This window comes from Triticum urartu, chromosome 4A (genome assembly GCF_056163025.1).
Source record: "Triticum urartu cultivar PI428250 chromosome 4A, HENAU_Tu73, whole genome shotgun sequence".
Lineage (NCBI taxonomy): Eukaryota > Viridiplantae > Streptophyta > Magnoliopsida > Poales > Poaceae > Triticum > Triticum urartu.
The window spans coordinates 576,867,350-576,937,142 of NC_141876.1; the positions used below are offsets into that span (position 1 = coordinate 576,867,350).

The 69,793-nt window shown below is 44.8% G+C and overlaps 5 protein-coding genes, 1 non-coding gene and 2 pseudogenes across 9 annotated transcripts; 5 read left to right on the forward strand and 3 right to left on the reverse strand.

The window, feature by feature from the left end:
* Positions 1-11,450: 11,450 nt before the first annotated feature.
* Positions 11,451-12,354, reverse strand: LOC147976767 (uncharacterized; annotated as a pseudogene).
* Positions 12,355-14,175: 1,821 nt separating this feature from the next.
* LOC125552931 (Tetratricopeptide repeat (TPR)-like superfamily protein) lies at positions 14,176-21,812 on the reverse strand. The gene is made up of 13 exons (XM_048716657.2): positions 21,261-21,812; positions 20,697-20,890; positions 20,493-20,600; positions 19,250-19,426; positions 18,425-18,845; positions 18,161-18,327; positions 17,456-17,551; positions 16,988-17,167; positions 16,427-16,654; positions 15,318-15,461; positions 14,989-15,177; positions 14,743-14,862; positions 14,176-14,662 (listed from the first exon to the last, which is right to left on the reverse strand). The coding sequence occupies exons 1-13, from the start codon at positions 21,451-21,453 to the stop codon at positions 14,255-14,257; spliced, it is 2,625 nt and encodes an 874-aa protein (XP_048572614.2). The 5' UTR covers positions 21,454-21,812; the 3' UTR covers positions 14,176-14,254.
* Positions 21,813-26,559: 4,747 nt separating this feature from the next.
* LOC125552933 (RAP release 2, galactose-binding-like domain protein, putative (DUF1997)) lies at positions 26,560-29,340 on the forward strand. The gene is made up of 6 exons (XM_048716661.2): positions 26,560-26,854; positions 26,962-27,152; positions 27,264-27,309; positions 27,953-28,035; positions 28,129-28,245; positions 29,142-29,340. Exons 1-6 carry the CDS (start codon positions 26,662-26,664, stop codon positions 29,211-29,213), a joined length of 702 nt encoding a protein of 233 aa, XP_048572618.1. The 5' UTR covers positions 26,560-26,661; the 3' UTR covers positions 29,214-29,340.
* A 777-nt stretch (positions 29,341-30,117) lies between these two features.
* On the forward strand, positions 30,118-51,153 carry LOC125552932 (ARM repeat superfamily protein). 4 transcript variants are annotated; one of them, XM_048716658.2, is made up of 51 exons: positions 30,132-30,444; positions 30,527-30,617; positions 30,710-30,764; positions 30,892-31,023; positions 31,915-31,986; positions 32,689-32,779; positions 32,862-32,957; positions 33,086-33,164; positions 33,257-33,320; positions 34,287-34,390; positions 34,478-34,583; positions 34,922-35,008; positions 36,031-36,108; positions 36,230-36,297; positions 36,375-36,474; positions 36,601-36,753; positions 36,839-36,928; positions 37,062-37,127; positions 37,288-37,386; positions 37,484-37,558; positions 38,099-38,158; positions 38,547-38,636; positions 38,860-38,981; positions 39,182-39,311; positions 39,384-39,463; positions 39,865-40,000; positions 40,399-40,480; positions 41,758-41,903; positions 41,999-42,079; positions 42,186-42,286; positions 42,436-42,671; positions 42,762-42,871; positions 43,173-43,301; positions 43,383-43,454; positions 43,535-43,668; positions 44,347-44,419; positions 44,516-44,647; positions 45,719-45,891; positions 45,999-46,121; positions 46,215-46,275; positions 46,349-46,444; positions 47,972-48,072; positions 48,649-48,754; positions 48,844-48,957; positions 49,052-49,126; positions 49,561-49,659; positions 49,842-49,913; positions 50,000-50,085; positions 50,169-50,262; positions 50,417-50,524; positions 50,610-51,153. In XM_048716658.2, the coding sequence occupies exons 1-51, from the start codon at positions 30,174-30,176 to the stop codon at positions 50,847-50,849; spliced, it is 5,439 nt and encodes a 1,812-aa protein (XP_048572615.2). In that variant the 5' UTR covers positions 30,132-30,173; the 3' UTR covers positions 50,850-51,153. The 4 variants fall into 4 exon arrangements, with proteins under 4 accessions (XP_048572617.2, XP_048572615.2, XP_087375168.1 ...); XM_087519042.1 differs by lacking the exons at positions 30,132-30,444; positions 30,527-30,617; positions 30,710-30,764; positions 30,892-31,023; positions 31,915-31,986 and having other exon boundaries at positions 32,695-32,779; positions 32,870-32,957; XM_048716659.2 differs by lacking the exons at positions 30,132-30,444; positions 30,527-30,617; positions 30,710-30,764; ... (3 more) ...; positions 32,862-32,957; positions 33,257-33,320 and having other exon boundaries at positions 33,101-33,164.
* Positions 51,154-58,830: 7,677 nt separating this feature from the next.
* LOC125552934 (receptor kinase-like protein Xa21) lies at positions 58,831-62,183 on the forward strand. Its single transcript, XM_087519043.1, has 2 exons — positions 58,831-61,002; positions 61,207-62,183. The coding sequence occupies exons 1-2, from the start codon at positions 58,836-58,838 to the stop codon at positions 61,572-61,574; spliced, it is 2,535 nt and encodes an 844-aa protein (XP_087375169.1). The 5' UTR covers positions 58,831-58,835; the 3' UTR covers positions 61,575-62,183.
* Positions 62,093-62,163, reverse strand: TRNAG-GCC (transfer RNA glycine (anticodon GCC)). The gene has a single exon. It is a non-coding gene; the product is annotated as a tRNA-Gly (tRNA).
* Positions 62,184-67,427: 5,244 nt separating the features above from the next.
* On the forward strand, positions 67,428-67,877 carry LOC125554295 (BTB/POZ and MATH domain-containing protein 2-like). Its single transcript, XM_048717870.2, has one exon. It carries the CDS (start codon positions 67,428-67,430, stop codon positions 67,875-67,877), a length of 450 nt encoding a protein of 149 aa, XP_048573827.2.
* On the forward strand, positions 67,814-68,652 carry LOC147976768 (BTB/POZ and MATH domain-containing protein 2 pseudogene; annotated as a pseudogene).
* Positions 68,653-69,793: the final 1,141 nt, after the last annotated feature.

The following is a 69,793-nucleotide window of genomic DNA, read 5'->3' on the forward strand; positions in this document are numbered from 1 at the left end:
CATGTCCTCGATCTCGAGGAGTTGTCCAACAGTGATGTTGAGAGTTTCAGCCTGCATTATATGCTCCTGGGTTATTACCACATCGCCCACCTCGGGAACATAAACTGTTTGCCCACAATAATATTGGGCGCGCATACTGTCACGTGTTGTTGGCGGCACAACAAACGGGAGGATCGATTGCGCCGCCTGTTCTCCCAGCTGGGCAACGGTTTTCCCGCATTTTTTGACAGCTGCTTGTTGTTTGCTCGATCTTGAGCTCGCCTCCTTCTGTAGACGTTGTCGATGTAACTTCCTGATGTGGCGCTCATAGTCTGTGTCAACAGGCTTAGGAGCTGGTGGTTGAGCCATACGAATGAAGTGGTCAACTACTTCCACAGGCACTTTCTCCCTTGACGGCAGTGGCGGTTTCGGTCCAAAATGGGCGTCGACTTCTGCCCGCACTATGGCATTGGTTTGCTCCTCGGTCCTGTCGTAAGCCCTCTCAGGAAGAGGAGTAGTGAGGTTTGGACCATATTTATATCGCTTGCCTCCGCCTGTACTTCCTGTACTATGACCTCGACTCGTACCGCTACGCACCATAGCTGCGGGGTGGCTCTTCTGCGATTGCTGAGGCGGCGGAGACGGCTGACGGGGTTGAGTTGGACGAGGAGGAGTGGCCTGAAGCTGTGCCGGACTTGGAGGAGGAGTGGCCTGAGGTTGTGCCGGACTTGGAGGAGGAGTGGACGTCTGACGCTGTGTCGGACTTGGAGGAGGAGTGGCCTGACACTTTGTCGGACTTGGAGGAGGAGGAGTTGCCTCACGCGTTGGTGGACTTGGAGGAGCGGGAGTCTGCTGACTCGGTGGCGGATTTCGACGAGGAGTCGGGTGACGCGGTGTCGGTGGCCTTCGAAAGATGATGCAATCCTTTCTCCATAGGATGATACGATGTTTGGCATCTCCGAGTGTGTGCTCCTCGTCACCTCCAGGAATGTCAAGCTCTAGCCCCGAATATTGGTCCACCACCTCATCAACCACGACACGAGCATAGCCTGCTGGAATCGGGTTGCAATGGAAGGTTGCATCGGGGGAATTTGTATAAGCAACGCCGTCCGCCACCTTCAAGGATATGTTCTTAATTTTAAAGTGTAGCTCGCAGTTAGTGTTCTCCGTGATGTCATCCACGGGGTATCTATCCAGCATTGCGTCAAACGGGGCGGAACCCACGCTGCTTCTCGACATAGATGGGGCGGTGGTATCCAATGCTGGATCATCCGCTAGCTGCTGCAGCTGCTGAGACCCCTTTGCTGGCTAAGTGAGTCGATCTGCTCCTGCTGCCGCTGGAATTTGACTACCAAGTCCGCTTGCGCTGATTCTAGGCCTTGAAGGCGTTCATAGTCCAGCTTCCTCTTCTCCTCCTCCATCTTCCTCTGCCTCTCCTCCGCAATCTTCCTTCTCGCACGGGTTCTGTAGTCGGTGTTCCAGTCCGAAAACCCCTCATACCATGGAATAGCGCCCTTGCCTCGTGTTCTTCCTGGGTGTTCAGGATTTCCCAGGGCACGCATAAGCTCGTCGTTCTCTCTGTTGGGCTGGAACACCCCCATTCGAGCCTCTTCTATTGCAACAAGTATATTATCGTCGGCTCCGTTCAGACATGCCTTCGTCGAAACTTTGTCTGTCTTCGGGTCCAACTCCCCCCTGGGGGGCCAGCTCTTAGTAACCGGAGTGACACCTGCATCCTCCATCTCTTTCTCAGACTTATCCCACTTAGGCGTTGCCACCGCGTAGCCACCTGGCCCCAGCTTATGGAACTTATCCTTTTTTCGGCATTCTTCTTGTTTATTCTCGACCGTTCCTTAGCTAATTCTGAATCCTTGAATTTCACGAAATCGTCCCAATGAGCACTTTGATTCTCTAGCGTTCCCTCGAATACTGGAGTCTTCCTTCCTCCCTTGACGTACTTGTCCCATTCACGATTCTTATGGTTCTTGAATGCAACCGCCATCTTCCTAAGAGCAGCGTCCTTGACTTTCTGCACATCTGCTTCTGTGAAATGATCTGGTAGGGTGAAATGTTCCGTGAGAGTATCCCAAAGCAGACTTTTTTGTCTGTCGTCGACAAAAGTAAGATCTGGACGTGGCTTTGCTGGCTCTCTCCATTCTTGAAGGGAGATCGGGAGTTGGTCCTTCACAAGAACTCCACACTGACGAACGAACTTGTCCACAATCTACTTAGGCGCTAATGGTTCGCCATTAGGTTTGATTGCCTCGATATATACTTTACGCCCTCCTTCAACTTTTTGTTCGGGCCTCGTTTCGTCCTGTTGCCTGAAGATTTGCTCGATCCGGATGGCTGAAAGAAGAAAGATCGATTCGTTAATATATCTTCAACTCATTTAAAACATGTGATGATCACCAGATGCCTGCTTATATAAATATATATACCTCGCCGGTCATGACTTCATCAATTCGGTCGTCGCGATCGAACATCATATCACCCTCTCCGGTGTTGTTTAGAAATTCGGAGCCGTCATAATCTTCTTCATTCTGATCATCATCTGGCCCGCGTATTATATCGAACATGGTCTGTTCTCCCTCTCTGTCGGTATTGTCCGCCATAGCTTTTATTTAACTATGCCAAAAGAAATATAAAACAATTTAGTATTCAAATTACATCGTCTCGAATAATAGATATAATCTCGAATACATCGTCTCGAATAATAGATATAATCTCGAATACATCGTCTCGAATAATATATAATATTGAATAGTACATCACTGGCTAGGTAGCTAATTAAAGATCGAATACTACAGAAGAATCTAGGACACTCGCGGTTCCTGCGGCGCGGGCGATGGACACCCAAAGAGAAGGAACCCTCACAGGATTATAACTGAAGTGAGATCCCTAAAGAAACTGCCAGGTATTGGAGAACCTGCCGCCCTCTAACGCAACCATGTAGCGATGGACGTGCTCGTCCTCCTCCCTGACACGGCGACGTACCACCTCCGGCGGGGCCGGCTCCCTCCGCACCGAAACTGGCCCACGCGAACGCCACCAAACGAGATCAGGATCGACGACGGGACCCGGGGCCGGGTTCCTCATCAAGCGGCGCGCCCCCTCCAGGCAGCACCTCCCAGTGCCAGCCCGACGGAGCCCAGTCCCGGACATGGGTCAGTCGGACGTCATCGCGGACGGGTCGACGGCGAGGATGCGGGCCGGGCATCGTCGAGAACAAATATTAGCTATATGCCCGGAAAAAGTAACATTTTTTTAATGATTGGATTTTGATAACTAAAATTTCTAACATTTCTATATAACACTAATTATGCTATCATTGCATATGTCAAAATTCTATATGCTATTTCATACTAATTAAGCATCTAACACTAAAAACAGAAAACACAACTTTTATACATCCATTAAAAAACTGAAAAACAACATTATATAAAAAAATTTCCATACTAATTAAACACTAATTATATCCATCTAACATGCATTCATACATATATACTAGTGAAAAAATAATAATCTAAAAAATCTAAACTAATTAAACATACAAAATACGTATATACTAATATATACATGCATTAATTCATACATATGAACGTGTGTGTGTTCATCATGCTTGTGTGTGTGTATGGGCTCGGGGAGGGGCGGCGCCCATGGTGGCCGTCGGGGGCGAGGGAGAGGGGTTAGAGGGGGAGAGCTCACAGCGGGGCGACGGCGACGGCGAGGCGACGGCCGGGGGCGGCGACGGGCCGGGGCGTGACGCGGGGACGGCGCGACGGGGACGGGCCCGGGGTGGCGACGGAGACGAGGGCGGCGACGGGGACGGGGGTGGCGACGGCGACGGCGTCGATCGATCGGGGCGCGCGGGCGATGCTTCAATGGGGAAACAGAGAAAGAAACGGAGGGAGAATGAAATTTTCGTAAGTGTTGTATATATAGAAGGCACCTTTAGTACCGGTTGGAGCCACCAACCGGTACTAAAGGCTTGTTTTGGCCAGGCCAAGCGGCGGGAACCGCACCCCCTTTAGTACCGGTTGGTGCCACGAACCGGTACTAAAGGGGGTGCGCTGGCGCAGGTGCGGTGCGCAAGTTTAGTCCCACCTCGCTAGCCGGGGGACGACCGCACTGGTTTATAAACCCCCGTGTGGTAGCTCTCTCGAGCTCCTCTCCAAAGCAGGCCTATTGGGCCTACATGTTTTGTGCTGCCCTGTTGGCCTACTGGGCCTTTGCGGGTCTGCATCCTGGCCCAACAACAGGTTGGGTTTCTAGTCGTATGCAGGCCGCTCTGGCCTAGTAGGCGGGCTTTTTTTAAATTTTTTTGCTTTATTTATTTTTGAGTTGTTTTTTTGTGTATTTAGAGTTTCTTTGTGAATATTTTTGCTTTAGGTACAAAAAATTACAAACTTTCTGTTAGTGCCCGTAGTTTTCAAATTTGAATAGTTTAAATTTTGAATTATTTGAAATTAGTGTGAATCACTAGTTTGTGAATAACTTAACTTTAAAAATCAGTAAAGGCATGAAAGAATTTGTTTGCACATAAAATTTCTTCGCGTTTCAAATGCCAAAACACATAATTAACTACCCTAACTATTACAGAGATTCCCTTCTGGGTGTGAAACACAGAAGAAAGTGATGATAGTGAAGCCGATCACATCCCAGATCTTTGGGTGTGAAACTTTTTCTTCACGTGTGTCCCTTTGCGCCGTAACCATGGAAAATCTTCATCATTTAACGGGATGCTCGGGTCAATATTCACTGTGAATGGAGCAATTTCATCAAACTTTTCATAATCTTCTGACTTGTCTGTCTTGTCATCCACTCCCATGATGTTTCTCTTCCCAGAAAGAACTATATGCCGCTTTGGCTCATCGTATGATGCATTCGCTTCCTTATCTTTTCTTTTTCTTGGCTTGGTAGACATGTCCTTCACATAGAAAACCTGTGCTACATCATTGGCTAGGACGAATGGTTCGTCTGCATACCCAAGATTGTTGAGATCCAATGTTGTCATTTCGTACTGTGGGTCTTCCGTTACCCCGCCTCGTGTCATATTGACCCATTTGCACCGAAACAAAGGGACCTTCAAACCACGTCGATAGTCAAGTTCCCATATGTCCTGTATATAACCATAATATGTTTTCTTTCCCGTCTTGGTTTCTGCATCAAAACGGACACCACTGTTTTGGTTGGTGCTCTTCTTATCTTGGGCGGTCGTGTAAAATGTATTACCATTTATCTCGTACCCTTTAAAAGTCATTATATTCGAAGATGTTAACTGGGACAGCAAGTACAAGTCATCTTCAATAGAGGTGTCATGCATGGTACGTGTCTGCAACCAGCTGGCGAAACTCCTGATTTGTTCACGTGTAATCCAGTCATCAGACCGCTCCGGATGTTTGGAGCATAGCAAATTCTTGTGTTCATCCATATACGGAGCCACCAAGGCGGAATTCTGTAGAACTGTGTAGTGTGCTTCAGTGAGAGAATGTCCGCCCATACATATTATTTGTTCCCCTCCTAGCGTGCCTTTTCCATCCAGTCTGCCCTTATGCCGCGATTCAGGAACACCAATCGGCTTAAGGTCAGGAATAATATCGGCTTAAGGTCAGGAATAAAGTCAATACAAAACTCAATGACCTCCTCATTTTGACGGACCTTGGAGATGCTTCCTTCTGGCCTAGCACGGTTATGAACATATTTCTTTAAGACTCCCATAAACCTCTCAAAGGGGAACATATTGTGTAGAAATACAGGACCCAAAACGTTAATCTCTTCGCATAGGTGAACTAGGACGTGCGTCATGATGTTGAAGAAGGATGGTGGGAACATCAACTCGAAACTGACAAGACATTGCACCAAATCATTCTCTAACCTTGGTATGATTTCTGGATCGATTACCTTATGAGAGATTGCATTGAGAAATGCACATAGCTTCACAATGGCTAATCGAACGTTTTCCGGTAGAAGCCCCCTCAATGCAATCGGAAGCAGTTGCGTCATAATCACGTGGCAGTCATGAGACTTTAGGTTCTGAAACTTTTTCTCTGCCATGTTTATTATTCCCTTTATATTCGACGAGAAGCCAGACGGTACCTTAATACCGAGCAGGCATTCAAAGAAGATTTCCTTCTCTTCTTTGGTAAGAGCGTAGCTTGCATGACCCTGATGTATGCTGTCTTTTCCGTGCATACGTTGCTGGTCCTCTCGTGCCTCAGGTGTATCTTTTGTCTTCCCATACACGCCCAAGAAGCCAAGCAGGGTCACACAAAGATTCTTCGTCACGTGCATCACGTCGATTGCGGAGCGGACCTCTAGGTCTTTCCAATAGGGTAGGTCCCAAAATATAGATTTCTTCTTCCACATGGGTGCGCGTCCGTCAGCGTCATTCGGAACAGGTTGTCCACCAGGACCCTTTCCAAAGACCACCTTCAAATCCTTGACCATATCATGTACATCAGCACCAGTACGATGGCGAGGCTTCGTCCGGTGATCCGCCTCACCTTTGAAATGCTTGCCGTTCTTTCTTACGGGATGCCTGCTCGGAAGAAATCGACGATGTCCCAGGTACACATTCTTCTTACAATTAGCCAAATATATACTGTCGGTATCATCCAAATAGTGCGTGCATGCGCGGTATCCCTTGTTTGTCTGTCCTGAAAGGTTACTGAGAGCAGGCCAATCATTGATGGTCACGAACAGCAACGCCTTTAGGTCAAATTCTTCCCCCATGTGCTCATCCCACGCACGTACACTTGTTCCATTCCACAGTTGTAAGAGTTCTTCAACTAATGGCCTTAGGTACACATCAATGTCGTTGCCGGATTGCTTAGGGCCTTGGATGAGCACTGGCATCATAATGAACTTCCACTTCATGCACAACCAAGGAGGAAGGTTATACAAACATAGAGTCACAGGCCAGGTGCTATGGTTGCTGCTCTGCTCCCCAAAAGGATTAATGCCATCTGCGCTTAGACCAAACCATACGCTCCTTGCGTCATCTGCAAACTCCTTCCCGTACTTTCTTTCGATTTTTCTCCACTGCGACCCGTCAGCGGGTACTCTCAACTTTCCGTTTTTCTTACGGTCTTCTCTGTGCCATCGCATCGCCTTGGCATGATCTTTGTTTTGGAACAAACGTTTCAACCGTGGTATTATAGGAGCATACCACATCACCTTGGCAGGAATCTTCTTCCTGGGGCACTCACCCTCGACATCACCAGGGTCATCGCGGCTGATCTTATAGCGCAATGCACCACATACCGGGCAAGCGTTCAAATCCTCGTACTCACCGCGGTAGAGAATGCAATCATTAGGCCATACATGTATCTTCTGCACCTCTAACCCTAGAGGTCAGACAGCCTTCTTTGCTTCGTATGTACTCTCGGGCAATTCATTGTCCTTTGGAAGCATATCCTTTATCATTACCAGCAACTTTCCAAATCCCTTGTCAGATACACCATTCTCTGCCTTCCATTGCAGCAATTCCAGTGTGGTGCCCAGCTTTTTCTTGTCACCTACGCAATTCGGGTACAACAATTTTTTGTGATCCTCTAACATGCGCTGCAACTTCTTCTTCTCCAAATCACTTGCGCGGTTTCTCTTTGCATCGACAATGGCCCGACCTAGATCATCAACGGGCTCATCTGATGCCTCTTCTTCAGCTTCTTCCCGCATTGCCGGCTCAGCTTCTTCCCACATTACCGGCTCAGCTTCTTCCCCCATTGTTGTATCATCGTATTCAGGGAACCCATGGCCAGGATAGTTGTTGTCGTCCTCTTCTTCTTCATTGTCTTCCATCATAACCCCTCTTTCTCCGTGCTTGGTCCAACATTATAGTGGGGCACGAAACCGGACTTAAACAGGTGGACGTGAATGATTCTTGACTTAGAGTAATTTTGATCATTCTTACAGCCAGCACATGGACAAGGCATAAAACCATCCGCCCGCTTGTTTGCCTCAGCCGCAAGCAGAAAAGTATGCACGCCCTCAACGAACTGGGGAGAGCATCAGTCATCGTACATCCATTGCCGGCTCATCTTCATTACACAACACCGAATAGACCAAATTAATACAAGTTCATACATAAAGTTCATACAACACTTAAATGCAACAAACAAATAACTCTCTAGCTAAAGCATTTAAATGCAACAACAAATGCGATCAAGATCGCAACTAAGGTAACAATGGATCCAACAGTATAATGATACCAAGCCTCACTATCAATGGCATATTTTCTAATCTTTCTAATCTTCAAGCGCATTTTCTCCATCTTGATCTTGTGATCATCGACGACATCGGCAACATGCAACTTCAATTCCATCTTCTCCCCCTCAATTCTTTTCAATTTTTCTTTCAAGTACTCGTTTTCTTTTTCAACTAAATTTAACCTCTCGACAATAGGGTCGATTGGAATTTCTGGTTCACATACCTCCTAGAAAAAATTTCTATGTCAACTTGATGGGCATAATTTGTCATAAACACGAAATGCAACTAGTTTTAAAAGAGAATATATATACCACATCCGAATCATAACAAGGACGAGGGCCGACGGGGACGGATATCAAAACCATGGCACTATATGTATAACAAACAACGTACGGGTAAGATAATTATACGAGTAACTATATATCCAAATCACACAAACATCAATTTTTATATAAAATTTCATGAACAAGAGGCTCACCATAAGGTGGTGCCGGCGACGGGACGGTGCGGGCGATCGACGGTGGTTACGACGGAGATTTAGAAGGCACTAAGTAAAACCACACCTACATATGCAAACTAAGTGTTATTTTTGACCTCAAATTGCATATAAATCAAATACTAGCACATATATATATATCCTCGCAAATTACTAAACTCACAAATTAATCACTATATAAAGCATTACAAGAGCTAATCTAGCAATGAGAGATGAAAGGACAAAGTTGCTAACCTTTGTGATCATTTGAATGGATGGGGGCCTTCAAATCTTGACAAATTTTGGGCAAAGTGTGTGATGAGCTCGAGAGGAAGAGGGGAAGAACAGAGAGAGGAGAGGGGAAAGGGGAAGAACAGAGCGAGCCCGTGCTCTCGGGTGGACGAAGGGTTTATGTAGGACGACCTTTAGTACCGGTTCGTGCCAAGAACCGGTACTAAAGGGGCTGGAGGGGCCCCAGTCTGACAACATCCTGCCACCACTCTCATTAGTACCGGTTCGTGGCACGAACCGGTGCTAAAGGTTCGCCACGAACCGGTACTAATGAAAGCGGCCCGGCTAGCCGTTGGAACCGGCACTAATGTATACATTAGTGCCGGCTCAAATACAAACCGGCACTAATGTGCTTCACGTTTGACCCTTTTTCTACTAGTGGAAGAAGTTGTTGGCATGTGCATGTACTACTTGTATACTTTAGATAATCGATGAGTTTCGTGGTGATCCCTCCTTTATTATACTACTACTAAGGCCTCCTTTGGTTTAGAGGAATTTCATAGAAATTCTAGAGGATAGGATTCTTATAGGGTTTTTTCGTTTAGAGCTCTTTGGTTCATAGGAATGGATTCCTATTCTTACATAGGATTGGTTTCTATCCTCCACATTTCATAGGAAAATAAAAAAGAGCCTAGACTCAATAAAAAAATTCCTTTGGTGTCAACCAAATGATATCTTGTTTCCTATTCCTACTCATAGGATTTGAGATACATGTCATCTCATTTCCTATAAGATTCTTATTCCTATGATAATCCTATCCTATGAACCAAAAGAGGCCTAAAATAGATATTGTACTGTGTTGTGTTTTGCTTTGTGTATTGATCGCATCCTTTCGTATGAGAATGTAGGGCACAAAGGGAATCAAATACTTAAATGTTTATGTTGCGTCTCCCGCAAAAAAAATGTTTATGTTGCGTCCCCCGCAAAAGAAAAATGTTTATGTTGCGAAACTGGTTTTATGGCCAATCTAACGATACTATTCCACCTAGCCCACCTAACTGCTTCATGTCCGGGGTGAAGACTTTTGTTTTGACCTTGATTTGTTGGGCGCAGCAGCGACGAACTTGCGTTGTTATTTTGTTGAAGACGTTGTTTTCCTACCGATGTGCTGGCCTTCAACGGTTGATCTCGATAATTAGGATGAAAATACTTGTCTTGGCCCTTCTTTGGCTGGATGTGACGGCGGTGTCGTGAGGACGTTTATTTCTTTTGAAAGCGTTGCTGCAAAAGAAATTAACTTAGTTATAGATGTTAATTTCATCTTGTTTGTCGTTGTTATCTATTGTATGTACTTTATATCGACTTTATTAAATATGATTGTGTGCATTGCAATGGTGCAGATGCCAGGGATTTCAATCTCCTTTTCAAAGAAAAGAAATTAACTACTCCCTCTGTCCTATAATATTAGATCGTTTTATAAACTGTTTTATAGCTTACAGAACAATCTTATATTTTGAGACGGGGGGAGTGGCTTTACTACAGAGAAGTTTGTTTAACCCTTCTAAAGCGTCATCTGTTTTGGAACTGAGTGAGCGTATGATATGCATGTAGCAGCCGGCAGACGTATGCATGCCAAATGACATGTAGTACTAGTTAATTAGTAGTAGTAGTAGTATAAGGTTAGATTGCGCGACATCAATCATTCAACACAGACCGACTATACGAGGTACTGATAGTAGTTTATTGTCGAAGGGCCATAGGCCGTTCTTGGTACGGATAGTAGTTTAGTTAGTTCATCTATGGATTCTGCTTCTTCCTGGACGGCGCATGCTGTGCGCATGCATGGCTTCATGTTTGAGCTGCATTTAACACGCGAGTTCGATGCCAGAGGCTTAATTAACTAGTCTTGCGATTATTATTGTTTTGATTAGTAAAACGTTTCAGGCTAGGCTTTACGTACCGGATGACGCAAGGAAGGAAGAAGGAAACAACTCAGGGAAATACTCCAGCTTAGCTCTAGGTCAGACAAACACACGCACAGAGGAAGCCGGCAGGCAGGCAGGCAGGTGTGTTTGATTAGGTTTTATCCTTTACAACGAAATGATGTTTCGTTGGTAGGCAGCTACACACACCACAACCTGATTTGCCTCAAGAATTTGCTCCCGAGAACCTCACTCCGGAATTACTTGTTGTCAAACGAAAGATCTACTAATAGAGTGTAACTTACGCTTCGCTGCTCGACTTTTTTATATGTTCAACTAACCGCTTTTTTAAAAAAGGTGGCAAAACATTCTCATCAATTAATTGAGAAGAAGAGAGTTGTCAAGTTAATTTACGAAAAATCAGGCAAAAATCGATACAAATAACCCAAAACAAACTACTCACAAAGAATGAAACACCGTAATCGTCCAAAGGACACTTCAAACACACAATAACCACAATCCTCGACACTTGCACAACTCAACGGAACTCCTGACAAGCACACTTACAATGACAAGAACTGGGCACCCTCCATCATAAAATCGTGGACGCCTTTCCGATGGCGCTACCCTTCTTACTTTTGTTCCTTTTTTCATTTCTCCTTGCTTGGTTTCTTCTTAAAGGGGCAACCACTTGTCTTGCCAGCCGGGGGTTGATCAGCCACCCATTTGTCCACGAAATCATAAAACTCATTGAATTTCTTGGTGTAGCTATCGTCAACCAAGACGCTCGTAGGAGCAGGCACCAACACACTGGTCGCATCGACGTCCTCGACCAGAGGGACCACCGACACGACATCATCGACTATAGGAACCACGTCACAATGGACTCAGGCACCTCCACTTGCTCACATGACGGAGGCGAAACATGTCCCTCACACGACTTCACCGATGAGTCCACCTCCAACTGCTCCAAAGACAAGGGCGAAGCAGGACTCGGGCATAGCTTCCGTAGCTCGGGCATGATCTGAAGCACCGGAGCCTCGAGCACAACGTTCTACTCACCCTCAGTGGTAGGCATCACAGGGGACAAGGTCGACTGTGACGATGAATTGTTCTCAGCACGAGGGGAGAAACATGCATATAAGCATATAGCTCTCGCCCTTCTTCCATAGAGCCAACACCCTTCACACGAGAAGGGCACAACGTTGGAGTAGTTTGCGACAAAGCCGGCACAAGGGATAGTCTGCTTAGAACAGTTTCCGCCCACTCCAGAAAGCTCCCAACCCGCGCCAGCCAATCCTGCAGCAGAGTTGTCTGACCAGCTAGAGCGGACTGCAACATCATATAGGGCGGAGTTGCCGAGCCAACAGAAGCCGAGACGATAGACGCCCAAGACCCATGGCGAAGAAGTGCAGGTTGTACAAAGATTCCAGGAACTGTTTTCACAAACAGAAGAAGAATGACGGGGTTGGGGATGGCACCGGGATGTCGGAGGAATAGGGGCGGTACGCTGCATGGAGAATGGAGGAGAAGCATCGGTGTGCTGCTCCAGGGTGCTACTCCAAGTCCACCTCCCTGGCGTCAATGGGTGCCATATCGTGACCTCGAGGCAGCGGTTCACCGTGGACACAATTTGCATGGGGATTGGCCATGGCGGCGAGACGGCAGAGTTATGTGGGCGTGGTGCGGGAATTTTTTTTGGGAGGTTGTGGGGATTATTTCAATTTTAATTAGATTCAGTGCATCATTATCATTAGGACAGGTGGCTATTATTTTAATTAATCAGATTTGTCGTTATCATTACCATTAAAACTAGGAAAGCATAAATCCACCCTTGATAAGGAATTACCAATGTGTCCTCGAGCCATAATCTGACCAATCAGTGCTAACCATTGGATGAACCTAACATTGTGTAGAACAATGTACCATACAAAATCTCTAAATCTATGTTTGTGCAACTAACAACATACTCCCTCCCCTTAACACAGTATAAGACATTTTTTTTGAAAAGCTATGATAACCACGTTCAATAGATAAATACCCCAAAAGATAATCTTTTATTGGTGTAGAAACAAAGAGATTGTTTATCAACTTGGTTCTAAAACGATGGGTGTTATTTTATTTATTTATTTATTTTGCGAAAACGATGGGTGTTAATTACTGACTACCTTGATGAAAAAGAGCCAGCAAGTATAAATGAAGAGCAGACCTCAAGGTGTTCTAAAACAGAGGACACGGGCGGCCAGTGCGGGGGAGCGAGACGGCAGGGACGACCCCAGGCTACCTTGATGATGAAAAAGAGCCAGCAAGTATAAATGAAGAGCAGACCTTAAGGTGTTCTAAAACAGAGGACACGGGCGGCCAGTGCGGGGGAGCGAGACGGCAGGGACGACCCCAGGCTACCTTGATGATGAAAAAGAGCCAGCAAGTATAAATGAAGAGCAGACCTCAAGGTGTTCTAAAACAGAGGACACGGGCGGCCAGTGCGGGGGAGCGAGACGGCAGGGACGACCCCAGGCTACCTTGATGATGAAAAAGAGCCAGCAAGTATAAATGAAGAGCAGACCTTAAGGTGTTCTAAAACAGAGGACACGGGCGGCCAGTGCGGGGGAGCGAGACGGCAGGGACGACCCCAGGCTACCTTGATGATGAAAAAGAGCCAGCAAGTATAAATGAAGAGCAGACCTCAAGGTGTTCTAAAACAGAGGACACGGGCGGCCAGTGAGGGGGAGCGAGACGGCAGGGACGACCCCAGGCTCCCCCCCCCCCCCCCCCCCAAGGGCAGGGCATACCCAACAATTCTACTTCTTTCACAAGAAATGACTTACGGCTCGGCATGAATGATTTGTTCACTCTGAATAGCAGCGGCATGGATTTACAAAATGGGAAGAAAACGAAACAAAAACACAAATGATCAATGGCGGCACGCATCATCACGTTTAGTTTATTCACTGAGAGCAAGCAGAGAAAGAAAGTTAGTAAGACAGTTCTCTTATCCAGTACTTGTACAGACTTAATGCATGGACATCCCTTAAAAAACACCCTTTTTTTCGCCTCAAACAAGAGAGAAGTACTTTAGAGCTTCAGAGTTTTAAATGCCCTTCGCTACCATGTCATTCTGTGATGCCTTACAATCCCACAAGTCACTGTATACATACATTCATACATATGGTTCTGAGGAGAAAATTAATAATGAAACAAATAATGTATTGAGTGGAGGTGAGCCATGTGGTTTTAATCTTCGTCACCATCAACTCTCATTCAAAATCAGTGATCCTTGACAGCTGCTATTGGCTTCAAGAGCATGTCAAAACCCGGCGAAGGATGGGGGGGGGGGGGGGGGGGGGGGGGGTGCTGGATTGCATCACCAGCAATTGGCCGGCCCTCAAGAACGTGCCAAAGCCACGCAACAGACCGGTGATTACCGGCACAGATTTCATGACACGGGTCTCTTGTTAGCATCGTAAGAGGATGCCAGCCTCCTCGCCCAAAGATTGTCCTCGGGAGACCAGGATATGGTGGAACCCATCGTCACGCACCACCTCAGGTTCAGTAAGGCTGCGGCGCTGCATTCTTCAGTTGCTTCGAATGTCCTAATGATCTTCAATTCAGCATCTGGATCTTCGCTGAGGATTAGATCCTCTAAAGCTGCTCCTTTCTCCTTGAGAATGCTCGCGTCCAAGGATATCATTCTCATACTGAGGACTTGCAATGCCTCGAGTGCAGTGTTGTACAGTTCTTGGTCCACGTAGGCACAAAATGTGTACCAAAGTGTTGATTCATCGGGTCGAATCATTGCTCTGTGAATACACTCAACAATGTATTCAACAACATGAATATTACCCTGTCAAGAATGACCAAACATGAGTTCCACTTGGGCATCATTTCGGGGTGACGAGTTGAAAAATTATATCATAGACATACTTTTGCATTCGCTTCTGAGAGTATTGTGTTGAAAATCTCAATGTCAGGTTGAATTCCTTCAGTTATGCACAAGTCCAGCAGATCCAGTGCCCCCTCAAAATCCTCTTTTGCTAATACAACCTTCCATGGAAAAACATGACATCAGACTCAAGCAAATGGGGCCCAGAAATTCAAATTAACTAAAGGAAAGAATTAGCAGTGCATTACACGGTGAGTAGTAACGGCACTGCAATTAACTAGCCTTACCTTCAGGAGAGATGTGAAAGTCACAACCGTAGGACAGCAGCCATCTCGGAACATCAAGGACAACAAAGCGCCAGCTGATTTGACACACGGCAACAATTTGCAGCACTCTATCATGATGCTATAAATGGCAGTATTGGTTGGGAGACCCCATGATCTCATGATCTTGAAGGTTCTTATTGCCTTAGGTGTCTGCAAACCAGAAAGAGGTTTGTCGAATTCAACAACTTTCAAGAATTCAACAAAGCATAAAAAATTGCTTGCAAGAAAAACTGAACCCAGTTCGTCATTTAATATAACAAAATAAATGGTAAAAGGACGTAGATCCTTACTTCCTTTGCTTTAACCAAAGCATGCAGCACAATGCCGTAGAGATCACTCTTCTGATAAGGATCCATGTTCCATAAAACATTCTCAGCAACATTCAAGTACCTCAGCATTTCATCTATCATTCCCTCGGCTCCAAAGGCTCGTATCTGAAATAATATGATGTAAATTAAAATACCAAGACTTTCGATGCATGCTATCATTGTAAGAAGTATCGAAGATCATAATGAGACGTGACAAGTGATCTTAGCAATCTAAACAAGAACTTTGACAATTATCATGGTGATATTTCAAGCCAGTGAGGTCTTGGGCGTGACTGACCAAATGGTATGCTAGTTTGAGCATATTATACAAACCATGGTTCATATTCCCATTAGATCATTATTAACACACAAGCAATGTTGTGAATCCCATTCATTGCGAAGTGCTTCCTACTCTCCTAGACTAGGGTAGCGCACTCATATTAGCAAGTGAAGTCCAACCTCACATCACATGCAAATGACTGAGACATCCTATTCAGATAGATTAAAACTTGGCTTCCCTTTTTTAAGCATTATAAATCTAACGGATTAGGCACTGTAACTCAGATAAGATACTGGGAATGCTGGTGCGACAGGATAACATATGCTGACGTGTGCTAGTTTGAACAGATCTTACAGGCCATGGTACAGACTTAATGAAGCAACTCCTTTCATGGACAGTAATCGTCAACAAACAACAAAGAACAACAAATTTCGACCAGCCTAGAGCAATGTGACAAAGCCATAAAACGTCATTGTTTCTAAACAGAATGGTTACACACCTAAGTGTTGCATCCTTAACCCCTACTGGCGCCAGGTGCCAACTCTCTTGATAGACCAATTTTTCATATGAAAAGGGAAAGGAAACAAGAAAATGTGAACTCCCTGTTTCCCAATGACCATAAGCAGAGGTCCTGTAGCCAGCATATTAAAAAATTCATTACCACCCACAGAAGTCATTTACTAGGAGTTCTACAAAAAACGGGCATGTTTTTCTTGCAACAATATTTCAAGTGATACACCTCTTCACACTGAACTGTAGACGGAAAAAAGATGGAAGTCTATATATATACGAAGTAGTGAAGTAAACATACCAAGTTCTTCATAGACACAAAACTATGTCGAATCTCATGGTTTAACATGTCCATCTCAATTATGCTTATCCTTTTGGAAACATCAGCATGTGATAGCATATTTCCTTCTTCATAAGGAACATTGACATTGCCAAACAGAGAAAACATAATTTCATAGGTCCAGATATGTGGCTTCAAATCCAAGCACCTCATTTTCGCTAGTATGCGGAGAGCTCTTTCTGGTTCATTCTACAAAAATAATAAGAGGGGATTTAGTCCTAATTTCTATACAATCAGGAAACTCAGGTGCACTGACAACTAAAGAAAAACTATTGTTGGCAGTTCAAATTTCTATACAATCAGCAAACTCAGGTGCACTGACAACTAAAGAAAAATTATTATCGTTGGTATGACAAAGAGCACCAACGATTTTGAGACAGGAAAAGACTAAGATTATTGATAAACCATACATTAGCCTACAAGTACCCTTAGCGTGAATGGCCAAGCTGAAATTAAGATGACAGGAGGTAGGGACACAAATATGGCATGATAGACAATCTCTTTCCAAAGGCAATACATTACCATAATGTCACAGCCAGAAAGCAAAGCATTAAAAGCATGTATATGCTCCGGTTGTATATCTGAAATTCTTCCCAAGAAATGCTCAGCCAGATCCAACTGTAAGCTTTTGCTATGATCAACGGAAAGCGCAACGAGTGTACTGTCGTAAGGCCTGATACCTCTTCTATCCATCACTTCGATCTGGAATGCACGAGAATATAAATATAGTAGCATTAGTAGCTTCAATGGAGAGTAATTAAATAGTGATTAGCAGTCGCAATAGAACAGGTACAGTTCAGGTTTACATAGGAGTTTTTATGCAGAGTAAGTAAACAGTGATTAACATTACAATTACAATAGCTTCTAAAAAATTCAGACAGTAGAGCATAACTATATTCAGGGTTTTACAAAATAATTAGTGTGCACAATCATATTTAACAAGATATCCTTTCATGTAACTGGATATGTCATAAACTTTTGATAGCATACCACTTTGATGGCATGTGCAACTCCTTTCCCGGCTATCACACACTTGATAAAACCATCATATGTAAATCTTGATGGTCGCAGTCCAATCTTGTGCATCTGAGAAGAAAGAATAACATTGAGCATAAACATCAAACTTCACTGGTGTGAAACATGAAATTTCCGCACTTCCCACCACTTTTCCACTAATAGAAGCAGAAAATCAGTAAATAATTAAAATACTAGAATAGTTGCTGATAAGCAACTCCACATGTCAGTTACTAACTTTAAATGAATTTAATTCTTCAACCGAGTTCATGCTCTGTTTTTGAAGAGCGGCATTTTGATTCTCGGGTCAGCTTTGGATTTCCACTGTTTTTGTGACTATCTTAAGAAGAAAGTAAACCGAAAGCAAAAGATTACAGAAAGAAAGTATCAGTCCAATTGATATGACCGATGAAACAGGTACAAAGATGAAATCAATCATATAAGCCACTGGAAAGTTACCACAGTGATGTTCAACCAAGATTGATATGACCTAGATGAAACAGGTACAACAGATGAAATAAATCACACAGGCCACTGGAAAAGTTACCACACCACAGTGATGTTCAACCATCTAGAAGATTGATATATTAAGAGAACTGCTTAGAGGTAAAGAGTTTAGCAAACAGAAAAACGACAAGCCATAGTATATATTAAGACAACAAAAGACCACATACTAGTTACCTCTAGAAATAATTGCTCAGACAACTGGCAGTTGTCAAGGTACACGCATGCATGTATGATATCATTGAAAGCCCATCGCAAAACATTCTTCACTGCAGTGGGTGCAGAACTCAATGTCTTTGGCATCCTCCCATTGTCTGGTTCAGAATTGTCACCAAGATTGTCACCTGGAACAAGACTGAAAGTAAATAAGTTCTATAACTATCATTAAACTAAGTTTACAAGTATACTGCAGGGCTTATGTAGTTGGAATGCAGAACAGACCATCAGAAATAAATGACACATAACCCTTCAATTGCTCATGTTTTGATGATTGAGTTTCCACCCGTAACAGCTCCGGCTGAGCATCAATCAAGCATTCTCCAGTTCCCATCTTCCCTTGAGATGATGATGTCAGATCATAGTCCGATACAAGTTTGAGATCTTCTACTTCATGCAAAGCAGGTACAGGAATGTCTAATCTTGTTGATTGGCATCTCCTTTTAGAAGATACCCTCAAATGGTCAGTGCGTTCTCCGGCAAGGACTACCATATGCTGCAAGATACGATATGCAGATTGAAGGTCACCTAGTGTAGAGAAAGCCTTCACAAATTTCCTCTGAGTCACAATGCTTGGACTGTAATACCTAGTGCAGTCCTTCCATAAATCATGAACTGCAGACAAATTTCTCTGCAAAACTACAACCTGAAAAGATATATCAATCAAGTAAGCAAGCTGACATATCCCAAGAAACGTGTGAAAATGTGACATACAACATTACATGAAAAGGAATGTCTCAATAGACGCCCTAAAAATGAAATACAGAAAAGGAAAAAGCATGTGACTATTTCATAACAGAAGTAAAAGAAACTAAAACCAACATGCAAAAAAGGACAGAAATTAAGTGATGGACCAGAAGGGAATACAAATTATAAATGTACGCAAGCAGATGTTGATTCAGAAAATAAGGACCAAATAGTCCACATAGTCTGCCCATAGTTGCAGCCACAACAGGTAAGTTCTGGTACACTAGTACTTCCTTCTCCAGATATGAAACTGAACTTCTGAAGATCATAAACAGGCAATATTGAACAGCTGTTCATACAAACCTCCAGAAGCTCACAGAATGTTATTTCAGACTTCCCAAGAAGATGGTTTTCCATTATCTCTAGACAGCTCTCAGCATCATTCAGATTTGTGCTACAGGCACTCAAAAAGATGTTGAAAATCGGCAAAGCAGCGTATGAGCATTCTTTTTCCCCTAGAAGAGTGAGCAATTTAAGTGCCTACATCAGAAAGATGGTTGTCAACAACTTGAAGACTGCAAGGAGCTAACATGATGTCCTGCAAAAACTGATATGCTATAAGGCATTATTCAATACGCAGGTAAACGAGCAGAAGTTCAAGAAGAACTGCAGAGAGCACCAAAGATTAACAAAACAACATATTTTTTCATCAAAATGGTTCATTAAAGAGTATAACAGCTTACGTGCAGAAGGTACAACTTACCGTCTGATTCCCTCTCCTACAACTATACTACTCTCTCCATCCCAAAAAAAGTGTCTCAACTTTGTACGACTTTGGTACAAAGTTGTACTAAAGTTGAGACTTGTTTTGAGACGGAGGGAGTATATACAAACAATGAAAGGTCCACTTTGGCCCTGCTTTCCGTCTTAAATCTTCAAAGCCGTCTAAAAGTGGGCCCTCAACTTCTAAGTTATACCATCTACCTGACCCCCTTGCGGCATTTTGGAGCACTTTTAGATGACATGGATGCACTGTCAGATCGGTTAAGACCACCAGCTGGTCATATGAAAACAATGATTCCGGACCGACTCAGTGAGCGCGAAGGTTTACTTCTAGATGGTTTTGAAGTTTCAGAGTGGAAAGCAAATGACCGCCAAAGTTCAAGGTCTGTAAGTGAAGTTTTTTCTCTACAACCAATGGCTGCAGAGCCTATCATGAGCGAGCATGAAAATATTTGTGGGAATGCCCATGCACAGACTTCACCTGAAAGAAATAACCGGTGCATCATTTTGCCATTTTGGTTAAGGCATGAAATAGTATAACCTTTCATCAAGTACCCTTAAAAAAGGCCTTGCCTAGTATTGAAGCTTCATTTTGTACAAAAGGATGAATACATCGGTATTGCATTTTGACTAGCTGGGAGCACTAAGAAATGGAAAGTTGGACAGCTTACACAGAGGAAACAGTGAATTGGATGGTTCAAGTGTATATTGCTACTACTGATGCTCTATTTGAAGCAGTTTCAAAAGGGTATTTATATGATTGAACTCCCACACAAGTTACAAAGGCAAAAACTTCATTCGGTATATAAGAAATATCGCGTACCTCCTTCGAATTCCCTCCTTGGCTGAGTGCTCGAGTGACAGATCTGTAATGGCTTTTACTAATATCTATGGACTTCACGTTCATGAGCTCCAGTGTCTCCATAACAAACTATGCATATTGGCAAACATCCAAAATGAGTACTAATCAAAATGACTATATCAAACTCCATGCTCTAGGTAAAATATGCATCTGCAGTAGATTTACCAACGGATCAGGTGCTTCTGCACAGTACTCCAGTATATAAGAAAAATCTTCTGAAGTTAACGCTTCTTTGGTTTGTTGAAGATTCGAGAGCATAATGGATGCTCGCTGCCGATCACCTTTACGAAGAGCATTTACGATATCGGTTTGCATGAGTCTCGAAGCCATACTAGTCTTCCACGTAAAATCATGATGCTCTGAAGTCACCAAAAACATTGGTTAGTGGTTACACACTGACACAAGGAACTACCTGCCTTACAGTACGCAATTGCGCGTATAGTTCAAAATGGAGCGTTTCATAATCAATTTCAGCAAGCGTGGAGTGTCGAATTGATGTGCCGATATATTTTCAAGTGGAGGTAAACCAGAGTCTACTATCAACTCACTGGCTTGAATTTGATCTGGTTTCAAATACAGGGGTTCAGCCAACTATTCTGTTGAGAGTAACAGCTTGCATTAGTACTAGTATAGGGTCAACTAGGACCAACCTCACGCAACGAACCTAGCAATATGTTGATAGATTTGATTACCAGTCTAGCACGCATCAAGCAAATCATGGATCCTTACCGAGAGAAGTGGAAATCATCCGAGCCCTGACGCCAGCCCAGAGGAGAGGCAGGCAGCGGTGGCGACTGGGAGGGAAGAACGGTTCGTCCCACGGAGGAAGGCATTGCTGGTTCTGGGAGCGAGACACGGACGGGGCTGCCGGCGGCGGGACGTGGGGCGCGGCGCGGCGGCCCGCCTGCCGGAGAGGCGACATGGGGACGTGATTCCGAGGCTCGATGCAGGGAGTGCTGAGGCCTGGACGTGGAGGAGGCGGAGGAGGGATAGGGCGCCGCACACGGAGACGTCGCCGGCGAGGCCGCGCCGGCGCGCACGGGCGTCACGGTGCACGGTCCCGCCCCAGCGCGGCGGACCCGACGACGGGAGGCAGTGAGGTCGGGGAGAGGAAGCCGCTCCGCTCGTGCGGGCGGTCCAGTGGAGGACGGTGAGGCGGAGCAGTGGGCTCGGAGGCCGTGCGCGGAGAAGATGAGCGGGAATGGTGGAGGACGTGCGGCGCTCCGGCGGCGCTGGGGGGATCGTGAGAGATGGGAGGAGCGAGAGAGTAGGCCTCGGTATGGCAGCCCGGTCTGACGGCCCAAGCCCAAAGCCCGACAGTGGGGCGGGCTCGGCTCCAGATTTTGGCCTGAAAGACCGATCAAACCCAAAATACATTTTTTTTAACACAGAACTTTATTCATTTGAAATAAAGTACTCCCTCCGTCTCAAAAATAAGTGCCTGAACTTTATACTCCCTCCGTAAATAAATATAAATCTTATATTTCTTTACACAGAGAGTACTAACTTAAGTACAAATTTATACTAAACTTGGGACACTTATTTTGGGACAGAGGGAGTACATTGTTTATGAGGTGAGTACAATACCAGTCAAAGGCTTTTCAAACCAGTCGAAAGTCAAAGAAAATCTAGCTAACTTAACAAGTTCATGGGCAACCTTATTCATTTCTCTATTGCAATGCTCAAGACTAGTAATGAATAAACCACAAGCCAAAAACACAAACGTCAAACACAGTCCTCATCATACTCGTTGATCGTCCTCCATTGTTCATAGTTTGAATAACCTTTAAATTATCTGAATTGATAAGAAGGGCAACCAGCCTTTTAAGCAATGGTAAGACCATATCTAAGCGCCAAAGCTTCAGCCTTTAGGACAACCATGCACCAATCAATGTTCAATTTCCTCATGCAATGAATTTGTCTTTATCGTCCCTCGAAACAGCACCGGTCGTGCCCCTAAGCATGTCATGATCAAAGGATGCATCTGAAGGAAATATGCCCTAGAGGCAATAATAAAGTTATTGTTTATTTCCTTATATCATGATAAAAGTTTATTATTCATGCTAGAATTGTATTAACCGGAAACATAATACATGTGTGAATACATAGACAAACAGAGTGTCACTAGTATGCCTCTACTTGACTAGCTCGTTAATCAAAGATGGTTATGTTTCCTAACCATGGACAAAGAGTTGTTATTTGATTAACGGGATCACATCATTAGTTGAATGATCTGATTGACATGACCCATTCCATTAGCTTAGCACCCGATCGTTTAGTATGTTGCTATTGCTTTCTTCATGACTTATACATGTTCCTATGACTATGAGATTATGCAACTCCCGTTTGCCGGAGGAACACTTTGTGTGCTACCAAACGTCACAACGTAACTGGGTGATTATAAAGGAGCTCTACAGGTGTCTCCAAAGGTACATGTTAGGTTGGCGTATTTTGAGATTAGGATTTGTCACTCCGATTGTCGGAGAGGTATCTCTGGGCCCTCTCGGTAATGCACATCACTGAAGCCTTGCAACCATTGCAACTAATGAGTTAGTTGCGGGATGATGTATTACGGAACGAGTAAAGAGACTTGCGGGTAACGAGATTGAACTAGGTATTGGATACCGACGATCGAATCTCGGGCAAGTAACATACCGATGACAAAGGGAACAACGTATGTTGTTATGCGGTCTGACCGATAAAAGATCTTCGTAGAATATGTAGGAGCCAATATGAGCATCCAGGTTCCGCTATTGGCTATTGACCGGAGACGTGTCTCGGTCATGTCTACATTGTTCTCGAACCCGTAGGGTCCGCACGCTTAAGGTTACGATGACAGTTATATTATGAGTTTATGCATTTTGATGTACCTAAGTTTGTTCGGAGTCCCGGATGTGATCACGGACATGACGAGGAGTCTCGAAATGGTCGAGACATAAAGATTGATATATTGGAAGCCTATATTTGAATATCGGAAGCGTTCCGGGTGAAATCGGGATTTTACCGGATTATCGGGAGGTTACCGGAACCCCCCGGGAGGTATATGGGCCTTAGTGGGCCTTAGTGGAAGAGAGGAGAGGTGGCCAGAGATGGGCCGCGCGCCCCTCCCCCCTTTGGTCCGAATAGGACAAGGAGAGGGGGCCGGCCCCCCTTCCTCCTCTCTCTCCTCTTTTCCCCCCTCCGCGAATCCTATTCCAACTAGGAAAGGGAGGGAGTCCTACTCCCGGAAGGAGTAGGACTCCTTCTGGCGCGCCACCTCTTGGCCGGCCAGCCCCCCCCCCCTTTGAGCCTTTATATACGAAGGCACGGGGCACCCCTAGAGACACAAGTTGATCCACGTGATCATATTCTTAGCCATGTGCGGTGCCCCCTTCCACCATAGTCCTCGATAATATTGTAGCGATGCTTAGGCGAAGCCCTGCGACGGTAATACATCAAGATCGTCACCACGCCGTCGTGCTGACGGAACTCTTCCCCGACACTTTGCTGGATCGGAGTCCGGGGATCGTCATCGAGCTGAACGTGTGCTAGAACTCGGAGGTGCCGTAGTTTCGGTGCTTGATCGGTCGGGCCGTGGAGACGTACGACTACATCAACCAAGTTAACGTTTCCGTTGTCGATCTACAAGGGTACGTAGATCACACTCTCCCCCTCTCGTTGCTATGCATCACCATGATCTTGCGTGTGCGTAGGAATTTTTTTCATGAAGCATATGGTCAGTTTCTTCAATGTGGAAGATGCACATTCTTCAAGAGTAACAAACCTTTGGTGAACTATATATGATCAGTTTCTTCAATGATGCTCAAACACTTATATGTTTAGGCTTTGTTGTCTTTCCTCACTTAAGATTCACTCAAATTCTTTGAGAGGAGGGGTTGCTCAGACAATACTTTTCTCGGTTCTCATGGAGCAACCACCAACTTATGAGGGTAGGGGGCTATTGACAGCGGGGGTCGCAACCTGAGGGGCCGAATGAGTTTTGGACGGGAAACACACACCCCAATGTGTTGTTGTCAACTGTCACAATGATTGGAAATTTTTGAACTATCAAATTCTCCAACATATGTTAATCTTACAGCATGTTACCTAACTCCTGGACGAAGAAATCAGACACAGATATACAAAAGAATCACCCTCAATGCGCAATCTTGAAGACTTTGCCCGAAAGGAGATTTCAAGTCTTAAACTCTGAAGAGCTAGGTTCGATTGACCATAACTGAAGACTTATTGTAGTAACACTTGGACCCCTTAACAGTACGTTTTGCCCTATTGGCTCAAAGAAGAACAAAAGGAACTAGTAAAGAGCTATGTCTTCATGCTTCAGTTCTTTAGCTAGTTCTTCAATAAGTGCACTAAACACTTCAATGTTTCCTTGACATTTTTAGGGGTCATACACCACCGATTAAACCAAATTCCCAGGGACTTACCTGTGTATAATCACAAACATATTTCCATCTTTAACCATTTTGTCATAAATCAACCAAAACATACGAGATGCACCCACACTTCTTCTTCATGCTCCGCATCGGTGGGTTGTCGTCCGTCCCGCTTGGTATATTGGTGTTCGGCGTGCCGGGGTCTCCTGACGTCTCATCATGAATCTCAGCGACATGCAACTCATGAGGTCGTGGGACGTTTGGAAGAGGAAGCCAACCTCCTTCAGTAGAGAATGTTATGTGTGATGAAAGTTTAGAATCTGCTAAACTAGTTTATAGTGCCCCCCCCCCACTAAAACTTGTTTTTTTCTCCTGTTCTACAAAAGGTTGAGTTTTACTCGCCCTAAAATTTGTTACGCTGACCAAACATAGTTTTAGGTGATTATACTATTAAACAGTTTCTTGCATGCACTATTAAACATGTTTAGCAAAACAGATATAGTCAAATATTAGTGACCCGATAGTTGTTACCAGTTCGTCTTAATGGGGTATGTTACAGTTTTCGTCAATTGTCTGTTAATTTATTAGGCAATTCATTTCTTAACCAGTAGGCAGGCAAAAGTTTTGCCTTGTTTTCTGAAAATATCTTTGGCCCTGTTTGGATCCATAGGGTAGAATTAGTTTGAGCTAGTTTGGGCTCAAATAGCCCTAAAGTATCCAAACATGAGGGCTAGTATGAGTTAGTTGCATCAAATCCTCCTCAAAAAACTATCCCACCCAAGAGGTGCTAATTGGAGCTAGTTCTCCTAATGCATTTATTGACAATCTAACCCTATCATCCATACACTTCTTTGGCTAGAGTTAGGGGGTGTTTATTTTCAGAGACTTTTTAATGTAGGGACTAGAAAAAATCCCTCTTAGAGACTTTTAAACCAAACAGGAGGGACTACTAGGGACTAAAAGTTGTTTTTTGAGACTAAATGAGGAAGACTCCCAAGAAGAGTCTTTTTGGGACATTTCCAACAATGCCCCTTTATGCACCCATTGCCCCGCCGTCCCATGACGTTATTTGGTTGTTATTTTTCTATATACTAGAGGTAACATGGTCTTTTACATGTCATTTAATAACCTCCAGTGAGGGACTAGAGACTTTTTAGTCCCTGAAAACAAACAGGAATGGACTAGGGACTTTTTAGTATGATCCAAACAAGGCCTTAGTTTAGGGTTAATCATGAGCTAGAAACTAACTCTAACCTCTAGCTAAGTTAAAGTATCCAAACAGGGCCTTTGTCCTTTTGCCGGATAATAATCAGATAATAATGTGATTTAGACAGGAAGTAGAGACGGCGAAGCAAGGCCGTGTGTGTGTGTGTGTGTGAGGCTTCGAGCTTCCGCGAGCCGAGCACCTCGGAGTCGGAGACTGCCGCATCTGGACACAGGAGGTACGTACGTGCTGGAAGATGAGTCAATATTCATTTCATCATCAACATCAACAGGGAAGAAAAAAAAGAAGGAAACGATGGTTACAGTTTCCGCGGCCCCACATTCCAGCAGAAGAGATTCCTCTCGTGGCCCACCCGATGGTAGGGCCGACCCGACCCAGACCCTACCCATCCCCAGCTGCATCTTATCCGTCCAATGCGAACGAGGAAGAAGATCCATCCAACACAAAATTCCCCGCCTCTCCCCACACCACACACGGCAAAGGCCCGGTGGTGCCCGCGGGGAAGCAGCCGAGCCGACCGACGCCCCCAATGGCCGCGTCCCTCCGCTCGCCGCCGCCCGTGCCCGCCGCCTCCGCCTTCCGCCGCTGCCGCGCCGCCGCCGTCGTCTGCGCCTCCTCATCCTCCTCGTCCTCCTCCTCGGCCGTGTCGTCCGCTCCCAAGGCGCGCTTCGTCGCCCGCCGCTCCGAGTCCACCTCCGTCCAGCAGCTCGCCCGCCCCCTCGGTAACGCCCACCCTCAGCCCCGACCAGGAGCCTCACCTCCCCCAGCGATCTCCTGGCTGACACGTTACTGTCTGTCTGTCTGTCTGTATGTCTGCATATGTATGCAGCGGAGTACATGGGCCTGCCGGCGAGCCAGTACTCGGTGCTGGACGCGGAGCGCATCGAGCGCGTCGACGAGTCCACCTTCCGCTGCTACGTCTACCGCTTCCGCTTCTTCGCGCTCGAGGTCTGCCCCGTCCTCCTCGTCCGCGTCGACGAGGAGCCCAACGGCTGCTGCATCCGCCTCCTCTCCTGCAAGGCAAGCATCCAGCATCCTGCAGTTACTAGCTAGCTACTCAGTGCTTCACTAATGGCGGCGGATGATGTGTCTGCAACTAGCGAGTGCTGAAAAATGTTTTTGGTTGTGCAGCTGGAGGGGTCGCCCCTTGTGGAGGCGCAGAATGACAAATTCTCGGGTGAGGTTGTCCGCCTCTTCATGTCTGTATCGTCTTCCATTGTTGGGCCAGATACCTGGCACATAGCTTAGCGTGCTAGACTAGACTGCCTGATACTAATTCAGTCACTGTCTCAATGGTACTGCACGTAATTTTGAATTACGACGATGGGATCAATTCCTCAAAGAAGCTTTGGAATTCATTTAATTATGATGATGCCAGATAGCATGGATTACACAAATCACGTGGATTGTGAGATGCAATTGCATTGTACTGGACGAGTAAACTACAAAGGGGTGACCAAAAGAAGCCCATCAATCATAGTGATGCATCCGACATTTTGGTTTCCTCTGCTTGCCACGGTTCATCCTTATTATTTGCTGTGGTCACTATTTTCTTGGGTTGTTTGCTCTTTGCACTTATCTAACTAAATAATTGGTACATTAAAAAAAAAGGAAACCCAACAGTTTGTGTGCGCAATCCACACGGTAAAAAATAATTGGAGGGACTTTCTTCCGTCAGACTTAGTGGCACAACAGAGTTGCATGATTCATTCGATGTTAATTAATACACATGATTTCGTAGTTGTATTTAGCATTTCGAAAAATTAAATATTTAATTGTTGTCCCAGGAAATCATTGACATGATTTTCTGTCGGATGCAGCTTCCATGGTAAATAGGGTTTTCTGCAACAGCAGTTCAGAGGGTTCGACGCTTCAACAGCTTACATCGGATGCTACAATCGAGGTAATTCAGTCTCTGGCTCTCAACTGGCTTCATCTAAACATCACTGGAAGTTCTTGGGCTGAACCATAACCATATCTGTATGATAATTTTCAGGTTGCAATTGACATTCCCTTTCCATTTCAAGCACTACCAGTTGAAGCTATCGAATCAAGTGGCAGGCAAGTGCTTGAGCAGTTACTCCGAGTCATGCTTCCACGATTTCTGAAGCAGGTCAGTAAAATACTGCTTTGCCTTTTCCCTATGACAACCTTTTGTTTAGTCCATTTTTTATCAGCTCAGCTTGCAATTTTAATTTCTTCGATGCACTGTGTTTGAGGGAAAAAAAATTCTTCAATGTACTGACTCATTTTTTCCCATTGCAACCTCATATAATTTTGTTATGGAGTAAACTCAAGGATGTGTTCTACTTCTATGCAAGTAATAAAGTAGCGCGCCAAGTTCAGAAGATTTTTTTTCTCTGGAAATCAAAGTCTCCTTCATTTCATTACTCATATATGAAGTCATGAACTAGATCTATGTTGATTAGTTATATTTCAAAAACACACAGAATACTCGCGCACAGTTGCATAAATAGAAAAAAAGTACAAGGATTCATGCTCACAGCCTGGCGATACAGCGTGGCTTACCGTAGCGTCAGAGAGCGGTAATGTTCGAGCCTGTGCCAACTAACTTGGAGCATGGCTCTGAGGCCTCACGCTCCCACCGCACCCCAGTAACTCGCTCCAGCTGGGTGCTGCATACAAGGGCAGAACATCAGGTTGGTTAGTTACCATTGAGCAGGCATCCGCATGCTTATTGGTTATCACTTATCAACGCTTGTTTCTTGATGAAACCGTGGCCACTGTTATCACATTTTGTTCTGCCACATTCATCGATATCTGAACTGTCATGTATGATCTAGTTTACTTTACTTGCGTTTTGTTCAATCATCACTCTCATGTTTAAACTAGATGACCCCCAAAAGTTCATATATGAATTAGTTTATGCTGATTAATGCCAGCTGGAAGTGTCTCGAGTCGAACCATTCGTTGCCTGCAACACCTCTTGTATTTGTGTTGATACTTGGCCCAGCATTACCTGCTGATTTTTGTTGCTGTTTCTTTCAGCTTGATAAAGACTACCGAGCTTGGGCCTCGGGCGATTCTTCACGGAAACCGCTTGGCACTGGGGAAATATGAAGCTGACCATAGGCGTAATGATAGTTTTTCTTGTTTAATCTAGTTAATGTGCTCGTACATGATCCACTTCCTCATGATAGTCTATCCTTGGGAACTCTCGTGGTTGTATATTGTCATCCCACAGTCATTTGATCGACCCATGCGTTTTCAAAAGGAGGTTCAAACCCCTAGCCTTTGCATCATTGTGATGCACACAACTTGTGATCCATGCGCTTCTTTCTGGTATGTGTCTTTTGTTTTTCGCAGCCACAGGCCGCAGTGCCTTGCTGTAATTTGCTGCAAGATCATGAGCATCTGACCAGTCTTTCTTCATATGTACGGTGCCAATGTGTCGATGCAAGCACAGAGCGGTGCGGGGGGCTGTGATGTCGGCAGCAACACGTGCGTGTCGCTGGACCGGTTTTCACAGTGCGAATATTTCACGCGGAGGAGATGTTAGACGGGCTATCTGGTTGCAATTTTCAGGTTCAGAGTTACGGAGTAAGTAGCTGGCAGGTCGATGTGCACCGGACGACCAGCAGGTGGGCAGTTCAGTGGAAGGAATGATGAGAGATCAGATAAATTTTGGCCCTAATCGCCCAAATCGTCAGCTAAACTATTTGCTGATGCTCGAAGCAAAGAAAGAGCCAGCACAACAAGGTTGTCCTGGTGATAAACTATGTGCGCCCAACTTGCAACTCGTCACTCGTCAGCGACGTTCGAATTTCCAAAAAAAAATCCAACCTCCTGACGTAGGAGCAGAGTCCCGATCCCCATTTCACAACGAGTAGATTTGTGATCTCAAAGTTACCACAGATGCTGATGGAGACGGTGGAATTTTAGCTGAAAGATGCTACCGTAGGGTGAAGATTCAGATGAACAGAGCCTGAACCCCTCCGCAAACTGTTGAGGCCAGAGCGGCCGAGAGGAAGACGACGGACGGGCGCAGCATGATAGACCGGCACGTTCCGTTGCCGATGGATGGGTCGAGATCAAACGGCCCCGTCCAAATCCAACTGTGGTTCAATCCCTCCGCTTCTCCTCGTCAGTTTCCCTCGGCCCCCTTCGGCGGCACCCGGATGGAGACGGAGACGGAGTGACCTCACCACCCCCCATCGTGTCACGCCACCCGGGACTCGAACCTCTCTGAGCTGTCCCCGCCCGCCTCCCCTCTCCCCTCCTCGCCGCGCCGGGCCGCGGATCTCCTCCATGGCGTCCTCCTCCTCCGCCGCGGCGTCCGCGGCCGCGCTCGGTGAGCCTACGCCCCCCTCCCCCGCCACGTCCGTCTCCGATTCCGCCGCAGCACCCTCTCTCTGACTCTCCTCATTCCGCAGAGGCCGTGCAGGTCCTCGTCGCCTCCCTCGCCGACGACTCCCCGCGCGCCCGCGACTCCGCGCTCGCCGCGCTCCGCGAGATCGCGCCGCTGTAAGTGACCCAGCGATTTCCGCCGCCTATTGGCTCTGGCTGGCGGATGATTAGTTACTAACCCGTCGCTCGTTGCTTGTTGCCGGGTGCAGGAACCCGCTGCTCGTCCTCGACTGCTGCGCCACCGTCTCCCGGGGCGGCCACCGGGTAAGCTCCCCTCCCCTCCCCCGCGCCTCTGCGCCTAAAAGCATCTCTTCATTTTGGGCGCGCGTTTCCGTTTCGCTTCGGCTTTGGGTGTGAATTGCTTCTGTCTGGTTGATGTGGACTGCTGCAGCGCTTTGGCAACATGGCCGGGGTTTTCCTCGTCATGGCCTCCGCCGTCAGGGCTCTCGACCGCCGGGATGCCGAGCGCGAGTTCCTCCGGAAAATCGCCAAGATTGCCACCGCAGAGATTGTTAGCTCAAAGGTATTGTCGAACGATTTCAGTCCGCGTCCTTGTTTTTTTTTCCTTCCAGCTCAATATGGAACTGTGAGATGAGAATGAGGCAGTACTTTTTTGCGGCTTCACACGCCTTCATTTCTGGCACCCCGTTACATAACTGGAGAGGATTTTGTGGCGTTGGCTGAACAGTTGACATAAATGTTCTTGCCATACATAGGGATGTCACAAGTTTTACACACTAGGCATCCTATTCTGCTGTGACTGTCACACTGGGTTACAATTATTTTCATGAACTGACCCTGCTTGAGTATAAGATGCCATGGAACATTTTGACCATCACATACTTCACTTATCGCACCATCAAGTTAAAAGGTTTCCCACTGCCTCCTCAGAAGCTGGAGTGATTTGTTCATTGCCGTTCAATGAGTTGTTGCATACTTCAACTGCATGTTACAGTCTGAATTCTTTGAAACTTAATATTTATGTATTTTTCAAGTTTCAGTGCTCGGTACTTTATTATCACTCCTACATCTATTGTGCGGGTACCATTCTTCTGTAACACCTATTGGTTCTTAATTTCAGATTGATGTAATAGGTGTAGCTAGCTTTCTTAACTCAAGTAATTTTGGCATCCACCAAGCATCTCAACTCCAGGCATTTATTTATTTGCAGAAACGGCCCTGATTTTCTGCAGCCAAGAATCATGGCCCGTTTTTCAAGTTTATTCTTCTCTTTTTGCCATGGCTTTGAACATTCATAATGCTATCTGTTTACAATAGGTGCTATTCTAGTGCTCTGCAATGGCAAGGATGCATCATGTTTCTTTTTACAGCTTTTGATTTGTTTTCTAGTTTTTCTGTTTTGTCTGCCTTTGTTTATCTGTTGGTTGATCCAGTGGTGTTCTTTGGTGAACAGGACTTCAATGTTGATTGGCAAAGAGCGGCAGCTACTCTTCTTGTTGCCATTGGGTCACATGACCCAGATTTGGTATACCTTTTGCACAACCATTATACTTTCTGTTCGTGGATAAACTTGTTATAGATGTCAACTACTAGGAGTAAGGCTACTTCAATAAGGTCGAATTTGTTAGGTATGAAAAAATGGGGTCATGGTCACTGCGTAACTAAAAGGGCCAAACCCCAAAAGTGCATCTGAGAAAACAATAGTGGATACTGTCATGATGCAACACTTTTTCAGTGCCATCTCTTGCATTTTTACATCCTCTGGTTGCTACTGAGTAAATTTCCCCTAAAAAAATTCATTTCTCTTGGAGAGTTATTGATTGAAGGATTCTGTAACTGCAAGCATGACTTAATTATTGTTTCGGAGTTTGCATTCTAGCACCAATTATTTTGGGTGCACACTCAAGTCTGTTGCAAGTTTCAATACCAAACTTTTGTATTTGGCAATTCTTCACTAATCTTTATTTTCCGAAGATACCCAACTGAGTTTCATGTTAATTCAGGAATAGTGTTCTATTAATGCTGTGGGTTAACATTAGCTTTGGTAAACTTATATGTCAGAAGTCATTTGCTCTTCCCAAAGTCTACATTGCTGGATACCCACTTCTCTCTTGGATGACTGCCTAAGGAGAACTTGTATTTTGAAGGATATGACCATCATCAGTCGACTGTTCGTTTTGTGCCTTTCTGCTAGTATTCTCATAAGTACCAACCTAACACGTTGTAGATGATGGAGGAGATATTTCTTTACTTCTCTGGCCCAACTTCTGCTTTGCCAGCCATGTTACAGATACTTGCAGACTTTGCATCTGCTGAAGGTTAAACACATTCTTTTTATTTTAATTTCCACCTGAATTGGTTGGACTGCTGAATTTGCAACTTGTTCTTGCTTATTTGAAGCCCTGCAGTTCACTCCACGATTGAAGGATGTACTTTTGCGCGTTTTACCTATCCTAGGAAGTGTACGAGATGGCCAACGACCTGTATTTGCTAATGGTACTTCCTTTTGCAATTTCCTTCAGTTATCAGTCTATGCTCTCATTTGTACTCATATATTTCCAGAAATTTCTGAAAATATATACGTTCTTGCTTCTGAATTAATTGATACCATGTTTCCTTTGCAGCATTAAAGTGTTGGTGCCAGGCTGCATGGGTGTATATAGGAGACGCCTCTTCAGGGCTTCCTTTTGATGATGATGTTATGTAAGTTTCAATTTGACATAGATCATTTTCTGTTTATTTTTATTAGATGTAATGGAAGCTGGTTTGCCATCTGCGCAATATTCCATTGTCAGGTCCTTCATGAATTCAGTATTTGAATTACTTCTAAAAGTATGGACGGGCTCCCGTGATCTGAAGGTACACAGTTGATTGTTTGCTGATAATTACACCCGTTTCAATAGTAATAGTGTATCGACTGATAGGAGCGTGTTCATCAGTAGAAAAGTTACCTAAGTACAAAAATAACTTTGGTACATGTTATTGGAAATGCCTACCTGCCAATAAAACTGATACTCCCTCTGTAAACTAATATAAGAGCGTTTAGATCACTACTTTAGTATTCTAAACGCTCTTATATTAGTACGGAGGGAGTACATACTAACATTTTCTGTAATGGCTCAATATATTCTGATCCACCATTATCAAGGCTATTGGGCTAATAATGGTGCATTTTGTAAGCACCACAATGCACTGAGATCGAATGGTCACACAGAATAGCGTGTGAAGTCATGCTATGACAGTTTTGGTAACACGTGCTTATGTATCAAGCGAGAACTTCCCTTGCAGAGAGATTATCTTTTTGGGAAGTGTGAAAAAGCAAGTCCCGTTGCACTGATGGAAAAAGAGTTATTTACAAGCCCATAGAAGGGTCACACCTGACTTTACTTCACCCCAGCCTCTAATACCTAGGTGCCGCCAGAAGTAGTGCAGCATGCATGGGGTGACCTGCCGATCAAATCCACGTGAGTGCCGGGAGGGGGGGGGGGTGTCTTATCATCAATTACTTCTAGGGGGACAGTCAACAAATTGTGCCCATAGGCGCAGATCAGATGGTTGCTGTGCATTCCTGTCAATCAAATGGTTAGCATTGCGAGTTAATTTTCTCCTATATCATTGTCATCAAGTTTTTTTGGAGTCCCTTGCACAATGGACCTTTTCCTCTCTCTAGAACATTGCAAATTTGCTACAGTGTTGGGGGATCTTAGTGGCTTACAGAAATGAAATCTGTAGTAACGAAGTAATACACATTTTATTAGCACACTTAATGTTTTCAATCAAATTAATTGCTAAGTGGCACCCATGTGTGGTCAATATTTCCATCAGGTCCGTTTGTCTTCTGTGGAGGCTTTGGGAGAAATGGTTGGCCTGGTCACTAGGTCACAGTTAAAATCAGCTCTGCCAAGGATTATACCAACAATATTGGACCTGTATGTTTTTATTATTCTCATATATTTACTGAAGACTTCACACAATTCTCTCAGATATTTATTTGTTTTGAACTTCTACCTATGTAGATGTAAGAAAGATCAAGAAGTGGCTTTTACCGCGGCTCACAGTCTTCATAACCTTCTTAATGCATCATTACTGTCAGAAAGTGGCCCCCCTTTACTTGAGTTTGAGGTAAATTAAGAATATTCTTAAAACGTTATATTTTATTCAATTAATTAATACATCGACATTCTGTAAGTTTCTTATTGGAATTATGGTTAGTTGATAACTAATACGTGTCCTGCAAAATTTGTCCGACATTTCATTGCAGCATCTCATGTTTTTTTCTGCATGAACCATGATCGATGAGGAAACCCAGCATGATAATTTGGCAACTTCTCTAGGACATTATGTGATGAATTGACATCATATATACATAAAAAATGCATGCATTATTGCTGTTTTAACACCTTATATATATGTGATGTCAAAGCATGATAACTCGCAATTTGTTACTTCTTGTGTTGCAGGAGCTAGCTGTTGTCTTGATTACTCTTCTTCCTTTAGTATCTGTCAACATCAGCAAAGATGAACGCTATATTTCAAAGGGATTGAAGGTGCCTCCTATCTCAAAATCTTTTATTTGTGATCATTTTGGTTGCATTGAGACATCTGTTAATTCTGCACACTCTAGTGGATTATTCCAGATCCATACCGCCACATTGCGCTCGGTAAATAGAAGTGATGACGGAACCACTGATGGAGTCGACTGGACTCTGGAGAGTGATCTAAAGACATGTTATGCTAGCAGCATATAACATGGTTTTGTGGTTGAACCTTAGATTGGAGCCTGATAGGCAGTTGTGGAATCAGAATTTTCAGCTTAAGCTTATATCTTGGCTGATATGTCTCTTAAGGAAAGAACCTAAGAAAATGTTTCCATCTTTGAAATTGTGAATACAGAGCAACATCATCGTGGGAAAATATCTTCAGGGGTGTAAATGATGTGAAAAGTAACTCACATAGAGATATATTTTGAATTCTTGTTAGATTAGAACTTGTTAGTCCCTGTTTATAGTTTCTATTATTTCAGCATTATTGTAGGACATTTGTGCAGTTTTTCTTTTGACATATGTACGTATATTTATTCAGTAGTGTTGTCCCTAGTGTTAATAAGACTAGAGTCTAGGTCACTGGATCTAGACGAGGTCTGATACTGCAAACTTGAGTTTTAACAAAAATGTTGTTCTTATTCCTTATTAAGCCACTATGCCACACTAAAACAAACATGCACCAGTTTATATGGGCACCATATTATCCTCATTTGAGCACAAACTGTGATTGGTGTCATCTGCATCGTGTATCTTTCATCAAACAATTCACAAAGGTGTCTGAATATTGGAGTTTATGATACCTAGTATTTTCCTGCAAGTTCCTCGTGCTGTTTATTACCTCTGAAGCAAAGTTGTTTTTCAGTGTTCATTGCTTTATACTCCCTCTGTCCCATAATATAAGACGTTTTTGCAAGCTAACATAGCTAGCAAAAACGTCTTATTTTGTGGTATGGAGGGAGTAGTTTATACTAGATGAATGGTTAAGAATAGTTACTACACATGTGCTTATATTTACATGCTTGTAGACATACAATGAACTCCAGCACTGTTTCTTGGTAACTGGATTAGCATATCCTGAGGATCTGTGCATGTTCCTCCTGAGTGTAAGTACGAAGTTACACTTTTCCTACTTCCTACACATTCCAAAAAACTCAAAGTTTCATTGTGAATATTCACATAATTGGCTTATATAGTCCACTGTTGTTGCCTTCTATTGCCTTATAGAAATGTAGGTCAAAAGATGAAGCATCAATTGTTGGGGCACTTGGAACAATAAAACATCTATTGCCCAGGTTCTATTCCCTTCGCCCGCCACCCCCTTCTCTTCTTTTGGAATTATTTGTGACAAGTTCTGTAACCTATCATACAGGTTGTTGGAATCATGGCATACTAAGCAAACATTGTTGGTTGAAATAGTCAAATCACTTCTAGAGGAGCAGAGCTTGGGTATTCGAATGGCACTAGCTGAGGTATTCCATATTAACTTTTTTCAGACTTTGTTAATTTTTTTTGCCTGTATAGATAATACTGATATCTGTTTTTTTTGGTATACATCCAGTTATTCATTGTCTTAATACCAGTTCAATCATGTACAGCTAATTGTCGTTATGGCTTCACATTGCTACTTGAGTGGGCATTCTGCTGAGCTCGCGGTTGAGTTTTTGGTGGGGCATAGTGCTATAACCGATGATGATCTAAATGATATCAACACTCTGAAAAATGAGTACTTCCAGGACAAAAGATTTGAGGTTTAACTAATTTCAGACTATGCACAGTTTACTAACTGGATGCCAATTTCTTGAGGATGATTTATCTTATATTTTCACTTATCAGATGAAAATAAGTCTTGCTGGTCTATCTGAACTAAGAGCTGTATGTGAAAAGGGTCTACTTTTACTAGCAATTACCATTCCTGAAATGGAGGTACAGTGGAAACTTGATGTTCTTTAATCTTTTACATTGTGCCCATCTAATTAGGAAATCAGCTTGTGGAGCTAGGATAACAAATATCTTTATGGTGTTGTGAGTAATGCATTTTACATTTTATTATTTCCAGCTTGTTCTATGGCCATTTCTCTTGCAGCTGATTATCCCAAAGAAGTATACAGGTGCAGTAGCTACGGTGAGCGCTCTTAAGTTATTCTCTACACCCTTGATATTTGTCAAAGCAACGGACCTTAGTTGGTTATATTTGTTACGTGTTTTAACCGAAGTTTGGTCCTTTAATCAGTTTCGTAATATTAGTATATTGTGTACTGATTACAATGGAGATATATCTGCAGGTCTGCAAATGCATAACTGAATTGTGTAGGCATAAATTGTCGCAGACAAATCCACTATATACTGAGTTTAATGCCTCAAACGAAATGCCCAGTCCCGAGGTAGTTTGTTTACGTTTACTTGATACCAGATGTCCAGATGACATTTTAGTTTATCATCCATAGTTACTTATTTCTCATAGCTGTATCGGTTATGCAGGATCTGTTTGCTCGTTTGCTGGTGCTTCTGCATAATCCACTTTCTAGGGGGCAACTCGCTACCCAGATCCTGACGGTTTGTCTTCAAACTAATTAAATCTTCATTGTTGGTTCTTGTATCTGATTGATGTCCATCCATTTATTCCATGTATGGTCTAGCTTTCACAGACATGTGAATACTTCTCCTCTTAGAGATCCTGTGTCGTATTGAGGTTCTTCTATCCTTTGATGGTGAATTATCATATGCTTTATGTTGCAATGGATTAGTTATACATGGAAAATTAGTTCTTGACACACTAGTTCTCTTTCTTGTCGACTGGGATAACTTTTATCATCCCTGACCAATAGGCTGCCTGATACTGTTTGCTTCCATTCAGTATCTGGATTATATAGTCCGCAGCAGTGGATACCTTATTTTCATCACAACTCTAGTACTGTACTGTTGCCTTGTAAGTCTTTAACTTTGTTTGCCCTCATATAATGTAATTCAAGTTGTCACTCATTAAGAAGTGCGCTCTCTGGGGCCTCTGGTTATAATTCTTTTGATGTATTTAATATAGAAAAACCTCAAAGATTGTTCACTGCGGTCATCACACATTACTTTTGCTTTTTGTAGGTGCTGTGCTACTTGGGTCAACTTTTCCCAAGAAACCTTTCTTTATTTTGGGAAGATGAGGTATAGCCCCTTCATCTAGTGTTCTTAGCAGTTGAAGAGTGCATTCCCATTCCAGTTTTTTGTTAGTTAATCATGTTTGCATTTGTTTGGTTCTTAATGGAGAAGTAATTTTGTAGTAGGAGTAAGTCATATTATCCACTCATCTTTCCGCAGTATCGATTTTTTTCTTAATTTGTATGTTAATCGACATTTTAAGAACGGCCATTGCCCATCCTGGCTGTGTCTTGGATTAGTGTGATGCTTGCCCCTTGAATGGTTTCTTTGTACAATTCACTGAGCTATGTAACTTTTTTGGCGATTTACTTAACAGCAATAGGACTAATAGTCAAATTTCATCTTGTCATGTTGTTAAAGTGGCTTACAAAATGCATATTTTGGCAAGTATTAGGTCCCTAAGATGAAAGCTTACATCAGTGATCCTGAAGATCTTAAGCAAGATAGCACCTACCAGGAAATATGGGATAACATGATAATCAATGTAAGTATATTGCTCTTGTCGTCTGATGATTATAATCATGTCATAAAGCAAGTGGAATTATGGTGATTATTGTCACTGTCGGCAAATTTGTGCTAACTAGTTGTGTGAAAAACAGATGCTGGTAACAGATTAATTGCTTGTTTGTACCTTGTAGACTTTTTCTTTTGCAAGGCTTCAAATCATGCTTGCTTCTCTCAAAAGCTTATTTTGCTATGTCTTCCAGTTTTTAGCTGAATCCTTGGATGTTGTGAATGATAATGTGTGGGTCATATCCTTGGGCGATGCATTTGCTAGACAATATGATCTCTATGCTACATCTGATGGGCATTCAGCTTTGTTGCACAGGTAAGTTTATGTTAACTCTGCTGTACCTTCCATTGATCTGTAGTTATTGGCATTTCTCGGGATGTGGTCACTAATGCTTTTACTAGGTACATTCCTATTGAGATGGACTAGATGTTTTTGGCTCGGATGCACAAAATATATTGTGAACATGCCCATGCACTTAATGTACTGGAAGTGATTTTCTAATATTTTATCTGCAGATGTTTAGGAATGCTTCTTCAGAAGGTTGATGATAGGATTTATGTCCGTGAAAAGATTGATTTGATGTGTAGACATTCAAGTATGTCTATCCCTGTTAATCGCCTTGGACTTGCCCAAGGCATTGGTTTGGTAAGTTGGAATTAATGAAATCTTTTCATTTAGGACTTCCTTTTGGAGCTTTTGTACTGAATACACTTACAGGTTGCAGCTTCTCATTTGGACACAGTTTTGGAGAAGCTGAAGAACATATTAGAAAATGCAGGGCAAAGTGCTCTCCAGAGGTATTTATGTCCTTTTTGGTAGGAGCACCCTATTTTATATTGCTAATCTTACTGTGAATCATGCCGAGATAGCAACCCATAAGCTAAGTTGGAAGTAATTAGATTATGCTTTAGTTCACATATACACCTATATGGCCAGTTTTGTGCCCTTAGCAACCGATTTGTTTCCCCTTCTAAATTAACCACCTATAACGATTTACCGATATTTTTTGTAGGTACTTCATTTTGGTTTACTTGAACAATAGTTTTCTTCCATTTCCTCTTCTTATCATAATTTATTTGATGAAAGAGAAATCGAGATAATGAATGGCACTGTTGTTTTAGTGTCTTAGTTCATGTTTCCAGCCCATGTATGTAGTTGGCCCATTCTATTAATAAATATGTGGTGTTGAATTCTGCAGGTTCCTCTCATTTTTCTCGTTTAGAGAAAAAGTGGAGGATGTTGATGATACGTACGCAGCTCTGGCTTTGATGTATGGTTATGCTGCAAGATATGCCCCATCAACAGTAATTGAAGCCAGAATCAACGCACTTGTGGTATGTATCCAATTTATGAACTGAGCTGTCTTTATTTCTGCTATATAAAGATGACCAGTCTGATAAATGATACCTTTTTGGCTAAGTGCAACACATTTTCATAATATTACGCAATTTCGTACATCCACACTTACTCTGACAGTGCTCAGATACCATGGTTTTGTGTGTGTGTGTGTGTGTGGGGGGGGGGGGTGTGTGTAATTGTCCAAGTACTTGCCCCAAACGGGCTCATGTGGACATAGGTGCACCAGATGCACTTCCCTGATCCTGCATCAGATTATGTTTGAGGACACATTAATCACATCACAATAGATATTTTCTTTATTTCTTAGTCTGTGGCCAGCAAATCTGATATGCATTTTGATCTCCTGCCTTTACTCTACTTACCCTGTACTCAGGGGACTGATATGCTTGGAAGATTCCTTCATGTTCAACATCCTACTGCAAAGCAAGCTGTCATTACTGCAATTGACCTTTTAGGTACTTTCCTTTATAAGAAGGCTGCATGTCTTCTCTTGTTTTTGTAGTCATGCCTAGAATTTACTTCTGAAATGTACTCCGTTCCTCTGCTTTAGCACAATTGATATTTGCTATTTTCTTGCAGCAGTTGACTTGTTAGCCTCAACACCTGATTTTGTGTTTTACATTCGTTTATGCATATCATGTTTGTACTTCGTATCTATTTTAGGAAGACTTGTGGTAAGCTGCCGTGTCACAGATTCTGAAAAATCTTAGTTACCAACTGACCTTGGTGAAATCGGCTGAGATCTCATCGAGCTAGCATAATTCATATAAATGCCAGATTTCACTTAATTCTTGTACTTAAAACACTATCGCACGGTATTGCTGAACAAAGCAAAAGCAATTATGACTTGAGAATGAGCTTAAAACCTCACCCAGACAGAATGTATTGGCAGTACAGCTGTTTCCTTATGGAAATGGCTTTTGGTACACTGATTCAGTTAAGGTGGTTTCGACATCATCATGAACACAACAAGTTCAGATACTCCGTAAAGCTACAGTGCCAAACGGATCCGTCCTCCCCGCATCATAGACCCATGTCTCATATTTTACATTCGCTACTCGAGAATTGTTGTTGGCTTGTAACGATTTCTTATCTCTATCTCCTCTTTAACAAGTACTCCCTCCGTTTCTAAATATAAGTCTTTCTAGAGATTTCAATATGGATTATATACGTATGTATATAGACATAGTTTAGAGTGTAGATTCACTTATTTTGCTCCGTATATAGTCCATATTGGAATCTCTAGAAAGACTTATATTTAGGAACGAAGGGAGTAGTTCATAATGGAAATGGAATATTTCTATTAGTCTGGCATCTGTACAATGTTATTGTCTACTACATGCATGGCTCCAACGATGAACTGAATTCCAACTATAGAACTATGACCTGAATGAACAAAATGTTGCATTGAATCGTACCAGTCTATATTGGGGCTTATTACTCATGTTTGTACTTGCTGTTTTATTTTCCAATTACTTCTTCAATTGAGAGAATAAAGAAAGTGTTAATTGTGGTTTCTAGGAGATTCTTAAAAATGATTGTTCGAGAATTTGATGTCTTATGTTAGTTAAGGAAGGCTTAGTTTGCTTAGTTGACCTCGATATTTTGAATGCATCTAACATGACTAATTAGTTCTGTGTATTTAACCCAACAGTTAAAATTTCTAAGTTTCAGCTTACATTATACACGTTTTGGGGTCTATTTATCTTACATGATTATTGTTAATTTCTAGGCCGGGCTGTTATTAGTGCTGCTGAAATAGGAATTTCGTTCCCACTGCAACGAAGAGATCAATTGCTGGAGTATGTGCTAACTCTAATGGGAAGGGATCAAAGTGATGATCTCGTTGATTTCAGCATTGAGCTTCTGCAAACACAAGTATGAACTCAAGTTATACCGTTATTCACTATCATGTGTATACTAGCCGCTTGAGTTTGATGGATTTATTCATGCAAATCTTCTTATGTATGCAGACTGTTGCTTTGAGTGCTTGTACTACTCTGGTTTCAATAGAGCCAAGGTTACCTATGGAAACAAGAAATCGTGTCATGAAGGTCTGCTTTGCAGTGGCGAACGTCACAGAACTATGGCAATATGATTTTAGTTTCAGTTACTTGCATAACACATATGATTTTGAGTTGTTTTATGTTCCATTTTCAGGCAACCTTAGGTTTTTTTGCTTTGCCAACTGAGCCCTCAAACATTGTTGAGAGCCTGATAACAAACCTCATTATTCTGTTAGGTGCCATTCTGCTAACTAGGTAATGCTTTAAGCTCACTTTTTAATAAGTAAATCTCATTTTTCAGATAAGTTTTGACTGTCATGCTTCAATTTCTTCTGTTCTGTTCTGTTCCTTCTACCACTTGCTTGCGCTTTTTCTTATTGTGTTATGACCATTTTGTTTATCAGCGGTGAAGATGGCCGAAGCAGAGCAGAGCAGCTGTTGCATATTCTTAGACAACTCGATCCATATGTTTCAGCATCTGCAGAACACCAGAGAAGAAGGGGATGTGTTGCTGTACATGAGGTGTTAGTAAAGTTCCGCAATCTTTGTTCTGGTGGATTTGGTGCATCGGGCTCCTATCCAACTTTGAGCCTAAAGCACATTGATCAGGGAGGGCCTAGGGGCTCGTCAAGTTTGCCATGTATGTTGGAATTTTTTGCTTGGATTGTTACTGCAATTGTATGATTGTGATCTCCCAGTAGGTCAAGACTTCTTTTTTATTTTGTACCAGCTGCATTTGTGTTGCCGAATCGAGATTCATTAAGCTTGGGCGAGAGAATAATGGCATATCTACCTCGTTGTGCTGATACAGATGATGAAGTTAGGAAAGTTGCGATTCAGGTTTGTGTGGAAAGTAGCCGGTTTGCGTTCCTTTACCTGCCACAGCTCATTTCGTCTGTGCAATGTGCCATTTTCTAGGCCTTCTGGTTGCAGTGTGCCACACAAGAAAATTGAGAGACTAGTTCCCTAATAATCTGGATTGTGCAGCACAACATAGTTACATGGTTCTGTTGAAAACAGCCATGTTTTGCAGAAGATAACACAAAGATCTACGCCATAAACCTTAACAGTTAAAATTTCTCTTTATACACAGAAATTGAGCTCATAAATTTATCTTTATTATGTGCTCTTCCTGCTGCAGATCATTGCACTTTTCTTCAATATATCACTGTCACTTCCAAAGCAGAAGACATCTGCTAATGACATCGATCTAGAATCTTCATACGGTGCTTTGTCCTCCCTAGAGGACATAGTCTCCATCATCAGAAGGGTGAGTGGCTGTATTAATTTACCATTCATTAAATCTTCTTCTGAGCAAATGTTAAAATCCATCTTTCTCTTTCCTTTGAAGGCATCTGTTGATCAGATCGAAGTATTTCATAGAGTTGTCTCCTCTGTGTGTATTCTACTATCTAAGGATGAGGTAAACATTATTAGCTGAAATTTGATTGTAATTGAAGAATGTCATTATGGTTATTGACAGATTTTCTCTGTACTTTATAGCTGGTTGTCTTGCTACACTCTTGCACATTAGCGGCATGTGATAAAGTGAAGCAATCAGCAGATGGTTCCATTCAAGCTATTATAGTATTTATTATCAGAAGAGGCAAGGATCTACGTGAAGCTGATGTACTGAGGTTAGTTTATAGAAGTGGGAATTAGCTCAGAAGCACCCTAAGTGTCGTAGTTAGGGTGTGAATCGTGTATGCTTGAAAACAACAATATGCCAGTGGAAAATACCAAAATGTCCACCATCTCTGTTGAAGATATACAGGGTGTGAATTGCATGGCAACTTCAGGATGCGATGACGTCATGTTGGCCTCAGTTGGGCTGTGGACGTTGTCTCTGGAGATGCCTCACTAGTCACCGTATTGGAAAAATCCCAACTAAAAAGAACATCACATAAGGATAGTTTGGTTAGTTTTGAAAAAGTAACATGCATACGGTCATTACCCAGCAAGCAGAGTGCAACTGTCATCCAGCAATGACCATCTACTACAATCTAATTTAGGATATCACAACTGCCCAGCTTTCGAGCCATCTCAGGCCATGAGCGTTTTCGGCCGTTGGATCATCAGTTCTGCGTGGTTTTGACCGTTTGATCTCCTCTCATTCCCGCCTGGGCTACACCCCACGCTTCGCGTACAGGGCTGATGCTCCCATATCAAATTCGTCCAACTCTTGTTTTGTTAATTATACACCTTTGAAGAGTGTTACTGGCCTGATTTTTCTCAAAAAGAAGCACAGTGCATTACCTCTTTTTATGTTACCTTTTGATTCAAATATTGCTAAGATCTCACTTGTGATGTTACAGGACAACACAATCTCTGCTCTCATCAGCTATTGCTCTTACCGACAAGCACTCGCGCCAAGAAGTTCTCAATGCAGTATCCATTATCATTTTCTTGTGTCTGTCAGTTTCAATATTAATATTCATTTCAAGGATTATTCCCACAATCAGTTATTACCTTTGACTTAGATAGATATCATGCTTAGCAGAAAATACCAACCACATTGTGGTCTTTGATGAAGTTCTATTTGTGGCTGGGCGAGATATTTGTACAAAGGACATAACAAGAATTCATGGCGGTTGGGCTATACAAGATGTTTTTTATGTGAGTATTTGGGCCAAGCCTGGGCATATGTATTTATGAGTTTTCAACGACTTGTATCCTCGTTGCATTCAGTTATACAGCACTACCTCCGTCCTGGTTTATTGGTCCTCTTTATAATTTGTGCCAAACTTTGACCAAATATTTAACTAACAAAATGTTAATGCATGTCAACAAAAATTTTATCATTGGATTCGTATTTGAACATAGTTTTCAATGATGTAATATTTTGTGACATCCATGAACATTTTGTTAGTTAAATTTATGGTCAAAATTTGGCACAGAATACAATGTGGATCAATAAACCAGGACGGAGGTAGTATATTGGTAGGCACATGTATTTGATACTAGTATTTGGGCTGAGCCTGGGCATCTGTATTATGCAAGTTTTCAACGACTTGTATTTTAATTGCATTCAGCTATACAGTATATTAATAGGCACATGTATGTGTTACTCCTTCGTATCATACAAATGGGGTGTGCATTCATCATAGACCATAACGCTGCCCAGCATAATCATGTGATCTTATTTAAATGTATATTAATATGTTAATGACTTCTACTCCCTCCGTCCCATAATATTATGGGACGGAGGGAGTACTATTCATACATTTATAGACCGTTATAATCAGGACTTGCAAGGCACATTATATTTTTTGAACTTTTTTTTTCATATTGATAAGTTCCTAGGAAATTGATAGGTATACATTGCACTTTTTCCCTTCTAAGAAACGTGTGCTCTATCGGCCCTGATTTGAGACATTTCATATGTGATAGGAAAGAAATTTAATAAAATATTATCTAAAAAATTCTAGAAAGACTACGGCGAGCCAAATTGTATATTGTTCATTTAGTTGAAAAGGTTGTAATTCGATGAGTGACGTTTCTTCTGCAGTTCCATTCTTTATATTTGCCTTGTTCATATAGTAATGACATGCATAAATATTTTACTTGGACTAGTTTGTATGATAATAATTCCAGATTAAATAGCAACTGCAATTATGCAGCGATTGGGTAGGTGAATTCTACAGATACACTTCTTATTATGTGTTTGATGGTTTTCCCTGGTATCAGGTTTTCTCCCAGCATAAAGTGCTGGCTACTCTTTTTCTGGAGTACATTTTATCTATACTTCACAAAGAACCTGTTGCAACAAATGATTCAGAAAAAGGGGAAATTAACTCAGAGTCATCAGCTGATGACTGTATTCTACAAGCAACTATGTTCGCTCTCAATGCGTTCTTGAGGTATGGTTCTCCATTTGATGACTGACTGTTGATGTTGACTAATGGTGGACAACTGGATACCTTTCATTTGCTGATCTCATGTACTTGAAAATATCAAAACTTCACAGAGGTGGTGGGAAGGTCGGGAAACAAGCAGTTGAGCAAAGCTACCCTTCTGTCCTTTCTGCACTTATACTGAAGCTGGGAGGTCTTCACGGTCTTGCTGAATTAGGCCGCAATGAGCTTCTACGGTGAAAATTAGACTGACTTTCTGAAATCTTAATTTTATATATGAAGGCTATTGTGAAATGATTACCAGAAAGTTGTTACCTCATGTTTTGCAGATCATTGTTAATTGCATTCCAGTCATTCTGTGATTGTGTTGGCGATGTCGAGATGGGAAAGGTGCTTTTCTTAATGGCTATTGCCTGTCAACTGTCTAGCAATTATTGACTGTAAAATCTTTGTCATTTCATAGATATTAGCTCGAGATGGCGAACGAACCGAGAAGGAGAAGTGGATTGATCTTGTGCAAGAGGTTGCATGCAGTTCCTCAGTAAAGAGGCCCAATGAGGTAACTTCTAATGAACTTGCAGCTTCTCTTAGTCCCTGGCTAGACCAGCTTCCCTACCCCCCACTCTCTTCCGCATGGCTCCTCTATTGTATGTATGTCTTTAATAAAGTTATTGTCGGGGCTTCCTCTACAGTTTTCAGTTTGATAAAGAAGTAACTTCTAGAGTGTTTTGTGTGTTTGAGTCTTTCCGAGTTAATATATTAGTGAATTTTTGGTGACAAGAACATATGTTGACAGTAGCTGAATCCTCGTATTCAAAACTACAAATAAAATACATTTTCTTTCATCTATGTTTATGCGTTGGAAGTCATCAACAACTTGACCTTTGAAGTCATAGCTGCCAGAAACTCTAGCAAGCGTGTACATATGTATTATTCCTTACAAAACCATTTAGGAATAGCCACCATGTTTAATTTCTTTGCAGCCTTGGGAAGTTGTCCTTGAACCACATGTTAAATTGATTGATCTTTAGCACTTGAACCAGTTTCACAAGAAAACAAGACATGTTCACAGTACGTTATCTTTTGCACCTGTAGTGCGTGTATGGGTTTTGTTGAATTGTATATGTGGATTGCCTAGCCCTTTCCATTAGTTTGGACTTTTGGTTGCGTTGGCTAGTGTATGAAGCTTAACATGGTATCAGGCCTAAGGTCTTGAGTTCAAGTCCCAGCTTTCTTAATTTATTGACAAAATGCTGCTGCCCCCCTCTGTGTCCACGTATAGGCCTCTTGAGCCATACCTCGCGTCTATTCACGTGTTGACTTTCCGCGTCACACGTGAGAGGGGGTGTTGAAGTGTATATGTGGATTGACTAGCCGCCCTTTCCATCAGTTCGGACTTTTGGTTGCGTTGGCTATTGCATGAAGCTTAACATGGTATCTATTCACGTGTTGACTTCCCAAGCCACGCGTGAGAGAGGGGGTATTGAAGTGTATATGTGGATTGCCAAGCCCTTTCCATCACTTCGGACTTTTGGTTGTGTTGGCTAGTGCATGAAGCTTGTTAGGTTTCACCATGTAGCCTATCTACTCTAGGGTCATCCAGTGAGTACCACTAAATTCTAAATACCTTATTGCAATATTTAAAATGACATACAATTCTCAGTTTCAATATTAAATTGCAGCCTCCAAGAGCCTAAACTGTTAGGAACTTTTCATTTTTTCATGATAACAGGAATGGTATGTTAGAGTTAAAATAAAGATGATACTTCTTTGAATGTGAAATTTGCCTGTCTCAGCTCTCCTGAAGTTCTTGTGAGAAAACATAGAGCTTGTGTTTCAATATATTAAAAAGATAGAAAAGGTTAACAAGCCAAAAGAAAGGCCAAGGGCCAAAGCCAAACAACAGGGGGCGCTACAGCTCTTCTGAAACTCTTATAAGCTTTCATTGAAAGCTGGGTATTTATTGTCATAATTGCAACTGACTTTTCTTAAATGCAATCAGAAAATTAGTCACTGTTCTATGGTTTGGATGCATACATTGCGTGGTGAAATCACTATACCAAAATAACTGGGTAATATACCACAGGTTCTGCCAACCTGCGTTATCTTGAGCAAATCTCTTGACAGGAATCAGAGGGCTGAAAGGGAGGCTGCTGCTGCTGCACTATCAGAATTTATTCGCCACAGGTAATTAATACCATTCCTCTTCATATAAGTCCTAAGATGTTCACTGTACCTCCAGAAAATGAAGGGAGAATCAAAATGATTAGTTTATGGTTGCTTAGACAGAATCGGAGTTCAATCTCCCATGGGATTAGTTTCTGACTGGTTAGCAGCGGTTACCACTTACCACTTAGAGGTCCTCACTACTAAGGCCAGCACCAACTGGTATATTGGTCTGTTTTAAAATAATAAAATAGCAGTAGTTCAAGAAGTGCAAATTGCAGAAGTTTGAGAAAGCACTAACTGGAAAGTCTGGTGTTTCCTTGAAAACATGAAAGAGCCTGACTATGCATACAATTTTACAACAAGACATCCACCATAGTCAATACATATTCTCAAGGAAATCATGCCTGTCACTAAAAAGTGTTTAAATAGTATTTCATGCATTATGTATGCTGTAAATTTGTTGTAGTATTGTTGGCAAATATGTTCATGATTTTTACTGTGGTTTACAGGTACAACTCACGCGTATATTTCACTATTATTCCTTGCACAATTGAACTTGGCAATAACCTAATCCAGTTCTTTTTTGTTCTGCAGTGAAAAAGAACCTGCATTGCTTGAACAAATGGTTGAGGAATTGTGTCAACATGTAACCGACGACTCACCAACTGTCAGGAGTCTCTGCTTGCGAGGACTTGTACAGGTCATCAATCTAAACAGAGCAACTTCTAAGGATACATGTCTCATTGTTTGGCAATTGACTAACATAGATTGTGTGGCCACCTCTGTCAGATACCCGAGAGCCACATACTTAATTACATCCAGCAAGTCCTAGGAGTAATATTAGCATTACTTGAAGATGCCACCGAATCTGTTCAACTCACTGCTGTCCAGTGCCTGTTAACCGTGAGTTCTATAACTTGTTACACGATACAGATCTCCTTAAATGCCACTTATATTTAATTTGACAGAACATACAAACATCACACACTGCTTTCAGGTTCTTAATGTGTCAGAACAAGATGCAGTGGACCCCATTTTAATAAGTCTCTTAGTAAGGCTAAGGAATCTCCAGGTAACCATTTGGAACAAGCTTACCTTCATGTACTACCATTTTTAGTGACATGATGTGGGCATTTGTGTAAATTTATGATGGTTACTACTTACTATGAACCTGTTAAATTCATCGCAATATCAGTTATAAGTTAACAGATATTTTATCTATTGGTTGATGATAAAAACATCATGTGGAATCTATTGTGCACATGGAATCTAGAACAAGTATAATGTCTGCACAAAATGTGAATGCCTCTATGATCAAAAGAAACTTGACATCTTATGTGCCACTTGGGAACCTGCTTATGTCTCTTTTGGTGCTTTCCTGTTATCTTACGAGGTTGTTTTAGATCCATCTCCCTTTTCACTCAGGTGGCCTGTTTCTGTATTTTATTATATGATGACTGTAAACAACCTAGGGCCGTGACCTATTGTGTAACTTATCTGCTACAGATCTCCATGAATACAAAAATGAGGTCCAATGCCTTTGCAGCTTATGGTGCTCTAAGTGCCTATGGTGCTGGTTCACAGCATCATGCTTTTCTTGAGCAGGTAACACCCATTGCTTTAACAGTACATCTAGCAGGGAGCTGTTATCATGAAGGCCTTCTTATAGGATGCTGTTGTAGTGGTCATAGGAAGTGACATTGTCAACTTATGGGTTGTTAAGGCAATTGTAAGGATCTTTTCCCTTGTGCTTCTCAAGCTACCAATTTCTTTGCTGCCTGCTGCAGATACATGCCACTCTTCCGCGTTTGATCCTCCATCTTCATGATAATGACCTTAGCGTTCGCCTTGCCTGTCGGGTATGCAGTCGTTGCTTTGTTTTCCCTTACTAAGCATTTCCTTTAACTTGCATACCTTGATATTTGTGATTTTTTTTTTGAAACAGAACACATTCCAGCTCCTAGCGCCTTTGATGGAAGTAGATGGCTTGTCTTCACTCCTTAACAAGCAATATTTCACATCTGATCGGCGGTTTGTGTTGAACCTTCCTAGCTATTTCTGTTTTGTTTTTCATTTTATTTAGAAGTGACATTTTTAATATGGTGTGCCCTCAGATCTGATTACGAGGACTTCATTAGGGACTTAACAAGACAACTTTGTCGACTATCTCCCGTCAGAGTTGACAGCTACCTAGAATCTGCTATCCAGGTACCCTTTTCTTCTAGAGCATGCAGGAGAGCTTCATGTAGAGAGGGAGGGAGGGAGGGAGCCTTTTGTTTGTTTGTTTCAACCAGCATGATGACCAAGCTATGTGATCAATATAGCATCCTGAGTTCCTGACACATCTTTTTTCTTGATTTAGGCATTTGATGCACCTTGGCCGGTCATTCAAGCAAATGCAGTTTGCTTGGTTAGTTGCATGCTATCCTTTTTGGATGATCAACGCTTCCTTGCTCCTTACTTCTCCCAGGTATCTACACTCCATTTTGGTACTTTACTTATTATAAACATATCACGGGGAGCTGCTAACAGTCTTTAACACTTATTGTGTCAAGGTGTTCGCTATGTTGGTTGGCAGAATCAGCCAATCACCAGAGGCCGTTGTTCGAGCAGCAGCATCTTCTGCATTGGGCCTCCTGATAAAGAGGTCTAACATGCTCAAGTCATTGAGTTCACGGTTTGATCGAACAGATCCGTCACAGAGTTCTCAACATGGAGAGCCTCACGCTAAAACATCGTCTGAGCTTCAAGAAGAGGCTGCAGCAAAGCCAAATGGCACGCAAGGAGAGCAATAGAAGTAATTGAAGCTGATCTCTCTTGGATGTAAGTCTGTTGTACATGTACAGAGTTTAATGTTCATGCTGCCTGCCTGTACATTTTGTGCCTCCTTCAACAATAGAGCATAGAGAGATAATTCTGTAGCCATGTCCATAGGTTTTTAGTGCGACTGTACAGCATACTGCTGTGGCAGAATTCGCTGTGTTCTGCAAGCATGTACTCCGTATTATAATGAAGATACGCCTTGTAAGAATTCCTTGTGGAAATGTGGAAGCTGTTTTTTTTTCGCTGAATAAATGTGGAAGCTGGATTTGCCGTCTATCCAGAATTCTTCAGTGCTGCAAGTTCACTTTATTCCTAAAAAAAGTTCACTTTTAAGCTTGATGCATTTTAAAGCTTTATCAGTCGGTAGGTAGCTCGGATCTTCTACTCCTTTCGTATCTACCTAAACTGTTACTGGGGATCAATGGTGAGACTCCCTTTGTTGTAACTATTGTCAGAGTTGAAATATTTTCCTGTGAAGATTCTGTATGCCAAGGCATGCGCTCCATCTACCAGAATCAGATGATGCTCCCAAATTGACGGTTTGCGCCCTCCAATATTCACCAAGCTGATTTGCTCATGGTAGGGTAGGCTGATCTGACCAGCATGCATATTTATAACCCCGGACGAGTCCCTGGTTGAGAAAGTCAAGTTAGATTCGGTGCAAACAAAGCACAGCGCCATGATTTTGTAAAACAAACGAAGGAAGGGCATGGGCATGGCAATCTTTGCAAGTGCTGTGCTTTCTCGGTCTTTTCCGCACTCACGCCACACATGCCAATTTGCAATATACTAGTCCTACTACTGTAGTGGAGCATCCACACCGAATGGGCCATCGAGTCACCCATTCACACTTGACGACGACCTGACCGAGACCAGCAGGTCGTGACCTTCATTTATTAGCTTGTAGATTCATTTATTTTGGTATGGTGATGTTATTCATAGTATGAGTAACATGTTACTCGATTCATCTTTCTCTTTATTAAATCATTGCCACATAAGCAAATTTGCTGAGTTGGACCTTATATTATTGCTGAAGTTACTCCCACTGTGGATAGTCTTATATGTATGACACTAGTCTAAGTTACTCTCCCCCTCCCCTCTATGACTAGCCTTATAGAGGGTACCGAACTTGTCAAAGACTAGTCATAGTGGAGAGTAACTTACGCGCTATCTTAGGCTATGTTACTATCTTCATACTGGGTAGTAACATATGTGTGGTGTCACATTTTGCGGTTTGCACGGATCTCTTTGTCGGCGGGTACAGTGGACGTCGGGGCGGCAGCTCCGGGTAGTTTCTGTTTGTGCGCCGAGATGGCGATCTCGAGAACAATGCGAGTGGCAGCTCTATGAGGTGGGGCTCTTTCTCGACATTGGTTGGGTGGCATCCTTGTCCCGCTTGGGCGGTGGGGGTGTCGGCTCGGTCGATGCGCCCCAGAGGGGGCGGTCTGACTTTATGTCGGGGTGGCGGCCCCGGATGTGGTGCGGCGTTCGTGGTCTGCGAGCGGTTGCCCTGAGCAGCGTGGGCTGCGGGTAGCTGGGATGTGCGGAGTTGCTGCTCGAGGGGAGCGGTAGTATGTCGGGGCGGCGGCCCCGGAAGGCGGTGCCGGTGGAGTGCGTTGGGCGCAACGGAGCGGTGCATGTCGGGGCGGCGGTCCCGAGAGGATCTCTGTGGCGACCAAGCATCTGTGGCAACGGTGGTGATGGGAGCGATGTCGGCGACGCGACAATGGTTGCGGTAGTCGGCTCTTTTCGGCGTGTTCGCGGTATTGCCTCGGTTTGTTTGTTGCCATGAAGTCGAATCTGCGGCGGCAGGGCCCTGTGGTATACGATGACTGACTGCAAGTGGCCCGTTCGGCGATCTTCCGTGGCGCCAGCTTTCGCTTGGTTTTGTTCTTCTGAGTTCTCCGTCAGAGTCGGAGCTGCATTGTCTGGCTGCAGGTCAACATGTTGTTGATGAGGGTGGGCTTTGCCCTGTGTGTGTCAATCTTTGGGAGTGGGCTTGGCCCTTGTTGTTTCAGTTTTTGCCCGGTTTTTCGTAATTAACTGAGCAATTCTCTTCTGCTTAATTAATAGATGAGTCAATTTTTGCCTCCGTTCCGAAAAAAACATATGTGTGGTGTCATGCAAAAACTTAATTTATTAGGAGATATACTCATATTGTCTTGGATGTGTGATGTTACGGTAACTAGCTAAGTTACTCAATTTATCTCTCTTTCATTAACTCATTGACACATATGCAAATTTCTCTAAATGAATCTTGTTAATCCACGACAGACTTAGTCCGTCATAGATCTGTGCAAAACTGTCGTGGAAGGGCATCCATGACGGATTTAATATCCATCATATATATCACGTCATAATTTGATCCTGTACACACCATGATGGATCTTGACTGTCATGGATGGCACTTAGCGGACATGCTCAGAACGTCGTTAACTTTTCCGCCACGTCAGCATCTAACATGGCGGCCCATGTAGTAATCAGCCATCTAATTTTTTAGCCCATTAAATTTCAACCAAGCCCATGAGTGGCAGCCCTCCGTCGCTGGTGGAGCTGCTGCCAGGGAACTAATACTCTCGCAACTCACGATCAGAGGAGACGATGGTTTTGCGTCGCGTTCAACTGTGCGACTTTTCTTGTTTTTTTTTCTTTTTCTATTTATTGGGTACAGAAGGGAAACGGAGTGGCCGGTAGTTTCCTACCTCTACGCCACGACCCTGACAACTCGTGCCATCCCACGAGTTCGCGTCGTGCTAAATCACCCGAGCTAAACGCATGGGCTAATGTGACGTGGTCACATCGTGCTACAGGCCCATGCAGCCTACATGCAAGACACGCACAAGTCGATCGCGGGCTCTCGCCAAACAAACTAGGCTGAAAAAACTAACTAGCTAATGTTTATTCTTAGCGACTAGATTAGCTAACAGATCACCTCCCCTAATCTTGTCGCCTCCTGATTATTTCAGACATGCCGATCTTCCCCCTCAGCTCCAGGAACCGGATCCGTCCAAGCGCCTTCGTGAGAATGTCGGCGAGCTGGTTGGCGGTGTTGACGTAGTCGATGCTGATGCGCCCGTCCTCCACGCACTCACGGATGAAGTGATAGCGCAAGTCAATGTGCTTGCTACGATCGTGGAAGACGGGATTCTTTGACAAGGAGATGGCCGACTTGTTGTCAACCAGTAGCTTCGGCTATTTGATCTTCATGTTGAGCATCTCTCCAACCAGTCGAGCTAGCCAAATGCCCTGGCAGGCAGCAGTAGTGGCAGCCATGTACTCGGCCTCGCATGAGGAAATCGCCACCACACGCTGCTTCTGGGACTGCCAGCTTACGGGGCTGCCGCCGAGGAAAAAGAGCACTCCCGTCGTGCTTCTCCTGTTGTCGATGTCGCCGGCGTGATCCGCGTCGCTGTACCCCAACAGCTCTGGCGTGCCCTTCCCGCGGACGTAGGCACACCCGTGGTAAATCGTGTCGGCGATGTACTTCAGCAGCCTCTTCACCGCTGCGTAGTGATCAGATGCCGGCGCCTCCATGAAGCGGCTCAGATATCCGAAGGCGAAGGAGATATCCGGCCTCGTGTGAACGAGGTAACGCAACCCTCCGATGATGCTGCGGTACAGGGTGCTGCCCACCGGCTTCTCCTTGCTGTCCCTGCTCAATTTCAGCCGCGCCTCCATCGGCACGTTGCCGGGGTTGCAGTCGTCCATCCGGGCGCGCTCTGGCAGCTTCTTGGCGTAGGCCGCCTGGCACAACGTGATCCGATCACGCTCGTGGCGCACCTCGATGCCGAGGTAGTAGCTGAGCCGCCCGAGATCGCTCATTCGAAAGAGCGACGTCATCTGGCGCTTGAAAGAGCCAATCTCCGACGGGTCCGAGCCGGTGATGATGAGGTCGTCGACGTACACGCCGACGAGCAGCAACTTGCTCCCCTCCCCACGCCGGTACACAGCGTGCTCGGACGGACATCGCTCAAAACCCAGGGAGCGCAAGCTTTCGTCGAGTTTGGCGTTCCACGCCCTCGGTGCTTGACGTAGCCCGTACAATGCCTTCCGTAGGCACAGCACCTGGGTTTGACGTAGCCGGTGATGATGAGGTCGTCGACGTACACGCCGACGAGCAGCAACTTGCTCCCCTTCCCACGCCGGTACACAGCGTGCTCGGACGGACATCGCTCAAAACCCAGGGAGCGCAAGCTTTCGTCGAGTTTGGCGTTCCACGCCCTCGGTGCTTGACGTAGCCCGTACAATGCCTTCCGTAGGCACAGCACCTTCTCCTCCTTGCCGGGCACGGCGTACCCCGGCGGCTGGACGACGTAGACCTCCTCGAGTAGATCGCCGTTCAAGAAGGCGGACTTGACGTCCATGCGATGCACTGGCCAGGCGTGGTGCGCAGCGAGCGCGATCAAGACGCGCACAGAGTCCATTCGCGCCACCGGTGCGAACACGTCCTCAAAGTCCACTCCCTGAACTTGGACGTATCCCTTCGCCACCAGCCTCGCCTTGCGCTTCACCACCGCGCCATGGGCGTCCTTCTTGAGCTTGTAAACCCACTTGAGGCCTATAGCGGGGTGTCCAGGCGGGAGCTCCGTGAGTTCCCACGTGTGGTTGTCGACGATGCTTTGCATCTCCTCGTCCATGGCGCTCCGCCACCCTGGTTCCTTCTCCGCATCAAGGTACGAGGCTGGCTCCTCCCCTGCAAACAGGCAGAGAGGACTGTACACCGTCTCGACCTCCTCCGTGGTCTCCCATAGGTTCTCGAACGTGCGGTAGCGCCTTGGTGCCTCTGCTCCAGGGGCCGGCTCAGACGCGCCCGTTGGCGGGGACGCGAACTCGATGCCGGACGCCGCTGAGATCGGTGTCATGAGCTCATGTGTCGTGGGAGTAGTAGGGGAGACCCCTCTGGCGTCGGGCGTGGGAGTGGCCGGAGAAGCCTCTCTGGGATCGGGCGCGGGAGTGGAAGGAGCCGGCGAAGTTGTCGCCGATGCGTCATCTTGGGCGTCGCGGGGGTCGGCCGACAGGACGTGCTCGAGCTCAACCGTGAGGGTGTCCAGCGCCGGTGCCTGATCCTCTCCACTGGCCTCAGCGCGCCAGTCCCAGGAACCATCTTCGTCGAAAACAACGTCCCTGGAGACGTGTACACGGTTCGTCGAGGGATGAAGCACACGGTACGCCGCCGAGCCAGGCTCGTATCCTAGGAACACCATGGGCACGCTCCTGTCATCAAGTTTCTTCAGGTTTGGCTTCGTTACCTTGACGTGTGCGATGCAGCCAAAGGTGCGCAGATGCTGAACACTTGGACGACGCCCACACCACGCCTCGTGTGGTGTCATCTTCTCAACGCTCTTCGTCGTGGATCTGTTGAGGAGATATACGGCCGTTGTTATGGCCTCGCCCCAGAAGCGTCCCGGCATGCCCTTGGCCTTCAGAAGACTGCGCGCCATGCCGACGATCATTTGGTTGCGCCTCTCTACCACGCCGTTTTGCTGGGGCGTGTAGGGCGCGGTGAGCTGCCGTCGTACTCCCTGATCGGCGAAGTACTCGCCGAGGCTGTGGGAGGTGAATTCACCCCCTCGATCTGTGCACAACACCTTGAGCTTGTGGCCGGACTCGAGCTCCGTCATCGCCTGGAACCGCTTCAGCGCTGTCGACGCCTCGTCCTTGGCGGTGAGCAGCACGAGCCACATGTGCCTGCTGTGGTCATCGACCAGCAGGAGGAAGTACCTCTTCCCGCCCGGCGTTGGCGGGCTGATTGGCCCACACAGATCGGCGTGGACCAGCTCCAGTAGTGTCGCGGCTCGGTTGAGAGCCCTGTCGGGGAAGGGTGCGCGTCGATGCTTGCCGGCGAGGCAGGCCTCGCACACCCGATCAGCCTCGTCGACGAGTGGTAGGCCATGCACCATGCCGTCCCGGGCAAGTTGACGTAGTGCCCGGAAGTTGACATGGCCGTAGCGCGCGCGCCAGCGCCACGCTTCCTCGCCGTCGTGTACGGCCAGGCACACCGGCCGGGCCGGAGTGAGCTGAAGGATGTAGAGTCGTCCCGCGTTGCGTTGTACGCGGGCGAGGAGGCACCCTCCCAGTTCGCGAAGTTGGAGTACGCCGTGATGGATCGTGGTCTCGTACGCGATCTCATCTAACTGTCCGATGCTAACTATGTTGCTGCACAAACGGGGTATAAAATACACCTCGGACAGCACAAGATGCTCACCATTGCGACACTGGAACACGATTGTCCCCTTGCCCTCGATGTGGACTGCTGATCCGTCGCCGAGCTTGACCGTCCTGCGCACGCCGGTGTCCAGCTCGGAGAAGATGTCCCGCCGCCCGGACATGTGGTTACTAGCTCCGGTGTCCAGGTACCATGCCATGTCGCAGCGCTCGCCTTCTGCCGCCGCCCGCGCCTGGGAGTGCTCCTCGTTCAAGAGCACGTGCTCACCAGCGCCGCCGGCAGTCACCACGATCTCGTGCGCGCTCGCAAGGAGGAGTGTTGACTCATGCGTTTCCTCCTGAGCCAGATTCACCTGCTCCTTGCGTTCGCGTCGTGGCTCGGTGCAGTCGCGAGAGAAGTGCCCGTTCTTGTTGCAGTTGTAGCACTTCACCTTGCTCATGTCACGGCCGCCGCCGCGGCCGCCGGACCCGCCGGCGTTGTTGCCGCCGTCCTGCGGCGGGCGGGAGTCATTCCTCTTCTTCTGGTTCTTGCCCCGGCGGTTGTTCTGCCCGCCGTTGCCGTTGCCGCCACCGGAACCCTGCCCGGTCTCGCGTCCTTGACGACGCGCCTCCCACTGGCGTTCGGTGAGAAGCAGCTCCCCGCCGGCCTGGCCCGGCGTGGCCGCCACGCAGCGCTCCTCGGTCGTGCGCAGCCGCCCGATTAGCTCCTCGACCGAGATCGTCCTCAGGTCGAGCAGCGTCTCGATTGCCACTGCGATCTGTGCGTAGCGAGAAGGGACAACCCGCAGGAGTTTCTGAACAACTCGTACCTCTTCCACGTTGTCGCCGAGGGTGCGCAGCTGGTTGACGAGGCTCGTGATCCGCATCCCGAAGGCGTCGAGGGACTCGCCGTCGCGGAAGGCGATCTGCTCGAACTCCGTGCGCAGCCGTTGTGCGGTCGCCTCGCGCACACGGTGCACTCCCATGCGCATGACCTTGATGGTGTCCCAGGCCTCCTTCGCCGTCTCCTTGACGACGAGGACGCCGAGCATCTCCGGTGGGACAGCTCGGAAGAGGACGCCGAGTGCCGACTTGTCGTCACGCACATGTTGTGCGTTGCCCTCGATCGCGTCCCAGAGCCCCCAAGACTCCAGGTTCATCACGAGAGACCACTCGATGTAGTTCATGGACGTGAGCGTCGGGAACGTGGTGCCCGCGCTCGGCACGAGCGGCGCGCGCTCCGTGGCCGCCGCCTGGTGGATCACCACCTGCCGCTCCCTCCTCACGCGGCTCCGTCCGCGGCTGCGCTCCCGTGGTGGAGTGCGCGAACGGCTCCCACCACCGCCACCGTTGCGAGGTGCCGCCGCCGTCTGGTCCGGCTGAACTCCGGTGTCAGCCATGGCGTCAGGATCGCCGGAAACTGGCTCTGATGCCAATTGTCAGGGAACTAATGCTCTCGCAACTCACGATCAGAGGAGACGATGGTTTTGCGTCGCGTTCAACTGTGCGACTTTTCTCGTTTTTTTCTTTCTCTATTTATTGGGTACAGAAGGGAAACGGAGTGGCCGGTAGTTTCCTACCTCTACGCCACGACCCTGACAACTCGTGCCATCCCACGAGTTCGCGTCGTGCTAAACCACCCGAGCTAAACGCATGGGCTAATGTGACGTGGTCACATCGTGCTACAGGCCCATGCAGCCTACATGCAAGGCACGCACAAGTCGATCGCGGGCTCTGGCCAAACAAACTAGGCTGAAAAAACTAACTAACTAATGTTTATTCTTAGCGACTAGATTAGCTAACAGCTGCGCTCCATGCAGGTCCTGTCTCTGTGCTACAACGACCTTTCCGGCGAGATCCCGGCCGCGCTGGGCAACCTCACCGGCCTCCAGGAGCTCTACCTCCATTACAACCGCCTCTCGGGAGCCATCCCTCCGTCTCTCGGGCAGCCGCGCAACATGTCGTACTTCAACGTGGAGTACAACCAGTTAATCGGGGCGATGCCCGCCTCCATTTGGAACCTCTCTTCTCTCGTCGTCTTCTCCGTCATGTACAACATGCTAAGCGGCGCCATGCCCCCCGGCGCGTTCGCCGCCATGCCCCGCCTCCACCAGATACTCATCAACAACAACCAGCTCCATGGCCCTTTCCCGGTGTCCATAGCAAATGCTTCCAACATTTCGCTGGTTCAGCTCGACGGCAACCTTTTCACCGGCATCGTTCCCAGCGACATCGGCAGGCTAGGGAATCTCAATTTTCTGCTTATCCAGAACAATCTGTTTGAAGCTAATGAGCCAAGAGATTGGGAGTTCATAACCCATCTGGCAAATTGCTCCCAGTTACAAGAGCTAGGATTGGCTGGTAATAAGTTTGGAGGTGTTCTTCCTGCTGGCTCACTCTCCAACCTATCCACTTCACTCTATGACCTCGAACTTGGGGCCAACAAGATCACAGGAAGCATTCCAGAGGATATTAGTAACCTCGTAAACTTACGCAATCTCGACATGTCCCACAACTTCTTCACCGGAAGTCTCCCCTCTTCCTTGGGAAGGCTTCAAAATTTGGCCCGTCTCTATGTCATTGGAAACAATTTGACCGGGCCGGTCCCGTCGACCATAGGAAATCTTACCGGACTATCTGATCTGCGGCTCGACATGAACGCGTTCAGTGGTAGAATACCAAGCACACTCGGAAACCTGGCAAAGCTGTATTCACTAGGTCTTTCAGCAAATAGCTTCACTGGTCCAATACCCAGCACATTATTCAGCATCCAAACACTCTCCATAGTACTTGATGTGTCACACAATGATCTAGAGGGACCGATACCACAAGAAATCGGGAATCTGAAAAATCTCGCGGAACTGCATTTAGAATCAAACAGATTATCTGGTGAAATTCCAGCCACCATTGGTGAATGTCGACTTCTACAGATTCTGTACCTGCAAAGCAATTCCTTGAGCGGTAGCATCCCATCAACCCTGAATCAACTGATGGGTCTTGAAACCCTTGACATGTCAAGCAACAACTTGTCAGGCCAGATACCCAAGTTCCTTGGCAATATCAGCATGCTCCAGTATCTGAACCTGTCCCTTAACCGGTTTGTCGGAGACGTGCCGACTTTTGGTGTCTTCGCAAATGCTACCGCAATCTCAATCCAAGGCAGCGTTGAACTTTGTGGTGGTATACCTACTCTGCATCTGCCTCCTTGTTCTTCTCAACTACCAAAGAGGAAGCATAAACATTTTGTGGTTCCTATTGTTCTCTCTCTCATTGCAACGCTTGTCGTGCTTGCAACGCTCTACAAGCTTGGCGTTTGGCACAAGAAAAACAGAACAAAACCCCCTTCATCCACATCCATGCAGAGCCACCCAATGATATCTTATTCGCAGCTGGTAAAAGCAACGGATGGTTTTTCGACAACCAACTTGTTGGGTTCTGGATCATTTGGGGTCGTGTACAAGGGAGGGTTAGATGGCCAAGAGGGTGAAAGAGAAAATATTGTTGCTGTGAAGGTATTGAAGCTTCAAACTCCCAGGGCACTCAGGAGTTTCGCCGCCGAATGCGAAGCGCTAAGAAACATGCGGCACTGGAATCTTGTCAAGATAGTTACGGTCTGCTCGAGCATCGATACTAGAGGGTGCGATTTCAAAGCGATTGTGTATGAGTTCATGCCCAATGGCACCCTAGATGGGTGGCTACATCGTGAGACAAGTGAGCAAACAGAGCGGGAGCAGCTGGATCTGTGCCTTAGAGTGACCATACTGCTTGATGTGGCTTGTGCGCTGGACTATCTTCACTGCCATGGCCCCGCACCTGTTGTACACTGTGATGTTAAGTCAAGTAATGTGCTCCTGGATGCTGATATGGTGGCCCATGTGGGAGACTTTGGGCTTGCAAGGATTCTTGTTGAGGGAAACTCATCTCTCCAGCAGTCAACGAGCTCGATGGGACTTGCTGGAACAATTGGTTATGCAGCCCCAGGTTAGACTAACAATTTTTCATTTTCCATATTTATTTACAAGCATAATTTTCTTGTTCCTTAGTGTTTGATATGCAGATGGAACTATTTCTGAACTTCCTATGATTTACTATTTGGTTGTGTCCATACCATCAATACTTAATTACTATCTATGCACTTTGTAATTAAGATGTCTGATTATTTTCCACGTTCAATATATGCAACAGAATATGGGGCTGGAAACATGGTGTCAACAAACGGAGACATTTACAGTTACGGGATTCTTGTTCTAGAAACTGTAACTGGGAAGAGGCCCACAGACACTATATTCAGACAAGGGCTGAGGCTCCGTGAATACGTTGAGAAAGCTCTGGGTCATAGCATGATGGATGTTATCGACAAGCGGCTCGAAGATGAGCTCCGGACCGCGGATGATTTTTCAAGGAAGAAAAAGATGGACTGTCTGACATCGCTGCTCAGGCTGGGAATGTGGTGCTGTGATGAAACACCGTCCAGCAGAATGCTAACTGGAGACATCGTCAGGCAATTGGAGGCCATCAAAGAATCCCTTTCACAGACAACACACAACTTGTGATCGATACAGCAGGCAAATCATAGCAGTTTTCTTTTCTTCAGAGACCAACATATATAACCTGTGCTAAATTTGAAGTGGCAGTATTGATAGTATGTAAAGCTACAGCTGTGTTACTGAGTGCTCATTTTGGGTAATCTAGGGAGGTAATTATGGTCCATGAGCACCTTCTCTGGCAAACCGCTTGGTGCTTGTATGACATTCCATCTGAACTCTTATCACTTGTCGGAGTTGCATCAAAGCTGCAGGAAATTAAAGACAGGGTAGCAACTTCAAGCATGTTATAGACCCTAGCAACGGGCAATGCTGTAAGAGATTCCCTTGTATTCCCATCTTGGTACGCTGAAGCAAAAACAACTGTGCATCAGCAGCACAAGGTGTAAGCCATCATCTTATATATAGTAAAGACAGAAGAAACAACCCTAGTTGTGCATCAGCAGCACAAAGTGTAAGACATCATCTTATATATAGTTAAAGACAGAAGAAACAACCCTAGTTTTGCTTGACTGGCGAACAAAAATTGCACCAGCCGGGAATCGAACCCGGGTCTGTACCGTGGCAGGGTACTATTCTACCACTAGACCACTGGTGCTTCATGTTAAATTGTTTAAGGAGCTCGGTGCTGGCAAGCCTCTAATTTTAATTTTTAGTTCAATCTGCTGTTTTTTTTGCGAGATAATCTGCTGGTTTTATTGATTTATAATTATGGGAATATAATCTGCTGGTCATGTTTGTCTACCTTGAACTACGGAAGCTGCAAATCAAGCTAGGTTGGGCGAGCCTCCGATGTCTGCTGGCAAGCCGGAGCAAATATGGGACGAAGCTATCGAGGGATGGAGACCGGATGCATGCGTCGTGTCCCCGTACGCACGTGGGATCAGCATGTATTTAGAAGAATGTTAATTCTGCAATTAAAAATTATTGAATGGGTATACAAAAATGTTTGCCATGTATATGAAAAATGTACACCGCATGTGAAAAAGTAGACATGAAAAACACATATTTAAGAAAAATCATGTATTTGAAAAATGCTATCTGTATATAAAAAAAAATGTTTCAAATGTGTACATAAAATTTTATAGTGTGTATGAAAAATAGGAATGTAGAAAACATATGCATGATAAAATATTAATCATATGTTTAAAAATGTTAAACATGTGTAAAAGAAGTGTTCCTTATGCATACAAAAATGTATAATTTATATTAAAAAGTAGACATCAAAACCATATGTTAGACAAAAATGTTGATCGCATGTTTAAAAAAAGTAAAACATGTACACAAACTATGTTTCAGATGTATATGAAAAATGTTTGATGTATTTATAAAATGTAAATGCATATAAAAAAGTGGTCCTGATGTATACAAAAAATATAAAATGTTTATTTCCATTAAAAGTAATGTTCACCGTGTATTTATAACAATGCTGCCTATGTATTCAAAAAACTCTTTGAAACATGTATTTAAGAAAAAAATATACATCGTGTATTTAAAAATGTTCAACGTGTATCAACAAAATGTTTCGCATGCAAACTAAAAATGTACATTGTGTACTGAAAAATGTAGACATATGTTGAACAAATAAGTACCAATGAAACCCGACAAAGAAATGAAGAAAACCAATGAAAAGCGAGTAAAAAACAAATTAGTCCGAGAAAGGAAAAAGGAAACCAAAGAAACCGAATGAAAAAGGAAGGAAACAGTGATAGCCGAGAAACAAAAACAAAAACAAAAACAAAAGAGAAATAAAAAACCTAAGAAAAAAATGAAAACTGAGAAAAGAAATAAAGGGTCCGAAGAAAATTGTAGGAAAAATGGGGAAAACAAGTAAAAACCAAGAAAGAAACAAAACAGGTGAAAAAACAAAAAGAAAACAAAAGGCTGAAGAAAATCATTTAGAAATAAAGAAAATTGAAGTAAAAACAAAAGAAAAATACCCGAAGGAAACCAAAACCAATAGCTAGCGCCCGAATGAACAATACCAACCAAGCGAGCCACAACGACCGAAGCACGATACTGATCAAGCCCATTAACCCGGACGCTGTTGAGGGGGTGGAGGGGGGGGGGGGGGAGTTAACATCTTGCTATAAGCGAGCTATAGTTCTCATGTGATGGATGTGTCTATCCATCACAACACTCAAGTGTAAATGGAAATGAGAAGAACAATACTAAAGTTACCTCTTATCAAAATTGAGAATGTATCGAATATCACTCAATATGAAAGCAAATAGAGTGAATTTGGTACCTGATCTTATCACTCACACATACAAAAAAACTAAAAAAAACTGTCCTAACTATTTCCTCTTTCTTTAGTCTAAGAAACAAATCCTCCATTTCCCTGCCTTGTGACCAAACGAAGGTGGCTCCGTGAGGATAAGTTGCACAAAATTAAGCAAGTGTTAGTGGAGATATCAAAACTGTTGAAAAAGATGCACAAATTTGAAATGTGATGCAAATAGATCAATAGGTAGCTTTGAAACAAAACACACACAAACAAACAGATAGATGGGGTCATACAATCAAGAAGTGAGCAAATATGATTGATTGAGGCCAAGAGTGTTGCACAATGCAAGAGAGACACTAGCTTGATTGCTTTAGTGGGCGAGATACAAACTTGTGCACCAACCTACAAGAACAACTAGTCGTTTTAGTTTCCCAAGTATGCTATGACAAGTATGTATGATACCAAAATGATATATAACCTAAGAAAAAAAAAGAAAAAAAATGAAAACGAAGAAAAGAAACAAAGGGGCCGAAGAAAATTGTAGGAAAAAAGGAAAAAACAAGTAAAAACCAAGAAAGAAACAAAACAGGTGAAAAGACCAAAAGAAAACAAAAAGCTAAAGAAAATCATTTAGAAATAAAGAAAATTGAAGTAAAAACAAAAGAAAAATACCCAAAGAAAATCAAACCTACAGCTAGCGCCTGAATGAACAATAGCGACCAAGCGAGCCACAACGACCGAACGCACGATACTGATCAAACCCGTTACCGCGGATGCTGTTGAGGGGGTGGAGGTGGGGGGGGGGGGTTAACATCTTGCTATAAGCGAGATATAGTTCTCGTGTGATGGATGTGTCTATCATCACAACACTCATGGCAAGTGTAAATGGAAATGAGAAGAACAATACTAAAGTTACCTCTTCTCAAAATTGAGAATGTATCCAATATCACTCAATGTGAAAGCAAATAGAGTGAATTTGGTACCTGATCTTATCACTCACACCTACAAAAAAACTAAAAAAAAACTCTCCTAGCTATTTCCTCTTTCTTTAGTCTAAGAAACAAATCCTCCATTTCCCTGCCTTGCGACCGAACAAAGGTGGCTCCATGAGGATAAGTGGCACAAAATTAAGCAAGTGTTAGTGGAGATATCAAAATTGTTGAAAAGATGCACAAATTTGAAATGTGATGCAAATAGATCAATAGGTAGCTTTGACACAAAACACACACACACACACACAAACACACACACACACACACACACACACACAGAGAGAGAGAGAGATGGGGTCATACAATCAAGAAGCGAGCAAATATGATTCCTCGCGGCCAAGAGTGTTGCACAATGCAAGAGAGACACAAACTTGTGCACCAACCTACAAGAACAACTATTCGTTTTAGTTTCCCAAGTATGCTATGACAAGTATGTATGATACCAAAATGATATATAATCCATGATGATGAATGTTAAATGCTCATAAGCTCTTTGTGTATTTTTCTTTTGCCTAAAAGCTGTTCTATCTCTTTTTTATATGCTTACTTTTCGACTGTGCTTGATGCTTGAGCCAAAATACAAGACAAGCATATAAGATATGCACGTGAGTAGCTTATGACACACAAGATGATATCAAGATATATGTGCACAATGAGCTATGTGATGATAGTGTATCACTACAGCGCACAAGTAATATGTCCCGACAACTCTCAAATAGCTAGTCTCAATGAGTAAGGTACACAAAAGACTCAGGGCTACCAATTGCAATGGAAAGGGAGGGTAAATAATGACGGAATGTATACCTTTTCCTTGGCTAACCAGGAAGTTTGCACGGCCGGGAGCTGCGTTGGGCCGAAAGTTTTGGAGCTGGAGCCCGAAAGCTTCTGGTCTCCGGCCTTCTTCTTCTTGGGGATTTCTGGCATCTCCTGATCCACTCTTTCTCCTTTGGCTCCTTGCTCCAAGAGGTGGCCTTCCTCGTTGCTTCTTAGGTAGCTATGTTGTTGTACCTAAGCACATATAGGGTTCCACCTTGAGGTAGCTCTACTGGATAGATGCCACCTCAGTTTGGATAGCACGTGCGCGAGCTCTTGTCAAAGGTCCACTTGGAGGTGTAGGTGTTGGTGTAGAATCCATGGGGTGCTCCGCACCAGCGTCAACACAACCCGGAGGAAATTCTGGACAACTCGTACCTCCACGACGGCACCACCTAGCTATCGAAGATTGCTGATTAGGTCGGTGATCCGCCTTGTAGACACTTTTAGCGTCTTGTTTTCTGTGAAGGTGATCTGCTCAAAGTCCATGCGGAGGTGTTGCATCGTCGCATCTTGAATGTGTGTCACGCCCATCCGCATTGTTTGCACGGCCTCCCAGGCCTCATATGTTGAGTTCTTGACGAGGAGAACACAGTGCATCTCCTGTGGCACTGTACATATGAGCTCGACGAGCTCCGCCATGTCCTCGCGGTCAGTCACCATCCCCTCGCCAAGCATAACCTCCGAGAGACCCTGCACGTGAAAGTTGACCTGCATGATCAAAGCGCACTCAATGTAATTGGTAGGGGTGAGCGTGGGGTAGACGATTGTGCCGCTCCCGCTAGCGGTCTCTCGAACGCGCCTGTGGACGACGACCTCGCGTGCCGCTCCACCTGACCCAGCTATGCTCGTGGCTCCGTGGTCGCGTCTCCGTGCGCACCTCCGACAATTTGGAGCCTGATCACCCCTTATCGTTTACTACCCACTGCTCGTCACCGGAAGGCTCCTTGTTGTCGGGCATGGCCCTCGGTACCCGTGGCTCTGATGCCAATTGTAAACCAGCGGCTAGCCTAGCTCACAATAAATCACTGTCCTCTGATGAATTCAAGGACACGGTGATTTGCACACAACGCACAAAACTTGTTGCTTTTTTGTTTTATCTTCGCTCCTTTTATTCTGCTCGATGCAACAAACTGGCCCCACTAGCTCACCACGACCTCGCTCGATCGAACGTGCCATCCCACGTCCACGAGGTGAGGCGTGCCGGCCAGGGCCTTGACTCAATCCACGATGCACACGACACGCATAGATTGCGGCTCGTGCTCCTTATTTCACGCGCGAAAGGAAAAAGACCGGCGAAGCTGGTCCTAGCTAAATCTTGGTTCAGGGTTTATCTGACACTCTCAAACCCTTGGGTGGGGCGACGGCGGCGAGCATAATGCAGTATGGTGCTTTGCAGCCGCATCATGCATGTAAAGAGAGAACAGTGTGTGATAGCACACGAGCGTAATGCAGTATGGTGCTTTGAAGCCGCGTCCCCGGCCGGCTGTGCTACACGCCGGCGAGTAGTATTTGCTATGCATATGCACCCAGTTTCAGAAAAAAAATACAGTTATTGCGTATGACTGCACGCGCGTCTCCTCGGCAAAGGTACCGGCCAGCGATTTCACGCGCACTCGATCGGCGCGCGCGGGAACACGCCCCGGTACCGCATGCGCTGGCCGACTGCTCGTGTGACGCGCGCGATTAATGCAGGCGAAGTAAGCGCCGTCCTAACTCCGTGCTTTCCAGCGACCTCGCAAGCTCTATAAGAACCTCAGAAGCTCCCACACCCGCTTCTCATTCTTCCCAGCGACGAAATAGCTCGATCCCGTTCTTCCCAGGCTCGCCATGTCCGGCTCCAGCCTGTCCTCCGGCGGCGGCATGCCGTGGCAGACCGCTTCGGCCATCGTTGCCCGGCCATTGCCCGTCTCCGGCTCGCACGTCCTCAAGATCGACGGCTACTCCCGCACCAAGGGCCTCGTCAACGGCAAAGGTGTCTCGTCCGAGACGTTCGTCGTTGGGCGCCATCGCTGGTACATGAGGTACTTCCCTGACGGTCACTCGGCAGGACAAGCTGGTTGGATATCTATCTACCTCTATCTTGTCCACACTGATAGTGCCGATGATCAAGTCCACGCCCGGTGCAAGATCAGCTTGCTCGACCAGGACGGGGAGCCGGTGCCGGCGCACGGCACAGACAGCCAGACCTGCTACACCTTCTCCAGCAACACAGGGCCATGGGGCTCCTCAGCTCATCACCAGGAAGGACTTGGAGGAATCACTTTACCTCAAGGATGACGTTTTTAGTGTCAAGTGCGAGATCACTGTGCCTAGGGAGATCTTCACGGAGCCCATCTCGCTGCTGGTCGCCGCGCCACCGTCCGACATGCACTGCCACTTTGGTCGGCTCCTCTCCAGCGGCGACGGGGCGGATGTCACGTTCGAGGTCGGAGGCGAGACGTTTGCGGCGCACAGGTGTGTGCTCGCCGCCCGGTCCACGGTGTTCATGGCGGAGCTGTTTGGGCCGATGAAGGAGAACACCGATGCTTCTGTACGCATCACTGACATGGAGGCTAAAGTGTTCAAGGCCATGTTCCACTTCATCTACACAGACTCTCTGCCGCCCATGGACGATGAGCAGGAGCTGGTGGTCATGGCCCAGCATTTGCTTGTTGCGGCTGACACGTATAACCTCGAGAGGCTCAAGTTGCTCTGCGTGGAGAAGCTCTGCAATCACATGGACGCAAGCACCGCCGCGACTACGCTGGCATTGGCTGAGCAGCATTCCTGTTGCGGGCTCAAGGACTTGTGCTTCAAGTTCCTTGCGTCACCTGGAAATATCCTCAAGGCCGTTGTGGCGAACGACGGCTTCGAGCATGTGAGGAGCAGCTGCCCGTCTGTCCTCAAGGAGCTCGTTGCCAAACTTTCACCTTGATTTGAGACAGGCACCGCCCTCTTTGGCTTTGATTATCCTGCAATTTCATGTAGTAGTACTGAATGATTTGAGATGCCGCCTTCTTTCGGTTGATTATCCTGCAATTTCATGTCGCTAAAATTGAGCTTGTTACTGGATCTCAAGGAGCTCGTTACTCAATCATGTACGATCAACAATTTATGTACTACGTACTTCTATTTGGGTTGCCTTTTCATGATAGATTATCGAGGAATGCTACATCTACTGACAATTACATAACGTTTAGGGGCTGATGTTGATCTGGCAGATTTTAATTGGATTAAGGTGGAAGGAAGGGCCCCACCCTCGTGAAAATTAGGGGGGCAGTGGAGATTATTTAAGAAAAGGCCTGTAACCTTTTGTAGCAGCTCCGTACATGTAGCATTTTTGTAGATTATCAGTGCCAAAATTATCCCGTGCTACCCAAAGATCAAACTTAATATATATTTACTTTGAAAAAATAAAACCCCCCAACCCCAACCCCGCGTGAGATTTTTCTGTGGGCCCAGTCCTCATTTTCCGTTCAAACCCCACATCATCCCATAAGACTAGCCACAGTGGAGAGTAACATACACTAGTAACATACACATAGGCTATGTTACTACCTTCATAGTGGGTAGTAATTTAGATGTGGTGTCATGCAAAGCTTTATTTATTAGGTAATAGACTCATATTGCATTGGGAGATGTGATGTTACAGTAACTAGCTAAGTTACTAGGACTACCTCTCTTCATTAACTCATTGCCACATAGACAAATTTGCTGAGTTGGACTCGAAGTTACTGCTGAAATTACTCCCACTATGCCTCCCACTATGCCTAGTCTAACAAAATTTGCCTATGTGTAGCATTGTTCTACACTGCATGGTTTCGCCCGAAAATCCTACATCCACGTGATTTCATGGCATCTATGACGTCGACCCTCAAATCGCCCACAACCGTCCGGACCGTGTTGTTCGGACAACATAAGTTATCAGGCCTGTATCGGTTCGCAGGGTGGTCTGTATATTCTTTTTTCGGACCGCTCCTAAGTCCGCTTCTCACCACACTGGCCCACCCAAACCCCCCACCTGCCCCTCCCGTGCTTTCCATCAAACGCACGGCGCCGCTTTCATGTCGGCATTGATGTCGTGATTTGACTGGGCAGGAGGGCGGCGCTAATGGACGTGACCTCTCGGACGTCGTCGATTCAATGTTGACACCGCGTCCTGAGGAACCAACTCCGGCCGCTAGGCCATATTAAAGTGGGCTGATCACCCCTTC

What these genes read in the sequence shown, in the direction of transcription:
- LOC125552934 (XM_087519043.1), top strand. Translation starts at nt 58,836, where the DNA reads ATGCAGGTCCTGTCTCTGTGCTACAACGACCTTTCCGGCGAGATCCCG. An exon ending in AATTGGTTATGCAGCCCCAG is followed by an intron (nt 61,003 to 61,206) that starts GTTAGACTAACA and finishes TATATGCAACAG; the next exon opens with AATATGGGGCTGGAAACATG.
- LOC125552931 (XM_048716657.2), bottom strand. Translation starts at nt 21,453, where the DNA reads ATGTCGCCTCTCCGGCAGGCGGGCCGCCGCGCCGCGCCCCACGTCCCG. An exon ending in TTTCTGGCTGTGACATTATG is followed by an intron (nt 16,655 to 16,987) that starts GTAATGTATTGC and finishes TTATTTTTGTAG; the next exon opens with AATGAACCAGAAAGAGCTCT. An exon ending in TCTCAGAAGCGAATGCAAAA is followed by an intron (nt 14,663 to 14,742) that starts GTATGTCTATGA and finishes CATTCTTGACAG; the next exon opens with GGTAATATTCATGTTGTTGA.
- LOC125552932 (XM_048716658.2), top strand. Translation starts at nt 30,174, where the DNA reads ATGGGTCGAGATCAAACGGCCCCGTCCAAATCCAACTGTGGTTCAATC. An exon ending in CCTTTTGATGATGATGTTAT is followed by an intron (nt 33,165 to 33,256) that starts GTAAGTTTCAAT and finishes TTCCATTGTCAG; the next exon opens with GTCCTTCATGAATTCAGTAT. An exon ending in CTATACAAGATGTTTTTTAT is followed by an intron (nt 44,648 to 45,718) that starts GTGAGTATTTGG and finishes CCCTGGTATCAG; the next exon opens with GTTTTCTCCCAGCATAAAGT.
- LOC125552933 (XM_048716661.2), top strand. Translation starts at nt 26,662, where the DNA reads ATGGCCGCGTCCCTCCGCTCGCCGCCGCCCGTGCCCGCCGCCTCCGCC. An exon ending in TCCGCCTCCTCTCCTGCAAG is followed by an intron (nt 27,153 to 27,263) that starts GCAAGCATCCAG and finishes TTGGTTGTGCAG; the next exon opens with CTGGAGGGGTCGCCCCTTGT. An exon ending in GCAGAATGACAAATTCTCGG is followed by an intron (nt 27,310 to 27,952) that starts GTGAGGTTGTCC and finishes TGTCGGATGCAG; the next exon opens with CTTCCATGGTAAATAGGGTT.
- LOC125554295 (XM_048717870.2), top strand. Translation starts at nt 67,428, where the DNA reads ATGTCCGGCTCCAGCCTGTCCTCCGGCGGCGGCATGCCGTGGCAGACC.